The sequence below is a fragment of the Perognathus longimembris genome, chromosome 22 (genome assembly GCF_023159225.1).
Source record: "Perognathus longimembris pacificus isolate PPM17 chromosome 22, ASM2315922v1, whole genome shotgun sequence".
Taxonomy (NCBI): Eukaryota; Metazoa; Chordata; class Mammalia; order Rodentia; family Heteromyidae; genus Perognathus; species Perognathus longimembris.
The window spans coordinates 29,472,627-29,544,715 of NC_063182.1; the positions used below are offsets into that span (position 1 = coordinate 29,472,627).

The following is a 72,089-nucleotide window of genomic DNA, read 5'->3' on the forward strand; positions in this document are numbered from 1 at the left end:
TCATGCTCACTTAGTTCCTTTAAAAATGTTCTTTGGAAACCATTACTATTCCTGTAGACATATACTCTAGTTACAGCTCTTTTCATAAAAATAAGACCTAGGCATGCGTACATCTACTTCTTTGCTAAATTGAACTAGCACGGTATACATGGATGGACCTGATCACTCAAATGACTTGCAACCCCCGGCATTGCACGCACCCCGCACCCCGCGGAGGCCAGGTCTCAGCAGATCAGCCACACTTCAACCCAGACCTAGCCCTGTTCATTCAACACTGGGAACCAAAGCTGAAGGTTTCCTATGAGCCTGAGGCAAAGGCGAAGGGGAATCCCCAGAGCTCACGCTTGTCTGGGTGTCACTTACCCAGCGAGATCCTAGGAAAGCTCCTCATTCACACCGAGGGGGGAGAAGCCTTTTCTCCTTTGCTCCTCGCCAGTCCGTGGGGGAAACAGATTCACTAGTCCCCTGTGCAGGTTCCTACAGAAACAACCAGCCATCCACCACAGCCACAGAACGCAACCCCAAACCTCCCCACAAGAACATCCCCCCGCCCCGCACTGGAGCGCGTGGCAATCGTGAATACACTGCTGCGGGATCTGTCTCAGGCCTTACGAGCTCCTAAGATCACATCAAGCTCACTACATGACACTAAGGTTTTCTTAAGTAACAATGAAGGATTTTAGAAGAAAACGGCATCATGTAATACTGAGGAATTTATAGATACCTATACTCACACTATGTTGATGTTCAACATCTTCTCTACATGTGAATCTCTCCACAGGCTGCCATGGTTATAGTTAGTTCAGAAATAGGGACAACTTTGATTTTTCTATATAAAGGAAAGTTTGTTTTCAGTGCCGGTTGTGAACAATCACATTCTGTGTAAGCCAGCATGTTTTCTAATGTAGAACTGAAGGTGGACCATGCTCTTTTCAAGAAAAGGCAAGTTGATACACTGGGCAGTTCTTGCTTAGCTATAGCAGGTGGGTCTAACAGGATTTCCCTAAGAGATATTTCTGTTTCCTTAATTGTATGTTTCTCCTCCACCTAAGTTTAGTGATGAACGTCACTCTCTAAGGACTATATCTTAATAAAAGTATACCTTTGTTCTCTTTTCTGCCTTTGCAGTACTGCCTGTGTTCTTATCAATGATTACAGTTTGGGTCAATTTGAAGATAGGTTTGCCTCTATCCTTGGGTTGGGCAGAAGGCTACTTGTATATTTAATCAGTAAGGCTAACCAGTGACTTTCTTGGTCAGCAGTTTCACATCATTGTAGGAGGTTGCCTAACAACCGTGCTGGGATTCAAGTCCAGGGGTCTGTAGCTGCTTTGCTCATTATGCTAATCACCCGGAAGAATGCTCAGCTGGACTCATGCCAGTCAGTCATCCCAGCACTTGGGGGCCAAGGCAGGAAGACCTTGAGTTGGAGGCCAGTTCGAGCTACATCTCAAGTTCCAAGCCAGCCTTGTCTATACAGTGAAATAACATCTTAAGCATTTTCTTAGATTCTGAATTAGATCTTCCAAGGAGTTATCTACAATTAGCATTCTTTCCTACATACACCATATTTTGGTTAATGGCTTCCCATACATGTGCACATGATCTGGCGTGTGTACTGTACTTATAAATAAAATCAAACTTCCACAAAGTAGAGAAAACGCGCGTCCTTGTTTTCCCTGGGCCTGATTTACTTCACCTCACATAATTTTTTCCAGGTTCATCTATTTCTTTACAAATGATATAATGGGATTCTTCCTGTTAAATGAGTGGGTCCAGGAGGGGATAAAGAGGAGAATGTAACCGTAATATTCAATGCACATCTGTGACACTATGAAAACTGAGGAGATGGTTGAGGTTGTTTTCCCTTGATATATGCATGTTCATGCATAGAGGAGATATCTCTGGAGTCTAAGCCATCCCAAGCCAACACTCAGCCTACGAAGAAGGGGTGTTAATCTTTTACAAACCCTAAATATCCCATAGTTGTGTTCTCTGCTCCTAGTAATAGGAAATCAAAACAGAATATAGATGAAATAAACAGAGCTGGGACAGTTGTATTCTGCTTGAGTATTACCTTCATGATTCCCAGCTCCAAATAGTCTCCTGCTGCAGGCCATGCGTCCTCACTAACTGAACAGGAGTTACCTGCAAGAAGTCGAAAGAACAGACAAAACTGAGGGAAGTCAGCCAAGGCTCCCAGAACCATTATCTTGGAGTAAGAAAATAATTCTTTCTCTTTGTGGAAAATATTTCTTTGATCTTCTCTCTTAAAATCAGGGGTGATAGGGTCAATTGATCTGACATTCCCTTGAGGAACAAACCTTCTAATTTTCTTTGCAGAACCACTATTGTTACCTAAGAATATCTCATTAAGTTGTACGGTCCCTAGGGAGCAAGAAGACAGTAGGTGACAATAAACAAGGAAGGGAAATGATTTTTGCAATTCATGCTCTTATTAATGAAAATAAGAAAATCTATTAAACACATATTCCAGGTAGGTATTTCCTTAAATTCCAGAGTGGAACAATTCTTTCCCAGAGGCCTTTCATAGCAAATTCTCTGCTGTGAGAAGCAGCCCAAAGTGCACTGGCAGGATTAACCTGCTGCTGTCCTCAAATTCAGAATTTATCTAGTAAAATGACCAAAAAGTAATTTTCTATTTGATTAAAATTATACAAAATACATTTCTTTTTCTCCATTCACTGAAGCAGTTTATGAATACAGTGCATCTTATTCAACATCATCACTTTCAACATTTTCACCCTCCCCTCCAAACGTTCCCTTTCCCTTACTTAATCTCAGGTCATGTATTCTTTTACCTTTTAACAAGGTAGTTAATATGTACAATGCACATTAACCCATGATATCCCTTCAGTATCTTCACGCCCCCTCTACCCACCCTGATATTGCTCAATCCTGTGGTATTTACAATGAATTCTGGCCTGCATTTTCCCCTGTTCCCCTTCATTCTATGCCTCACCCCTGTCCCTCTCTGCAAGCACGCATTTCCTGGCACTTACTTCGTTGGGCTTCAGCTTAGTCTTTTTAAAGAATTACACTACTTGTGTTCTGCATACAGTCTATTACAATGCAGTACTTCCATTTGTAACCACTTGTTGTTTACTTGTAGATTTATACTCACATTCTAGCTCCCACAAATGAGGGGAATTGTGCAGCTTAGGGTTCTCTGGGTCTGACTTACTTCACTTAATATAAAATTTTCCAGGTCTTTCCATTTCCTTACCAATGCTACAATATCATTCTTTCAGTTGGATGAGTAGAATTCCATTGTGTATACATACTACATTTTCTTGATCTATTTATCCATTGATGGGCATCTGGGCTGATTCTGTATTTTGGTTATGGTAAACATTTCTAATCTCTGTGTTTTAATACCAGATTTCCAATATTCAAGAATAAATTATAGCTATATTTAGCTATATTTAGTAAATTTCATGATAGAGTTGAATTCTTACCATACATTACAGAGTTGAATTTTTTTGGGGGGAGAGCAGTCCTGGGGCTTGGACTTAAGGCCTGAGCACTGTCCCTGGCTTCGTTTTTTACTCAAGGCGACCTCTCTGCCATTTGAACCACGGCGCCACTTCTGACCATTTTCTGTATATGTGGTGCTTGGGGAATTGAACCCAGGGTTTCATTTAAGGGAGGCAAGCACTCTTGCCACTAGGCCATATTCCCAGCCCCCAAAGTTGAATATCTTGAAATGCCTCTTCATCCAAAACATCAATGCAACATTAAATTATCATTCCGTTAAATTCTAACTAGTGCTTTTCAAATGAAGGGATTATTTTCTTGTCTTTCTTATATATTGTTTTCCCCATTAACTATTAAGTATTTTTGCAATGTTTCACCAATGTGTTCCTAGATTCTTAAATTGTTCCAACAGGTAAACATTCATCTGATATGTGTGTTTAAATTTTCATTGTATTCCCCCCTAAAATCTTGTAGTAAATCCCCTATTAAAAACTATTCAAGGCTGGGAATATGGCCTAGTGGTAAAGTGCTCCCCTCTTATACATGAAGCCCTGGATTCAATTCCTCAGCACCACATATATAGAAAAGGCCAGAAGTGGCGCTGTGGCTCAAGTGGCAGAGTGCTAGCCTTGAGCAAAAAGAAGCCAGGGACAGTGCTCAGGCCCTGAGTTCAAGCCCCAGGACTGGCAGAAACAAAAAACAAAGTTAAATACTATTCAAAAGTTTCACAATGATATGCATGAAAAGTTTGTGCCTGTTGGCCATCTCATTTTCTTTCAATGCAGAACCATGTTGTATATCTTCACTTATATCCAGAGAAACATTTGATTTCATATTCAAATTTGATAAAACTTTAGGTAAGTTTTCCTGGTGTTGTAAATATAAATATCTATAGTTTTGTGGTCAGCATGCTTATTCTCATAACTGCAATCATAGCTTCGAAGTTTCTATGAATTGTATTCTTTTCATTTTAATTATATTCTAAAGATGATGTACAGAGGGATTACAGTTACATATGCAAGGTCATGAGTACATTTCTTGTCCAACATTGTTACGACCTCCCTCTATTTCTCCCACTTTCCTTCTCCTCTACTCCCCCTCCAGAATTGTAAAGTTCATTTCCAACCTAGAGGTCTGTGAGTATGATGTTGCATTGGTTCACTTTTTCTCATTTGTTTCACCATTTTGTTGTTCCCCTTCCTTCCCCAAATCAGATAAACATATGGACAACATACAGGATACCAAAATCAAAAACAGTGACAACAGGAAATAACACAAAAGGGGAAAAAATGAAAGTAACATATACATTTTTAATACTACATTTTGTGAATAAAATGAGAATTGTTTCCTGTCAAATACTTATGGTATGATAAAGGTAATTCGTACTCAGATTACTAAGAATAAAGGTTAACCAGACCTTCTTGCACTGAAATAGGAACACCTGTGCCTATATTAAGTGTGTCAATAAAATGTACACTTACCATAAATATCCACCATGCAAAATAAATAATTAAAAACAAAGATTCTATTCACTTCATTTCCTCATACCTGCTATTTCTTGAAAAACATAAATTAGGCACTTTATATAGGTGTGCATATATGTATACACAATATACATTTTATCTTTTAAAGTGCTAAATTCAAATAAGAAAATATTACAAGTTTATTTGAATTCATAGAGACAAAGCTCAGTTTCTTATGAATTTTCATTTGCATACTAATTCAGTATGTACTCTGCTCAGTCTATAGCACTCTATGTTTATTTGTCTGTTTGTGTACAGTTTTTTTGTACCAATAAGGGAACTTGTACTCAGAGCCATTCTTTCTCTCTCTGCTCTTTTGTTCATGTCTGGAGCTCTACCACTTGAGTCATGCCTCTACTTCCAACTTTTTTGCTGGCTGATTGGAGATAAGAGACTGCAGGCACCATCTTCCTTGCTCCTGGCAGCAGTGACAGTGGGTCACTGCGATTTGAACCATGAAGTTGTTAACCAGAACCGGGTCCTTCTCGAGATTTGATTCCCTCAACGTTGCCCCCAAAGTGAAAGCACTTGAGCCACAGCTCCACTTTTGGCTTTCCGTTGATTAGGTGGAGATGGAAGTCTTCCCAGGCAGGCTTCAAACCCCGATCCTCAGCTCTCAGCCTCCTGAGTAGCTAGGATTACAGGTGGGAGTCACTGGCACCGGGCTCCACACCTCCCAGTACCACCTAAAGCCTATGAACTAAGTGACTAATGTGTGCGTCCTCTGACTCCCGGTAGTCCCAGTTAAGAACTTACACCCCACGTTTGCTGGCCCACGAATCAGAGGAATTGTGCATCACCACAGTGAAAGAGTAGAAGCTGCCAAATGTACATTCTGTGGCATTATATATGCTGGTGAACTAAATGTTTGAGGTTTTCTTTGGAAGGGGGGCCAACAATGAAAAGGAACCCAGGAATTTGGGTAGACAAGGCAAAACCTTTGCCTCTTGAGTGCTGGAAGTAAAATACCCAAGTCACAAGAAGACCACCACGGAGACCACCGAGAGCCAGACGTTCCGAAATGCTAATGCAAGGCTGTATTCAGGCAGGCCACGGCTCGGGCCTCGTCCTACACTCTGACACAGCAGAGGTAAGGAGGAAGGCCCCGAGTTGAAATTTCACAGGGTTTATAAAGGCAAAAATCACAGAGTTACAGTAATCAGGTGTTCGAACAAAAGGATGTGGCAAATCTGAGTGTTTCGGGGCTAGAGACATTCTGGGGTGCTTAGAGTTAACAGGGGGCTTCCTATACAGTTACAGCAATCAGGTGTACAGACAAGAAAATACGGTAAATCTGATTATCTCAGGGCCAGACACATTCCTGGGTGGTCTGGGGCTTATTGGCCAGTTGGGTCCTGATAATCCATTCTGCTAGCTGGGACAATTGTATCACAGGGCCTGCTTATCTCAGGCTACCGTAGTCATCTCCTAGAATGTACAGAAATCTAAGTCAGCTATAGTACAAAGTGGAGCCTGATTTCAAAATAGCTTTATCAAGTAGTTTATGGTTAGCAATTTTAGCACAAACGGTTTAGATTCAGCATAACCAAGTCAGCTACTAGAATTTGGGGGCGGAGTGGGGGGGCTCTGGGTTACTCCTAGGTTGAACAAACAACCAAATTGTTGCTATCTCAAGTTGGGGTCTTTTCTTTGGCTCTGTAGAATTACAGGTATATACCACCATGCCTGCCTATGAGAAAACTGTTTATGTGTCGACATGGGCGTATTTTTGAGTTATCTTAAGCGAAGAAGGCACCCCTGAGCAATTAGTAGTATGCGACTTCATGTGATCGTTTTGTTGATTAGGGTGTTTTGTTTTGTTTTGTTTTTTGTTTTGTTTTGTCAGTCCTAAGGCTTGGACTCAGGGCCTGAGCACTGTCCCTGGCCTCTTTTTGCTCAGGGCTAGCACTGTGCCACTTGAGCCACAGCGCCACTTCTGGCCTTTTCTATATATGTGGTGCTGTGGAATCGAACCCAGGGCTTCATGTATATGAGGCAAGCACTCTTGCCACTAGGCCATAGTCCCTAGGGGTTGTTTTTAGTTAGTTTGTTTTATTTTAAGAATGACTCTTGATGTTCTGATGCATACGAAAAGCTTTTAATTCCTTTACAATAAAAAATACATCTAAAGGAAATAAGACAAAATGTCGTGATCTGACAAAGCTATATGATGGTTTCCCCAGTATTCAGTATTTCATTGTCTTCCGTCATTCAACTATACTCAAATATATCTTATATCTTTCAAATATCAAAGTCAGAAATGCTTACAGATGTCCTGAAAATAAAGACAACCAAGCAAGTTACATATAAAAGCAGGGCATGCAAATACAAATCAAATGCAAATGACAAATACAACTCATAGCTTATATTCATAAATTTTGAAACACATACTATCATTCACATGCGCATATTTTTGGTAAGTTCAGTTCTGTTGATCAAAGATACAATGTAGACAACTCTCCGCAATTATTTTAGATGTTTGGAAATAAACCCCACTCTCCCTGTACCAACTTTCCTGGACTGGGGACTGGACGGACGCCACATGGGCCTGGACACAGGAAGAACACCACCCGAGCCTGGGAGCTAGACAGACGCCACCCGAACTTGGGGGCTGAACAGATGCCAACCGGGCCTGGGGATAGACGCATGCCACCCGGCATTGGGACAGGACAGAAGCAGCCCAGCCTGGGGCCTAGACAGACACAGACAGGCCTGGTGCTGGACGGATGGATGGACGCAGGCGGGCCTGAGGGCTGGAGAGCCCTAGCGTGGCCTGAGGAGAGCAGCAGAGTAAAGCAACACCGCCAACAGGAAGGAGCAGCAGATGGCGGAACCAAGCCATCCTGAGCACAGGAACTGAGAACCACACTGGCCGGCGGAGGAGCAGCGTGTAGAGCATCACCACACCAGCGGAGAAGCAACACGTAGAGCATCACCACACCAGCAGAGAAGCGGCACGTAGAGTATCACCACACCAGCGGAGAAGCGGCACGCAGAGCATCACCACACCAGCAGAGAAGCAGCGGGTGCAGCATCACCACACCGGTGGAGGAGCAACACGGAGAACATCATAACACCAGCGGAGGAGAAGCTGGCAGAGCATCACCACACCAGCGGAGAAGCAACACGTAGAGCATCACCACACCAGCGGAGAAGCAACACGTAGAGCATCACCACACCAGCGGAGAAGCAACACGTAGAGCATCACCACACCAGCCGAGAAACAACACGTAGAGCATCACCACACCAGCGGAGAAGCTACACGTAGAGCATCACCACAGTGGAGAAGCAACACGTAGACCATCACCAGACCAGCAGAGAAGCAACACGTAGAGCATCACCACACCAGCGGAGAAGCAACACGTAGAGCATCACCACACCAGCGGAGAAACAACACGTAGAGCATCACCACACCAGCGGAGAAGCTACACGTAGAGCATCACCACAGTGGAAAAGCAACACGTAGACCATCACCAGACCAGCAGAGAAGCAACACGTAGGGCATCATAACACCAGCGGAGGAGAAGCACGTAGAGCATCACCACACCAGCGGAGAATCGGCACGTAGAGCATCACCACACCAGCGGAGGAGCAGCAGTAGAGCATCACCACAACAGCGGAGAAGCGGCACGTAGAGTATCACCACACCAGCGGAGGAGCAGCGGTAGAGCATCACCACACCAGCGGAGAAGCGGCACGTAGAGTATCACCACAACAGCGGAGGAGCAGCGGTAGATCATCACCACACCAGCAGAGAAGCAGTGGGTGCAGCATCACCACACCGGTGGAGGAGCTGGGGTACAACATCACCACACCGGTGGAGGAAGAGCGGGTAAAGCATCACCACAACAGCAGAGGAGCAGCACGAAGAGCATCACCACGCCAGCGGAGAAGCCGCACGTAGAGCATCACCACACCAGCAGAGAAGCAGCGGGTGCAGCATCACCACACCAGGGGAGGAGCAGCACGTAGAGTATCACCACACCAGCAGAGAAGCAGCACGTAGAGCATCACCATACCAGCAGAGTAGAAGCAAGTAGAGCATCACCAAGCCAGCAGAGAAGCGGTGGGTACAGGATCACCACACCAGCGGGGAAGCAGCACATAGAAAACTAAAACACATGCAGAGAAGCCGCACGTAGAGCATCACCACACCAGTGGAGAAGCTGCACGTAGAGCATCACCACACCAGCGGAGGAGCTGCATGGAGAACATCATAACACCAGCGGAGGAGAAGCACGTAGAGCATCACCACATCAGCAGAGAAGCGGCACGTAGAGCATCACCACACCAGCGGAGAAGCGACAAGTAGAGCATCACCAAACCAGCGGAGAAGCAGCACATAGAGCATCAACACACCAGCGGAGAAGCGTACGTAGAGAATCACCACAACAGCGGAGGAGCAGCACATAGAGCATCAACACACCAGCGTAGGAGAAGCATGTAGAGCATCACCACAACAGCAGAGGAGCAGCGGGTACAGCATCACCACACCTGCGGAGGGGCAGGAAGTACAGCATCACCACAACAGCAGAGGAGCAGCGGGTACAGAATCACCACACCTGGGAGGAACAGCGCAAACAGCAGGGTGGAGAGCATCACTAAGCCACTGGTGAAGAGCACCTGGCCCGCGGAGAGGAGCAGATCCCCCTCCTTGCAATAAAGCTTCCCTTTTCTTTGCCACACCTGGATGTCTGCCTGGTTTCTGGCCTTGTCTAGACTCGTCTAACAGTCAGGACATCAGGGTGAAGTTTGCACGGTACCATATAGTGTGGAATCCAATGGGAGAAGTTCATCTTGAATGGTGAAAGGCTTGTTTGAAATTGACAACTGACAGGGGAGGCTCCTTCTGATAGCAACAGGGCCTGGTTGTGATTTTGCTCTCAAGAATTCTCCATCTCACTACTTTGGTCAGGAATTTTTTCTTTATCTTCTCTGCCTCATGCATACACTAAAGCAGGGCACCAATGGCTCACACCTGGAATCCTAGCTACTCAGGAGGCTGAGATCTGAGGATCGAGGTTCAAAGCCAGACTGGGCAGGAAAGTTTAGGACACTCTTAATTCAATTCACCACCAAAAAGTTAGTTTGACATTAGGATTTAAAACTAGAAAAGAAAATCCCTAACATTATCACTAATCTCAGATTTAAAGATAAAGACACAAAAAATCCCAAATGCCAAACAAGCATCATCATCAAATACCCAAATATTCTGCCATGAAGTAAAAGAATTATTTTCAAAACTCAAATTTTATTTACAATGGTTTTAATTGCTTAAGCATTAAGTATTTTAAAAGAAATGTATATGCATCTTGTTGGGGTGTGTGTGTGTGTGTGTGTGTGTGTGTGTGTGTGTGTGTTGGTCCTTGTGAAGTTTGGAAAAAGAAAGGGAAGGAAGGAAGGAAAAGAGGGAACAGAGGAAGGGAGAAAGGGAGGGAGGAAGGGGGCAGAGGGAGGGAAAGAGGGAGGGAGGGAGGGAAAGAGGGAGGGAGGGAGGGAGGGAGGAAGGGAGGGAGGGAGGGAACACTGGGAAGGAAGGAGGGAAGGCAGGCAGGCAAAATCAACCATCAAACTGCCTGCCCAAGCTGTTGAACCAATCAATGGCTTTAAGCAAGTTACTTTTCTGGGCTTCAGCACCCTCCTCTTCAATAGAGGAAAAATGGGCTGGGGATATGGCCTAGTGGCAAGAGAGCTTGCCTCGTATACATGAGGCCCTGGGTTCAATTCCCCAGCACCACATATACAGAAAACGGCCAGAAGTGGCGCTGTGGCTCAAGTGGCAGAGTGCTAGCCTTGAGCAAAAGGAAGCCAGGGACAGTGCTCAGGCCCTGAGTTCAAGGCCCAGGACTGGCCAAAAAAAAAAAAAAACACAATCAATAGAGGAAAAATAATGGTCTACTTAAGGTATGTGTGAAGATCAATGGCCCACATACAAAGCTAGAAGCTCCTCAGATACAGAAAAGCTTTAAGTAGATCTGTGACATGAGTCACAACCTAGGAACAATTTTCTTCCCCGTTTAAGTTACTAAATTCAGCACTGCAGGGTGCATGTGTGTAAGTAGCTCAAGACACACAGACAGAGAGAACGTGAAAGTCTACCTGGCGACCATGTTTCTCAATATCCCTGATCCTATTAAGACGATCCTCAAATTTCAACTGAAGCAAATGTTTGAGGAGCGCAAAGTCCACCTGGAAGGATGTAATCATCTAAAAATGAAAAGCAAAAACAGGGCCAGGCTGGGAAAGGGGAACCCGGCGATCGGCAGACAGGCTGCCAGGAGCGCAGAATCCATATAGCGGGAGACCCCACGGACACAAGGCAGGGTGCAGACCAAGACACACACCGGCAGCGACCAGAAGTTCGGGTCCACACCGGGTTCGGACAAGGGAACCCAGCGCGGCAGAAAGAGGGAACGGGGGAAGCCACCACGACACTTCGCCAACCCCTGAAGGGCCAACGGCTGCGCGGGACACACACACAAAGCAGCAAAAGTGAGTCCCCCATAATCCCTTCCCCCAACGGGAGACCCAATCCTGAAAAGAAGCGAGATCTCCCTCCCCCTCCCCACTCCCGAGGGAACAAAGAACCCCCAAATCAGGCGGGAAGCTCCCATCAGGCGCTGGGAAGCCAGTCTAGCAGGGGAAGGGCGGAACGGCCCCAAGGCCCCACAGGTTCCTGAACTGGCAGAACTGGCCCCGCTCCCTTCCCAACAGGGGCCGGGGGACGGCCGGCAGGGCAAGCCCCACCCGAGGCGCCTGGACCTCGCAGAGTCTTACAACTAAAATCACAGGCGCTGGTGGGCAATACCAGCCCAGCAGGGTCACCTGAGCCTGATCACGTCCCCCCTCGCACCGGAGGCAAGGTCTGAGGGTGCCAAGCCACACCTGGACAGTCGATCCCACTGGGCCCCACACATACCGCCCCCCCCCCAACGGACCCGCGGGAGGGCGCAAGCACAACCCAACAACCCAGGACTCGCTCTGGGAGGCATATCCCGCTAAAGTGCCTGTTGTAGTGGACAACAGTGCACAGGAGGGCGGGGACCCTGGCGACAGTGCCCACTCTGGTAGGCGTACCTTGCACTGGTGGGCGGGGCCACAGCGGCAGCACCTGCTGCCGCAGATACGCCTATACAGGAGGGAGAAAAGAGCTACAAATCAAACCTGAGAAACCACCCAGGTTTCCCGATGCGCAAATCACAAAGAAACATAATTCAGTTCATCAAAGGACAAGCCAACTCGCCAGCTCCAAAAAGCAGCACGACTGAAGAGGAGATGGAGACTAAAAAAGCAAACGAGGCCATGTTAACAGGAATGATCGAAAGCGTCAGAAACGAAATCAGAAAACAATTCCAGGAGTTTAGAGCGGAAATCTGGAAGGACACCCAGGAAGCCAAGAAAGAAATGGAAGCAAAAATGGATACAGTGCAAGCCTCGTTTAAAGAAATGGAAGCAAAAATGGATACAATGCAAGCCGCCTTTAAAGAAAATCTCCACACCCTGAGAATTGAAATGCATGAAACAATAGATTTAAAATACAACTCTTTAAAGGAAGAAATTTCCACGATCAGAGCTGATATGACAACCATGAATAGCTCTCTGACATCCATAAACTCCGCAATTGAAACCATAACACAAAGAGTGGACCATATAGAATCCAGAATCTCTCGCCTGGACGATGAAGCAGCTGACAACAACCAGACAATGACCACACTCCAAGAAAAGGTGAAGCTTCAGGGAAGATTAATCCAGGAACTAATGGACAAAGACAAGAGATATAATCTGCGCATAATTGGAATAGAAGAAGGAGCTGAATATCAGAATAGAGGGCTCAATCATGTTCTCAATAAAGTTATTGCAGAAAACTTCCCCAATCTCACAGGGGACCCCATCCAGGTAACCGAAGCCTATAGGACACCTGGCAGGCCAGACCCCAGGAAAACCACCCCAAGGCACATAATATTCAAGACTACAGACCTCAAGATTAAAGAGCAAATTCTGAATTCAGCCAAAGCGAAGAAGGAAACTTTTTTCAATGGGAAGAGGATTCGAATAACATCCGACTTATCCACACAAACTTACCAAGCTCAAAGTGAGTGGAAGAACACCATCCAAGTACTCCAGAATAACAATTTGCAACCTCGGATCAAATATCCAGCGAAATTGGAGTTCACATTCGAAGGGAGAACCAGATCTTTCCACACCAAAGAGGAGCTAAAGGAGTATGTGAATAAAAAACCAGCCCTACAGCGAATATTAAGAGGGGAACCCCACCCAACAGAGATCGTAAAAGACACACAGACAGAATCAGAAAGAAACTTCAATAGCCAAAGTCCAGCAGAAAGACCAGCTCACTAAACAAAGAAGAAAAGAAAAAAAGAGGAAAAAACAGCCCAACAAGAAAATGGAAGGAGAAAAAACACCCTTATCCTTGATCTCTTTAAATATAAATGGCTTAAACTCCCTGATTAAGAGGAGCAGACTGGCAGAATGGATTCGCAAACAAAAAGTTGACATCTGCTGTCTACAAGAGACCCACCTTACAGCAAGGGACAAAAACAGGCTTCGAATGAAAGGATGGAGCAAGATCTACCAAGCAAATGCACCCACCAAAACGGCAGGTGTAGCCATTCTGATCTCAGACAAGCTGGACTTCTCTTTAAAGTCCACTCAAAAAGACAAAGAAGGACACTACATATTAATACAAGGAAAAATCCAGAATCAAGACATCACGGTGATAAATGTATACTCACCGAACAAAAGAGGCCCGACATACGTCAAGCAAATTCTCACAGAATTACAGAGCAAGATAGATGCAAACACAATCATAGTGGGTGACTTTAATACTCCTCTCTCTCCACGAGACAGATCCAACACTCAGAGGATTAGTAAGGGAGCTGAGGACCTAAATAACACCATTTCCCAAATGGATCTAACAGACCTATATAGAACCTTTCACCCTACAGAAACCCAATACACCTTCTTTTCAGCAGCCCATGGTTCATATTCCAAAATAGACCACGTCATAGCCCACACAAAGAACCTCAGCAAATACAAAAGTATTGACGTCATCCCATGTATTATATCTGATCACAGTGGATTAAAGGGAACCCTCAACAACAAAGGAAACCACAGACACTATACACACTCTTGGAGGCTAAACCCCATGCTGCTATCCAACACTTGGGCCACAGACCAAATGAAAGATGAAATCAACGAATTCATAAGCCACAATGACAAAGAAAACACATCACAAAGAAACCTATGGGACACAGCTAAGGCAGTACTGAGGGGCAAGATCATTGCACTCAGCACCCACATTAAAAGAATGGAAGCAGCGCAGGTGAATACCCTCACGATGAAACTAAAACAACTGGAGAAACAAGAAATGACAGAATCTAAAACGACTAGGAGGGGAGAGATCACAAAGATTAAAGAAGAGATAAATCTGATTGAAAATAGAAAGACCATTCAACAAATAAATAAGAATAAAAGCTGGTTCTTTGAGAAAATAAACAAAATTGACAGACCCCTTGCAAGACTCACAAAAAAAAGAAGAGAAGAGACTCATATACGTAAAATCAGGGACTCCACTGGAAAAATTACAACAAGTACACACGATATTCAAACAATCATAAGGAGCTATTTCCAAAACCTCTACTCAGCAAAAAACAATAATTTTACAGAAATGGATCAATTCTTAGAGAAGTACAAACTGCCCAAACTGAACCAAGAAGAAATAAATCAACTAAATAAACCAATAACTTACGGTGAGATACAGGAGGTAATCAAGAACCTCCCTACTAAGAAAAGCCCAGGCCCAGATGGATTCACCAACGAATTCTACAAAACCTTTAGTGAGGAGCTAATACCAATACTCCTCAAACTCTTCCGCGAAATAGAAACAGAGGGAGAAATCCCAAACTCATTCTACGAAGCTAATATCATACTCATTCCCAAACCAGGCAAAGACCCAACCAAAAAAGAGAACTACAGACCAATATCACTAATGAACACAGATGCAAAGCTCCTCAATAAAATATTAGCTAACAGGATCCAGAAACTGACCAAGAAAATCATACATCATGACCAAGTAGGCTTCATCCCTCAGTCACAAGGATGGTTCAACATCCGTAAATCAATCAACATAATTCACCACATAAACAGATCTAAAATTAAGAATTACATTGTTATCTCAGTCGATGCCCAAAAAGCCTTTGACAAAATACAACATCCATACCTATTAAAAGCTTTGGAGAGAACAGGAATAGATGGAACATTCCTCAAAACAATAAAAGCCATATACAACAGACCAACTGGAATATCATATTAAATGGAGAGAAACTTAAATCATTCCCCCTAAACTCAGGAACAAAACAAGGATGCCCACTCTCCCCACTTCTGTTCAACATAGTGCTGGAATCCCTAGCCATAGCAATAAGGCAAGAGGAGGACATCAAAGGGATCCACATCGGCAAGGAAGAAATCAAGTTATCCCTATTCGCAGACGACATGATCTTATATCTGAAGGACCCAAAAAACTCAGTCCCCAAACTCCTACACCTAATAAACCAATTTGGCAAAGTAGCAGGATACAAAATCAATCCACAAAAGTCAGCAGCTTTTCTGTACACCAGCAATAGACAAACAGAAAAGGAAATCATGGAAACAATTCCATTTACAGTAGCCAAAAAAAGAATAAAGTACCTAGGGATCAACTTAACCAAGGATGTGATGGACCTATTCAATGAAAACTACAAAAATCTAATAAGGGAAATCAAAGAAGACACAAGGAGATGGAAAGACCTCCCATGCTCATGGGTAGGCAGAATCAATATAGTGAAAATGGCCATATTGCCCAAATTGTTATACAAATTCAATGCAATACCTATCAAAATCCCAGCCACATTCCTCACTGAAATAGAGAAACCAATCCATAAATTCATATGGAACAGCAAAAAACCTAGAATAGCCAAAGCAATTCTAGGCAAAAAAAATAGTGCAGGAGGTATCACCATACCAGACTTCAAGCTCTACTACAAGGCCATCATAACAAAAACAGCATGGTATTGGTATAAAAACAGATCGGAAGACCAGTGGATTAGAATTGAAGACCCAGAAATAAAACCGCACTCTTACAGCCAACTGATATTCGACAAAGGAGCTAAAGACATACAATGGAATAAACATAGCCTCTTCAACTACTGGTGCTGGGAGAACTGGGCAGCCATATGCAGAAAACTCAAAGTAGACCCAAGCCTATCACCATGCACCAAGATCAACTCAAAATGGATCAAGGACCTCAATATCAGACCTGAATCCTTGAAACTACTGAAGGACAGAGTAGGAAAGACACTCGAACTTATAGGCACAGGAAGGAACTTCCTGAATAGAGTCCCAGGGGCACAACAAATAGGGGAAAGACTCAACAAATGGGACTACTACAAATTAAAAAGTTTCTGCACAGCTAAGGTCATAGCCACCAAAATAGAAAGACAGCCAACGATATGGGAAAGGATATTTACCAGCACAGCAACAGACAAAGGCCTGATATCTGTCATCTACAGAGAACTCAAAAAACTAAGGCCCTCCAAGCCCAATAAACCTATTAGGAAATGGGCAAAAGAGCTAAAGAGAGACTTCACAAGAGAAGATATAAAAATGGCAAAGAAACACATGAGGAAATGCTCAACATCCCTGCTAGTAAAGGAAATGCAAATAAAAACAACCCTGAGATACCACCTCACCCCAGTTAGAATGGCCTATACTCTGAACTCAGGAAATAACAAATGCTGGAGGGGCTGTGGGGAAAGAGGAACCCTTCTCCATTGTTGGTGGGAGTGCAAATTAGTACAACCACTTTGGAGAACAGTATGGAGGTTTCTCAAAAAGCTCAATATAGACCTACCCTATGACCCAGCCATACCACTCCTAGGCATCTATCCTAAACAGCAAAACCCAAGATATCAAAAAGAAATTGTACTTCCATGTTTATCGCGGCACAATTCACAATAGCCAAAATATGGAAACAACCCAGATGGCCCTCCACAGACGAATGGATCCAAAAAATATGGTACTTATACACAATGGAATACTACATATCGATTAGGAATGGTGAAATATTGTTATTCGCAGGGAAATGATCAGAACTCGAACAAATAATGTTGAGTGAGACAAGCCTAGAACACAGAAAACAAAGGGGCATGATCTCCCTGATATATGACTGTTAACAAAGGGAGACGGAGAGACAGTAGAGACCAAGTCTGTGAACACTGTATATGTGCTTGATACATTGCATATTGCATATGGGTCTACCTGACCTAGACAAGGGATGGAAAAACAGGTTGTAAGATATCACAAGAAATGTACACACGGCCCTACTATGTAACTTCACCCTCTTTGCACAACACCTTGTAAAAAAATTTATGTTCAATTAATAATAAAAAATATATATGTTAAAAAATAAAATAAAATAAAATAAAATAAAAATGAAAAGCATACGTTATTGTAAATGCATAGTCCAGCGACTTCACTGCTCTTGAGCGTATGGCCTTGTATCTGACTAGAATCTGGTTGGGCTTTCCAAAATTCCTCTCAGATGCCATGTACTTAGGAAATTTCAATTATTCTATCTTTTGGTGTCGATCTGGGCTTTCAGAAAGAGAGTTAATATATAGGGCTGGGGATATAGCCTAGTGGCAAGAGTGCCTGCCTCGGATACACGAGGCCCTAGGTTCGATTCCCCAGCACCACATATACAGAAAAAACGGCCAGAAGCGGCGCTGTGGCTCACGTGGCAGAGTGCTGGCCTTGAGCGGGAAGAAGCCAGGGACAGTGCTCAGGCCCTGAGTCCAAGGCCCAGGACTGGCAAAAAAAAAAAAAAATATATATATATATATATATATATATATATATATATATATATATGTATATATATATATATATATATTAAAAAATAAAATAAAATAAAATAAAAATGAAAAGCATACGTTATTGTAAATGCATAGTCCAGCGACCTCCCTGCTCTTGAGCGTATGGCCTTGAATCTCAATAGAATCTGGTTGGGCTTTCCAAAATTCCTCTCAGATGCCATGTACTTAGGAAATTTCAATTATTCTATCTTTTGGTGTTGATCTGGGCTTTCAGAAAGAGAGTTAATTTGCAAAATAAGGCATACGATGGCTTGGATAGGTTTCATTCCCTCCATAGCTGATGGTGACGTTTAGTCCCTGTGGGGTGAGAGGCATGGACAAGATGCAGGTATTGCGTTTGTGATGTTCAGGAGTCAACATTAGATCATTGGGAGAGGTAGAAGGAGGGAAGGCAGAAAGAGAAAGACAGAGACAGAGACAGACAGACAGACAGACCGACAGAGAGAGTACTAGTTAGTGCCTGCAAACCGTGTCTTAAAGAAGGTTCTCCAAAGCTGACACCCACCCCCTCTCTCAGCCTAAGTTTTATTGTAGGAAAATACATCCGCACTTGAGCCACAGCTCCACTTTTGGCTTTCTGTTGATTAGGAGGAGATGGAAGTCTTCCCAGGCTGGCTTCAAACCCCGATCCTCAGCTCTCAGCCTCCTGAGTAGCTAGGATTACAGGTGGGAGCCACTGACACCGGGCTCCACACCTCCCAATACCACCTAAAGCCTATGGACCAAACCTCCATCATTTGGGTATACCAAGTTCCAAAGCCCTAAAGCTCTAAAACTTTGTTGGAACCTGTCTTTATAAAAGAAGATAGTAAATTGGCAAGTATGTTGGGAAAAAACCTGAATGGAGTGAAAGGCAAGCAGTGGAAGCAGGGGCAGGGGTCTTGGCAGCATCTTTCTAAGTGACTAATGTGTGCGTCCTCTGACTCCCAGAAGTGCCAGTTAAGAACTTACACCCCACGTTTGCTGGCCCACGAATCAGAGGAATTGTGCATCACCACAGTGAAACATTAGAAGCTGCCAAATGTACATTTTGTGACATTATATATGCTGGTGAACTAAATGTTTGAGGTTTTCTTTGGAAGGGGGGCCGACAATGAAAAGGAACCCAGGGATTTGGGTGGACAAGGCAAAACCTTTGCCTCTTGAGTGCTGGAAGTGAAATACCCAAGTCACAAGAAGACCACCATGGAGACCACCGAGAGCCAGACGTTCCGAATGCAAAAGCAAGGCTGTATTCAGGCAGGCCACGGCTCGGGCCTCGTCCTACACTCCGACACAGCAGAGGTAAGGAGGAAGGCCCCGAGTTGAAATTTCACAGGGTTTATAAAGGCAAAAATCAGAGTTACAGTAATCAGGTGTTCGAACAAAAGGATGTGGCTAATCTGAGTGTGTCGGGGCTAGAGACATTCTGGGGTGGTTAGAGTTAACCGGGGGCTTCCTGTACAGTTACAGCAATCAGGTGTCCAGACCAGAGGATACAGTAAATCTGATTGTCTCAGGCTAGACACATTCCTGGGTGGTCTGGGTCTTTATGATAAAAAATAAATCTAGGGAGATTGGAGGAAGACAGCAGAGGAGCTGCAGTGCACTAGCTCAGCTCCCTCCAGCATCGCAGTTTTTTCATCCCATAGAAACTTTATTACTAGAAACACAACCAGAGTGAGTTGTAACAGTGAAGGGATTCTGGCCAGGAAGGAAAAATCGACTTTGCTCATCTGAAAACACAGACTCGAGCTCTGGGCGGTATCTCACTTCCATGCCAGTGCCAGGGCCGGCACAGCGCCCGGCACAGAAACCCGCACTCCACGCAGGTTAAGCACACAGCGGAGACCAGGCAATGGCTGACACGGACGACCTGAAATCGCAGAGAAAGCGTGAGTACCACACGAATGATATTCCCACTCGCGCCCACAGAGCAGCTTCTGCAAGGCAGCTCCTCCCCCACTGGCAGAGCAAAGCGCCATCTTTGCCACTGGCATAGGGTCAGACCAGATTGGAACTAAAGCGGGCCTGGGAACAGCGAGGTCATAGTAGCCATCTTTGAAAAGGGCAAGAGGGACGGAACAGTGAGAGGCAGCTCCGCCCAGAAGAACACCCCCTGCCCAGGCGGGAGGGGGGTCCTGGGCCATGGCTGATCCAGAGGCACCCCGCCCTGCTCAGTCCACAGCCGATTCAAAGGCAGGCTGTAAAAGCCAAGGCCCTGCAGCAGACAGAGAGTAAACTGATATCTGCCAAACCCAGACAATCAGCAATATAGACTGCAGACCATCACAAGGAAACCAGAGAGTGGGGAAAGACCACCCAAATAAGGACGACTCCATTTCTTTTTCTTTTTCTTTTCCTCAATTTTTAAACTTTAAAAAAATTTTTTTTTTTCAATTCGGAAACGTCATCTTTTTTTTTTCATGTTTCCTATTATTACCTGTTGGTTTTATCAAGTTTTTTTTTTCTTTTTTGTTTCTTTGGGTTGTTCCTTTTTTGATTTTTTTCCTTTTTATTTTCTTTAATAATTTTTCTCTGTTGTGTGCATCTCTCTCCCACTATTTTTACTTTATTTCTCTCTTTGCGCTGTCTTTCTATAAAAATTACTTTCCTATGAAGAACACCTCCACTATTTTCTGCTAACTCTCCATTATCTATCATTTCAACCCTGTTCTCTCTACTGATTCTACTCTTCTCCACATTTCCATATCACTGAAACTAAACCAAAATCACCACCTCCCCTCCCCAATACATTTTACTCTATTCTCTTTACTACCTCCAACTTACCCTCCTGACTTACTGCCTGGACCTCCAGTCTCCAATGACTCCTGGTTATTGGATAGAGGGTATCCCAGCTTAATGCGAGTGAATAAAAGGGGTTCATAGAGAAAGCCAGTCCTAAAAGAACTTAATATAAAAACAAGAATTGCTTATAGGGTTGTAACAGTAAATAATTAACTACTGAATACAGGGCCCAAGATCAGTTGTTATATTGAAATTGTATTCTTTAGGAACACCAAATCTAATTTTATAGACAGGTATACAGGGTATCTGTACATAATTGTGAACTTGTAAGATTTACACAACAGAGCTTGGTAAGGGCTGCTTTGGGTCTTAAACAGTGCTCAAAGGGGCTGGTAGACTGACATCCCCAATTCAAATGGGTAGAAGAAACCCAAGAAAGATGGCAAACAATGAAGTCTTATCCCCCACTCAAAACAAGCAGGAAGCAGAGCAGTCAATCAAAGACATAGAAGAGAACCCCCAAAAAGCTCTACAAAGTCTACTGATAAACATGATAAAAATCAATAGAAATCTAGTCCAATCAACAAAACAGATCGCTACAGGAGATTCAAGACACGATCAGGAAGCCCAATTTAAGGATAACAGGTATTGAGGAAAACTTGGAGAAAGAGGTTAATGGGATAGGCAACCTATTTAACAGAATATTAGCTGAGAACTTCCCAAATATCCAGAAGGAACGGCCTATACAGATATGAGAAGCATTTAGAACCCCAAACCGACCAGACCAGAATAGGACATCCCACCGACACATCGTGATCAAAACAGGTTCAGTAGAGTGAAAGGCAAAAAATACTCAAAGCTGTTAGGGCAAAGAAAACAATCACATATAAAGGAAAAGCAATCAGAATTACCCCAGACTTCTCAACAGAGACCATGAAAGCAAGGAGAGCCTGGAATGAAGTATACCAAACACTAAATAAAAATAACTACCAACCAACAATTCTGTACCCAGACAAACTCTCATTCATAGCCGAAGGTCAAATAAAAGTCTTCCACAATAAGGAAAAACTGAAACAATATATCTCCACCAAACCAGCTTTACAGAAAGTCTTCAAAGATGTACTATACAAGGATAATAATCAAGATCCCAATACAGACAGACAAAGGAACCCTAATTAGTAAACATCACATCAAGAAATGGGAAGACACAGCTTTAAACAAGACAGTGATAATGAAAGGAACAAACGATCATCTTTCAATCCTAACTCTCAACATTAATGGACTTAATTCTCCAATCAAATGACATAGGCTCATAAGTTGGATCAAAAATCAAGATCCATCTTTCTGCTGCCTCCAAGAGACACATCTATCCAGCAAAAGTGAACATCTTCTAAAAGTGAAAGGCTGGAAACAAATCTATCAAGCAAGTGGCCCCCATAAGCAGGCTGGAGTTGCAATCCTAGTATCAGACAAAATTGACTTCAAATTCAAAAAGGTAAGAAGGGACAAAGAAGGTTACTACATACTAGTAAAGGGATCTCTCCTACAGGAAGATACAACCATTCTAAATATCTACACACCAAAAGCAGGAGCACCCAACTTCATCAAACAAACACTACAGACTCTAAAAACACTCATAGACCCAAACTCATTGATAGTTGGCGACTTTCTAACACTCCACTATCACCTCTGGATAGATCAACACGCCAAAAACTGAACAAAGAAACCACAGAACTAAACAATTGCATAGACCAACTAGACTTAATCGACATCTACAGAATATTCCACCCAGCAAGGACAGAATACACATTCTTTTCGGCAGCACATGGAACATTCTCCAAAATAGATCACATCTTAGGGCACAAAGAAAATCTGTACAAATTCAGAAGTATCAAAACCATTCCCTGCCTTCTCTCAGACCACAATGGAATAAAATTAGAGCTCAACTCAATCAGCCACCACAGAAATTGCTACAATTCATGGAGACTAAACAACACACTGCTGACCCATCAGAGGGTCATTGAAGAAATTAAAATAGAAATTCAAATGTTTATGGAATTTAACCAAGTTGAGAACACAAAGTACAAGCTCTTTTGGGACACAGCAAAGGCAGTACTCAGAGGAAAATTTATATCTCTGAGTGCATACATCAACAAACTGGAGAAACAGCAACTCAATAATTTAAGGAAGCACCTTAATTTCCTTGAGAGAGAACAAAAGCCAAACCCCAAATCAATAGTCCGAAGCAAATAATTAAAATCAAATCAGAATTAAATCAATTAGAGGCGAAAAAAAACATCGAAAGAATCAACAAAACAAAGAGTTGGTTCTTTGAAAAAGTTCAACAAGATAGACAGACCCCTGGCAAACCTGACCAAAAAACAAAGGCAGCACACTCAAATAAACAAGATAAGAGATAAAACAGGTAACATCACCAGAGAAATAACCGAAATTCAGAAAATAATAAGGGACTGTTTTGCAAGCCTTTATGCCAACAAATTCAAGAACTTGGAAGAAGAAATGGATGATTTCCTAGAAAAAATTCATATCCCCAAACTGAACCATGAAGATTTAAACCTTCTAAACAGACCCATATCCAGTATTGAAATAGAAACGGCATTAAATGATCTCCCATCCAAGAAAAGCCCAGGTCCAGACAGATTCACTGCAGAATTCTACAAGACCTTCAAAACAGAACTCACACCAATATTTCTCAAACTCTTCAATGAAATTGAAAGAGAACGTTGACTTCCAGACTCATTCTATGTAGCCAGTATAACCCTCATCCCCAAATTAGGCCGGGACTCAACACAGAAAGAGGACTATAGACCGATCTCATTGATGAACATGGACGCAAAAATTCTCAACAAAATTCTGGCCAATCGACTTCAACAGGTCATTAAAAAAATCATACACCACTATCAAACTGGATTCATCCCAGGGATGCAAAGTTGGTTATGAACACATAAGATGATGCTAAGTGACATGAACTCCATGTTATGGAAATGATGGTTATATCACAGTTGTAACTACTTTCAACATCCCATGTGTATCTGTACTTTCTACTATTGATGATGTTTTTGTATCACCCTCTTGTGAGTGTAGCTACACTATCTCTGTAATCTTATCTGAGTGTATTGGAAACCGTGTATAGTGGTATTAGAACTACGAAATTGAAGGGGAATACCAAAATTGAGCGACACAGGGTAAAAAAAAGAGAAACAACTACAAAAGCAATACTTACAAAACTGTGAAAGTGAACTGAACACCTCAGGGGCGGAAAAGGGTAAGGGAAGGGGGAAGGGGTGTATGAGGGACAAGGTAACAAACAGTACAAGAAATGTATCCAATGCCTAACGAATGAAATTGTAACCTCTCTGTACATCAGTTTGATAATAAAAAAAACCCAAAATGTATATGTGTATATGCATATACATGATTACACTTATTATATTTATATATCATCTATGCATATATTACTATATAACTAGTCATACACACATTCACTTTCTTCTGCCTTTCTTTATTAGAGATTATAAAATTGGTTTATTGCAAAAGAAAATTCAAGGATAACCGGTTAAATTCATACCCCCATGCTACCCAGTACAAGCGAGAGGCGTTAGCCACTTTGATGTCAGGAACCGAGACACCCAAGAAGCCTGCGCCGCAGGCCGTTACCGGAAGGCAGAGGGGCCGCGCGGGCCTCCACGCGGGCCTCCACGCGGGCCTCCACGCGGGCCTCCACGCGGGTACAGGAAGCAGGGACAGGGCAGCGCCGGGTTGGGAGCCCGGGCTACGACACTGAGGTATCATCAGGCAAGTGTGACAAGGGCGAGGAGGATGCCGATGCGGGCTGTGCAGGTGATCAGAGACGTTCAAATTTACGAGCAACTGCCTGGAGTGACAGCAAGATGCAAGGCCCGCCTTTAATGAAGAGCTAGAAGTTCATCAAGTTTTCCCCTTGTTCCGGGAGGGCTCCGAAGCCCGCTCCCACCCTCCCGCCTCAGGTAAACCTGAAGCTGAAGCTGATGGAGCAGGTGCACCTGTAGTCCGTGGCTTACTGGTGGATGGAAGTCCTTCTAAGCAGCCTCAATCTCCCAGACCGCCCATACACCCGGCTCTGTATTGCAGGTACAATTTCACTATCGTTCTAAAACCCAATGCCTCTGCACAATGGCCATTTCTTTCCCCAAGATTTAACTCAGCATTGAATCTGACCGCTATTTCTTAATAAAATCCTTAGAGTCAATTCCTATGAAAGATCAACCTACCAATCATCATACATAATACAGGGTTGCATCTTCTGAGTACTCTTTAAGTTCTTAATATGTCTTCCACCCCTCCAAATCAAAGGGCCGAAATACTTAGGATTTTTGTAATTTTTTTTTTAAAAAAGGAAAGAAAAATCTATCTTCCTAAACTGAGGCTTCTGTCAGCTTTAGCCAGGAAAAAGAGATTTTTGTCTGTTCAAACCCTTGAAAATAAGGGCTTCTACTAGCAGCAAGGACCCTTAAATCCCAGATGCAGGTGCCATTATAATGAACAACCAACTATTATCTCATAGCTTCTATTGAAGAGTTAATTCATGCTCACTTAGTTCCTTTAAAAATATTCTTTGGAAACCATTACTATTCCTGTACACATATACTCTAGTTACAGCTCTTTTCATAAAAATAAGACCTAGGCATGTGTAGATCTACTTCTTTGCTAAATTGACCTAGAACGGTATACATGGATGGACCTGACCACTCAGCTGACTTGCAACCCCTGGCATTCCACGCACCCCGCACCCCGCGGAGACCAGGTCTCAGCAGATCAGCCACACTTCAACCCAGGCCTAGCCCTGTTCATTCAACACTGGGAACCAGAGCTGAAGGTTTCCTATGAGCCTGAGGCAAAGGCGAAGGGGAACCCCCAGAGCTCACATTTGTCTGGGTGTCACTTACCCAGCGAGATCCTAGGAAAGCTCCTCATTCACCCCGAGGGGGGAGAAGCCTTTTCTCCTTTGCTCCTCGCCAGTCCGTGGGGGAAGCAGATTCACTAGTCCCCTGTGCAGGTTCCGACAGAAACAACCAGCCATCCACCACAGCCACAGAACGCAACCCCAAACCCCCCACAAGAACATCCCCTGGCCCCGCACTGGAGCGCGTGGCAATCGTGAATACACTGCTGTGGGAACTGTCTCAGGCCTTACGAGCTCCTAAGATCACATCAAGCTCACTACATGACACTAAGGTTTTCTTAAGTAACAATGAAGGATTTTAGAAGAAAAGGGCATCATGTGGTACTGAGGAATTTATAGATACCTATACTCACACTATGTTGATGTTCAACATCTTCTCTACATGTGAATCTCTCCACAGGCTGCCACGGTTATGGTTAGTTCAGAAATAGGGACAACTTTGATTTTTCTGTATAAAGGAAAGTTTGTTTTCAGAGCCGGTTGTGAACAATCACATTCTGTGTAAGCCAGCATGTTTTCTAACGTAGAACTGAAGGTGGACCATGCTCTTTTCAAGAAAAGGCAAGTTGATACACTTGGCAGTTCTTGCTTAGCTGTAGCAGGTGGGTCTAACAGGATTTCCCTAAGAGATATTTCTGTTTCCTTAATTGTATGTTTCTCCTCTACCTAAGTTTAGTGATGAACGTCACTCTCTAAGGACTGTATCTTAATAAAAGTATACCTTTGTTCTCTTTTCTGCAATGCAGAACTGCCTGTGTTCTTATCAATGATTACAGTTTGGGTCAATTTGAAGATAGGTTTCCCTCTATCCTTGGGTTGGGCAGAAGGCTACTTGAATAGTTAATCAGTAAGGCTAACCAGTGACTTTCTTGGTCAGCAGTTTCACATCATTGTAGGAGGTTGCCTAACAACCGTGCTGGGATTCAAGTCCAGGGGTCTGTAGCTGCTTTGCTCATTATGCTAATCACCCGGAAGAATGCTCAGCTGGACTCATGCCAGTCAGTCATCTCAGCACTTGGGGGCCAAGGCAGGAAGACCTTGAGTTGGAGGCCAGTTCCAGCTACATCTCAAGTTCCAAGCCAGCCTTGTCTATACAGTGAAATAACATCTTAAGCATTTTCTTAGATTCTGAATTAGATCTTCCAAGGAGTTATCTACGATTAGCATTCTTTCCTACATACACCATATTTTGGTTAATGGCTTCCCATACATGTGCACATGATCTGGCGTGTGTACTGTACTTATAAATAAAATCAAACTTCCACAAAGTAGAGAAAACGCGTGTCCTTGGTTTCCCTGGGCCTGATTTACTTCACCTCACATAATTTTTTCCAAGTTCATCTATTTCTTTGCAAATGATATAATGGGATTCTTCCTATTAAATGAGTGGGTCAAGGAGGGGATAAGGAGGATAATGTAACCGTAATATTCAATGCACATCTGTGACACTATGAAAACTGAGGAGATGGTTGAGGTTGTTTTCCCTTGATATATGCATGTTCATACATAGAGGAGATATCTCTGGAGTCTAAGCCATACCAAGCCAACACTCAGCCTACGAAGAAGGAGTGTTAATCTTTTACAAACCCTAAATATCCCATAGTTGTGTTCTCTGCTCCTGGTAAAAGGAAATCAAAACAGAATATAGATGAAATAAACAGAGCTGGGACAGTCAGTTTTATTCTGCTTGAGTATTACCTTCATGATTCCCAGCTCCAAATAGTCTCCTGCTGCCAGCCGTGTGTCCTCACTAACTGAACAGGAGTTACCTGCAAGAAGTCGAAAGAACAGACAAAACTGAGGGAAGTCAGCCAAGGCTCCCAGAACCTTTATCTTGGAGTAAGAAAATAATTCTTTCTCTTTGTGGAAAATATTTCTTTGATCTTCTCTCTTAAAATCAGGGGTGATAGGGCCAATTGATCTGACATTCCCTTGAGGAACAAACCTTCTAATTTTCTTTGAAGAACCACTATTGTTACCTAAGAATATCTCATTAAGTTGTATGGTCCCTAGGGAGCAAGAAGACAGTAGGTGACAATAAACAAGGAAGGGAAATGATTTTTGCAATTCATGCTCTTATTAATGAAAATAAAAAAATCTATTAAACACATATTCCAGGTAGGTATTTCCTTAAATTCCAGAGTGGGACAATTCTTTCCCAGAGGCCTTTCATAGCAAATTCTCTGCTGTGAGAAGCAGCCCAAAGTGCACTGGCAGGATTAACCTGCTGCTGTCCTCAAATTCAGAATTTATCTAGTAAAATGACCAAAAAGTAATTTTCTATTTGATTAAAATTATACAAAATACATTTCTTTTTCTCCATTCACTGAAGCAGTTTATGAATACAGTGCATCTTATTCAACATCATCACTTTCAACATTTTCACCCTCCCCTCCAAACGTTCCCTTTCCCTTACTTAATCTCAGGTCATGTATTCTTTTACCTTTTTACAAGGTAGTTAATATGTACAATGCACATTAACCCATGACATCCCTTCAGTATTTTCACGCCCCCTCGACTCACCCTGATATTGCTCAATCCTGTGGTATTTACAATGGATACTGGCCTGCATTTTCCCCTGTTCCCCTTCATTCTATGCCTCACCCCCTTGTCCCTCTCTGCAAGCACGCATTTCCTGGCACTTACTTCGTTGGGCTTGGGCTTAGTCTTTTTAAAGAATTACACTACTTGTGTTCTGCATACAGTCTATTACAATGCAGTAGTTCCATTTGTAACCACTTGCTGTTTACTTGTAGATTTATACTCACATTCTAGCTCCCACAAATGAGGGGAATTGTGCAGTTTGGGGTTCTCTGGGTCTGACTTACTTCACTTAATATAAAATTTTCCAGGTCTTTCCATTTCCTTACCAATGCTACAATATCATTCTTTCAGTTGGATGAGTAGAATTCCATTGTGTATACATACTACATTTTCTTGATCTATTTGTCCATTGATGGGCATCTGGGCTGAATCTGTATTTTGGTTATGGTAAACATTTCTTTTTTTTTTTTTTTTCCTTTTTTTTTTCTCAAATTTTTATTATCAAACTGATGTACAGAGAGGTTACAGTATATGGTAAACATTTCTAATCTCTGTGTTTTAATACTAGATTTCCAATATTCAAGAATAAATTATAGTCTTTGGGTAGCTATATTTAGTAAATTGCATGATAGAGTTGAATTCTTACCATACATTACAGAGTTGAATATTTTTGGGGGGAGGGCAGTCCTGGGGCTTGGACTCAAGGCCTGAGCACTGTCCCTGGCTTCGTTTTTTACTCAAGGCGACCTCTCTGCCATTTGAGCCACGGCGCCACTTCTGACCATTTTCTGTATATGTGGTGCTTGGGGAATTGAACCCAGGGATTCATTTAAGGGAGGCAAGCACTCTTGCCACTAGGCTATATTCCCAGCCCCCAAAGTTGAATATCTTGAAATACCTCTTCATCCAAAACATCAATGCAACGTTAAATTATCATTCCGTTAAATTCTAAATAGTGCTTTCAAATGAAGGGATTATTTTCTTGTCTTTCTTATATAATGATTTCCCCATTAACTATTAAGTATTTTTGCAATGTTTCACCAAAGTGTTCCTAGATTCTTAAGTTGTTCCAACAGGTAAACATTCATCTGATATGTGTGTTTAAATTTTCATTGTATTCCCCCCTAAAATCTTGTAGTAAATCCCCTATTAAAAACTATTCAAGGCTGGGAATATGGCCTAATGGTAAAGTGCTCGCCTCTTATACATGAAGCCCTGGATTCAATTCCTCAGCACCACATATATAGAAAAGGCCAGAAGTGGTGCTGTGGCTCAAGTGGCAGAGTGCTAGCCTTGAGCAAAAAGAAGCCAGGGACAGTGCTCAGGCCCTGAGTTCAAGCCCCAGGACTGGCAGAAACAAAAAACAAAGTTAAATACTATTCAAAAGTTTCACAATGATATGCATGAAAAGTTTGTGCCTGTTGGCCATCTCATTTTCTTTCAATGCAGAACCATGTTGTATATCTTCACTTATATCCAGAGAAACATTTGATTTCATATTCAAATTTGATAAAACTTTAGGTAAGTTTTCCTGGTGTTGAAAATATAAATATCGGGCTGGGGATATAGCCTAGTGGCAAGAGTGCCTGCCTCATATACATGAGGCCCTAGGTTCGATTCCCCAGCACCACATATACAGAAAACGGCCAGAAGCGGCGCTGTGGCTCAAGTGGCAGAGTGCTAGCCTTGAGCGGGAAGAAGCCAGGGACAGTGCTCAGGCCCTGAGTCCAAGGCCCAGGACTGGCCAAAAAAAAAAAAGAAGTAAAAAAAAAAAGAAAATATAAATATCTATAGTTTTGTGGTCAGCATGCTTATTCTCATAACTGCAATCATAGCTTCGAAGTGTCTATGAATTGTATTCTTTTCATTTTAATTATATTCTAAAGATGATGTACAGAGGGATTACAGTTACATATGCAAGGTCATGAGTACATTTCTTGTCCAACATTGTTACCACCTCCCTCAATTTCTCCCGCTTTCCTTCTCCTCTACTCCCCCTCCAGAATTGTAAAGTTCATTTCCAACCTAGAGGTATGTGAGTATGATGTTGCATTGGTTCCCTTTTTCTCATTTGTTTCACCATTTTGTTGTTCCCCTTCCTTCCCCAAATCAGATAAACATATGGACAACATACAGGATACCAAAATCAAAAACAGTGACAACAGGGGATAACACAAAAGGGGAAAAAATGAAAGTAACATATACATTTTCTAATACTACTTTTTGTGAATAAAATGAGAATTGTTTCCTTTCAAATACTTATGGTATGATAAAGGCAATTCATACTCAGATTACTAAGAATAAAGGTTAATCAGACCTTCTTGCACTGAAATAGGAACACCTGTGCCTATATTAAGTGTGTCAATAAAATGTACACTTACCATAAATATCCACCATGCAAAATAAATAATTAAAAACACAGATTCTATTCACTTCATTTCCTCATACCTGATATTTCTTAGAAAACATAAATTAGGCACTTTATATAGGTGTGCATATATGTATACACAATATACATTTTATCTTTTAAAGTGCTAAATTCAAATAAGAACATATTACGAGTTTATTTGAATTCATAGAGACAAAGCTCAGTTTCTTATGAATTTTCATTTGCATACTAATTCAGTATGTACTCTGCTCAATCTATAGCACTCTATGTTGATTTGCTTGTTTGTTTGTGTACAATTTTTTTGTACCAATAAGGGAACTTGTACTCAGAGCCATTCTTTCTCTCTCTGCTCTTTTGTTCATGTCTGGAGCTCTACCACTTGAGTCATGCCTCTACTTCCAACTTTTTTGCTGGCTGATTGGAGATAAGAGACTGCAGGCACCATCTTCCTTGCTCCTGGCAGCAGTGACGGTGGGTCACTGCGATTTGAACCATGAAGTTGTTAACCACAACCGTTCCTTCTCGAGATTTGATTCCCTCAACGTTGCCCCCAAAGTGAAAGCGGCGGCTGGCCCTCCAGGAACACCTCTACAGCCTCAGGACCTGGAGTTCACCAAGTTACCAAATGGTTTGGGGATCGCTTCTCTGGAAAACCATGCTCCTGTCTCAAGAATTGGTTTCTTCATTAAAGCCAGCAGTAGAAATGAGGACTTCAGCAACCTGGGAACCTCACCTTTGCTTCGTCTTGCATCTAATTTGACTACAAAAGGAGCTTCCTCTTTCAAGATAACCCGTGGCATTGAAGCAGTCCGTGGTAAATCACGTGTGGCTGCGACCAGAGAAAACATGGCATTCAGTGGGGAGTGCTTGCGGGATGATATGCAGATTCGAATGGATTTCCTGCTCAATGTCACCACTGCACCTGAGTTCTGTCGTTGGGAAGTAGCTGCTCTTCAGCCTCAGCTAAAGATCAAAAAAGCTGTGGCTTTTCAGAATCCACAGGCTCCTGTCATGGAGAATTTGCATGCTGCTGCTTACAGGAATGCCTTAGCTAATTCCTTGTATTGTCCTATGGGATTGGAAAAGTGACATCAGAGGAGTTGCCTTTCTTTGTTCAGAACCATTTTACAAGTGCAAGAATGGCTTTGATTGGAATTGCTGTGAGCCATCCTATCCTAAAGCAAGTTGCTGAACAATTTCTGAACATGAGAGGTGGGCTTGGCTTGTCTATTCCCAAAGCCAAATACCTTGGAGGTGAAACTGGAGAGCAGAATGGACACAGCCTTGTCCACGCTGCGATTGTAGCAGGAAGTGCGGCCGAAGGCAGTAAGGAAGCAAATGCTTTTGGTGTGCTCCAGCATGTCCTGGGTGCAGGGCCGCATGTCAAGAGGGGCAGCAACAGCACCAGTCTCCTCCACCAGGCCATTGCCAAAGGAAGTCAGCAGCCCTTTGATGTTTCTGCTTCTAATGCCAGTTACTGCGATTCTGGACTCCTTGGAATTTACACTATCACCCAGGCTGCAGCTGCTGGGGATGTCATCAAAACTGCCTACAACCAAGTGAACGCAGTTTCTCAAGGCAAGCGTTCCAGCACAGATGTCCAGACTGCCAAGAGGAAGCTGAAAGTTGTATACCTCATGTCAGTAGAGTCTTCTGAGGGTGCCCTGGATGAAGTTGGGTCTCAGGCTCTCATCGCTGGTTCTTACATGCCACCACCTGCTGTGCTTCAGCAAATTGACTCTGTCACTGATTCGGGTGTCATAAATGCTGCGAAGAAGTTTATTTCTGGCAAGAAGTCAATGGCAGCAAGTGGAAATTTGTGCACTACCCCTTTTCTTGACGAGTTGTGACCCGGAAGCAGTCACTGCAGGGTAGACACTCATTAAGAGAAACTCTTCAGCATCAAAAGTTCCTGACACGAATCTTCTCCTCAGTGAAGTAGAATACCTGAAAGCATATCAGGTCATTAGCTCAATGGCCTAGAGTCAATAAAACTTTCTGCTGAAAAGAAAAAAAAAGAGACTCCAGGACTTTTCTGTCCAGACTGGCTTTGAACTACAATCTTCAGATCTGAGCCTCCTTAGCTCTCAGTTTTATTGTTGTCTTCTATTTTCCTCTATGATCTATGAAAGGTAGGAGTGAACATGCTGTATTATGTGGATTTACTTGTAACTTGACTTTGAATTCATCTTTTATGAGTCCCATTGATAGGATTCAGTACATGAGCACAGACAATGTGATGATGAGCTGTTGTTCTTTGCACAGGAAATGGCTTTGTAAATGGCCAGCCAATGTGGCTTCCAAGGTTTCTTCCAGGCTGCAAGATTCCAGCATGAGCAGCGCACAGATGTAACAGAGCAGCCTCAGCCCTGCCGGGTCTGCGACTCCCTTCACAGAGCTGTGGGTGACTGTGGCTCATTGTTGCTGGCAGCAATAATGATAACTAGGGACAGTTGGTCTAAGAGCAGAATTCCTCTGAGATGCGCAGGTGGTTATCACCCATGGTGATGCCTGAAAATGTTTACATCTGGACAATTCTACTTTAAAATGAACTTGATATCACCTTTCTAATGTCACTGTAATTCCTCCCCTGTTCAGCCTACAGCCATTCTGCTGCCTGTGTTTTCTAGGAATTATACATTTTGTCTGCAAAAACATGTAAAATTATTTTCTTTCCTTGATTAGATGCTAATGTGTGTATATGACATTTTAACACCTATAAAGGATATTAAATGCTACTACATACCTGAGTATAATAATTACGTGATGCATAACAATACAATATTCATTCAAAAATTCCTTATTAACAATAATTTTACCCTATATTTTTATTCTAAAAATAATACTCAAATGAATATGCTTAAACATTATTATTGAACACTATCATTGTTCTTGCCTAAGAATAAATTTAAGGAATAATTGGTTAAACTATTTGATAATTATATATAAGATAAAATAATGTATTATAAAATAATATAAAATATAGAGTATCATGCACTACAACAACTTTACTAAAGTTTCTTCACATGGTCCACTGCTTAACCATCTCAAGGTTAGCGTTGTTTGGTTTTGGGGGGCGGGGGTTGCTATTTCCTGCCTCTTTAAAGAAGGTAAAGATCAGGGTCATGCTTGTTATCATGGAATGTTTCATCTGGATGGAAGTGACATGTCGATGCTACAAAGAAAGCTTTTTGAATCAGCATATCTACCTAGACTTGGGTTAGAATCCCCTTGAGCTTTGTTTCACATCTGTGTCTATTTTGTGAAGAATGCTGGCTTCTTCAATATTTTATCATTTGTTCAGTTTTTTAATTTATTTTTTAAACAATGGACCGCACCTATTTGTATGCTTTTTGAAGAACATATATTCAAGGAAAAAGAGATCCCATCACATGAGCACATTTTCAAGTAATCTTTTACATTTTTGGCTGTATTTTGGGGGAAAAAAGTTCAATCTTTGTTACTCCGAGTTTTCTGTGTTGAAATTTTATTTATTTTTTTATTTTTATTATTATTATTATTATTTTTTCTTTGGCCAGTCCTGGGCCTTGGACTCAGGGCCTGAGCACTGTCCCTGGCTTTTTTGCTCAAGGCTAGCACTCTGCCACTTGAGCCACAGCGCCCCTTCTGGCTGCTTTCTATATATGTGGTGCTGGGGAATTGAACCCAGGACTTTATGTATACAAGGCAAGCACTCTTGCCACTAGGCCATATCCTTAGCCCTTAAAATAACAATTTATTTATTTATTGGTTTGTTGTGTTGGTTCTGAGGCTCGAACTCTGGGCCTCAGCACTGTCCCTGAGCTTCTTTTGCTCAAGGCTACCACTCTGCCACTTGAGCCACAGAGCTACTTCTGTGTTGAAATTTTAATCCTAAAAGCCATACATGAAGAGGGGAGTGGAGGGGAGTCTTTTGGGAAGTAATTGGTTTAAGAACACTGAGTCCTTCTGAACAGACTAGTGGATTGATCCGTGTTCAGGATGAAGCTTTGCTGTAAAAGCAAACCCATCTGACAAGTCTGTGCTGTTTCATCCTCTGACGCCCTCACTCTGCACTGAGGTAAGGTGCAGCTAGGAGGCCTACAACAGCTTCCGGCGCCATGCTGCTCTGGTTCCAGAATATAGCAATATGTTTCCCTTTTAAGTTACCAGCTCAAATATTAAGTAATGGCAAAAGACTCTAATATTCCGTATGGTGCTGTTAAATAGTAAAGATTCATACTTATTACCTTGAAAATGTCCGGTATTTGTCACTTAAAAAATTCATCTGTGAGATGACGCTAAGAGAAATGAAATCCAAGCCATGGAAATGAGCGGTTTATCATTGCTGTTGTTATTTTCAATGTACCCTGTGAAATTATGCCTTTTCCTTTTGTTTTTCTTCCCCATGCTTTTACCCCTGATGTCACTGTAACTGACTTTGTTACTATGGGTATTTTATATACATTCATTGGAACTAAGGAAGGGAAGGGGAACATCAAAATGGAAAGACAAAAGGTAAAAGCTAAACCAATACAACAGCAATACTTAAAAGAGTATATGCTGCAAACGGACTGTACAACGTGGGCTGGAGGATTGGGGATTAGGAAAACTGGGAGAAAAATGAAGGAGGAGGTAACAAGTTTGATAAAAAAAAAAATGTACACACTGCCTTGGGTATGAACCTGTAACACCTCTGTAATAATTTTGAAAATAAATAAACTTTTAAAAAGAAAACAACATTCACATGTGTACAAATACTTTAAAGTATTTAAAAGCTTCAAAAATGATTCATCTTACCAGTAGCACACATCGTTGGAAATTCATGTTAAGTTTTCAAACAATTTGTTCACATGGGAGCCAGAGACCCCACCCCCCACACACCCACCCCCACCCCCACCCCCCACCCCCCACCCCTGGCCCCGCGACCTCGCCTTCTGCTGGCACAGTTCCATGCGAATGGAGCCTCCCGGGGCCGGAGCTGGGGCGGTTCTGCTGCCTGCCTACCAGTCTGGGCAACACCTTCACCGCCGCCGTGGTCATGTACCATTTCTACCGCTGCTTCCCTTCTAGCAAAGTGGTTTTCATGGCACCCACGAAACCCCTGGTGACACAACAGATGGAGGCTTGCTCCCAGGTGATGGGTATTCCGCAACCCCACAGGGCCAAACTGACAGGTTCTACTCAAGCTATCACCAGGAAGGAAATAGGGTCCCGCAAGAGAGTTCTGCTTCTTACACCTCAGGTCATGCTAAATGAACTTCCTAGAGGAGCTTGTCCCGCTGCTGATGTCAAGTGCCTAGTCGTTGATGAAGCTCATAAGGCTCTTGGAAACGATGCTTATTGCCAAGTAGTGAACCAATTTCGTGATGGTGGTGACAACACATTAGTCTCTACCTGTGTTGGTGAAGAAGGTTTGAATATTGGGGAAGTTGATCTTATAATATGTTTTGATGCCCAAGAAAGCCCGATTCCCTTAATACAAGGAATGGGGAGAACTGGCCGTAAACATCAAGGCAGGATTGTGGTGATCCTTGCTGAAGGGCATGAAGACCGGGGGATTCAACTCAATACAGAAAAAGTGCTTTTAACGCATACTGTTATAGCTGTGCTGCATGTCACAAAAATCGTGTATGAAAAATCGTGCAAGGTGTATGAATGTTCCAGCCCCTTACACACCTGCAATCAAGTGCAACTATAAATCATACTGAAAAAAGTTTACCATCTGACCAGTGGATAATACTTTCAAGAAATTTACTTTGCTTACCCTTTGCAGGATTCTAAGCTAAGTATTCGCACTGACAATTGTGTGCGTGTTTTGTTTGTTTTTATGAATCTGGCTTATTTTGGCTAACATGGTGATCTCTAGTTCCATTCACTTTCCAGCAACCAATCTTTACAGCTGAATAATACCTCTCTCTCTCTCTCTCACTCTGTGTGTGTGTGTGTGTGTGTGTGTGTGTGTGTGTGTGTGTGATATAATTTATCCCTGGGAAACCTAGAATGTCCTCATAAATTAGATCTTGTGAACAGTGCTTCTATAAGTATAGGAATGCAGGTCTCTTTCTCTTTTATAGATAATATTTTCCATTCCTTCATGTATATGCCCAAGAGTGGTGTAGAAGAATCAGTTTTGTGGTCATGATCTCTCAGTTTTCTGTGAGACATCCCTATTAATAACTAAGTACATAGAAAAAGGAAAGAAGAAGCAATATAGAAAGCGGATCCACAGAGAGAAAGAACAGAAAAAACTAGAATGCTGGTAAAATAATCTTAGGTTAAATGATTACAGCCAAAGATGAAATTACCGTTAAAAGAGACTGGCCTCAAGACAAATGCTCCTGATTCTTTCCTGCTTCACAAACCTCTTCCTTTCTCCATGACTTTCACAAACAGCAAATAGAATCGCTGTCTGTGTTGCTGTTTCAGGAGAGAAGACATCTTGGGATTTTTAGAAGCAGGAGGAAGACCTCAGATTTAGACTTCAAAAAGGCTATTCTAGCTCCAGGGTGGAGAGAGCGAGAGACAGTGTTTGACTTTCTTGAGGAAATCCCGTTCCAGACATGGCAGTATTGACACTTGCATTTCTGCCACCTTGGAGTAATGGTGCAAAATAATTAACTCCAATCCTGCTTCTAATCCTTACCTCATTCTTCACGTTCTTGAGGGTAAGTCATGCCAACTTTGCTAAGTCAAATTGGTCCTGGCTTTGGTTATAGCATTTCTTCCAGTGACTCGAGTGGTTAGTTGTGAAAGATCTGCCTTCAAAATGAAAACTCTTTTACGCATCCATCAAGAAGCTATGCCTCTTAGTCTCACCATTGCATGATAAGCATCTAGCAACACAGTCACACACATGCACAGACAGGACATGCACACACATGCACACACACACACGGCACACTATGGGTCAATGCAAATTCCTCTCCTAAAATCTAATATTCCATTTATGTTCCTAATGATTGGCCAGCCAAACAGGCAAATTCTGAACCAAGGAAAGATCTAGCATGTGTTCATTTAAAAGACCTGGGTGGTCTTTATGTTCCAGCATTTCTAATAAATGTAGTATGTTTCCAAAACCAAAATGAAATAAAAATAATGTCTATGACTTTGAACAAAATATTCCTCAATTTCACTCTCTTCATGTCCTCCTAGGCCATTATTTGAATCTGAGCCACTCTTTTCTCTTGCTTGGACTTTCAATTGAATTAACGGGCCATTAAACTTTCAGACTTCTTTCGGAAGTGATCCGTCAACAGAGATGGCATTTGATGTGCTAAGTTGCTTTTGGAAATATAAGATACATATTGTTGCCATTTTTTCCCTCTTCAAAGAACATCAGACTTGGAAGTGCCCCATGGCTTACAGACATCTCTATTTCATGGCCGATCTTAGCAAATCTCACAGTTCTACACACCATCTTTATGCCAATTGTTCCTCCATTGGTGAATCAAGCTGGTTCTTTTACTAGAACTTCGAGCTCCTAATCAACTGCTTATTTAGCAGCTTAAATGGGTGCTAAATAGTCCCACTGGCATTCTATGTCTCTAGCTTTATCATCTTCTTATCTTTCTCAAGAGTTAATGGGGACTGCATTCTTTCAGTTACAAAGTAGGCCCAAAACCCCAGAGCTTTTCTGGTGCCATCAGCCCCTCAGTTTGTCCTACCAGTCTTGCTTTCAACACATATTTAGACATTAACTGTGCACCTCAGGACCTCCAACTGCTGTTTTCCCATACATTTTTCTGTAGGTATTGTGTAATAATTTCCTACCGGGTTTCCTGTTTCTGCTCTTATCCCTATGATAATCTAACAGCAGTCATCGAAATCTCACGGACAGCTAAGTTAGACAATATGAGTTTTGGTCCTCTTGCCCTGCTTAGGACCTGTCTCATTCTAAGTGAAAGCTCAACTCTATCAGGCCTTGGTGGCTCACATCTATAATCCTAGCTACCCTGGAGGCTGAGATCTGAGAATTACAGTTCAAAGCCAGCCCAGGCAGGAAAGCTCCTGACACTCTCATCTCCAATAAACCACCAAAAAGCCAGGAATGGAGTTGTGATTCAAGTGCTACAATGTTAGCCTTGAAGGAAAACGTTAAGGGACAACATCCAGGACTGGAGTTCAAGCTCTAGTACTTGCGTGGGAGGGGAAAGAAACGGGAAGAGAGATGAAGGGCAAGAGATGAGTGATACAATGCAAGTCTATTATATACATGCATAAAAACATCACAATGGAACTGTCATAACCCTCCAGGCAGGGAAATTCTGGAACCTGCTGTGTCACTGCCTACCACATAAAAGGGGGCATGGCATTAAGCCATTTGAGGAGAAAGGGAGGAGCCCAGGCATGGGCACAGAGACTGAACATGGACTCAGAAAAGAAGAGCCGGAGGCCGGCCTAGGGACAGGACAGACGTGACCCGGGCCTGGGGGCTGGACAGATGCCACCCGGGCCTGGGGGCTGGACAGATGCCACCCGGGCCTGGGGGTTGGCCAGATGCCACCCGGGCCTGGGGGCTGGACAGACACCACCCGGGCCTGGGGGCTAGACAGACGCCACCCGGGCCTGGGGGCTGGACAGATGCCACCCGGGCCTGGGGGCTAGATGGACGCCACCCGGGCCTGGGGGCTAGACGGACGCCACCCGGGCCTGGGGGCTGGACAGATGCCACCCGGGCCTGGGGGATGGAGAGATGCCACCCGGGCCTGGGGGATAGACAGACACCACCCGGGCCTGGGGGCTAGATGGACGCCACCCGGGCCTGGGGGCTGGACGGACGCCACCCGGGCCTGGGGGCTGGACAGATGCCACCCGGGCCTGGGGGCTGGACAGATGCCACCCGGGCCTGGGGGCTAGACGGACGCCACCCGGGCCTGGGGGCTAGACGGACATCACCCGGACCTGGGGACAGGACATATGCCACCTGGGCCTGGGGGATGGACAGATGCCACCCGGGCCTGGGGGATAGACAGACACCACCCGGGCCTGGGGGCTGGACAGATGCCACCCGGGCCTGGGGGCTAGACGGACGCCACCCGGGCCTAGGGACTAGATGGACGACACCCGGACCTGGGGGCTGGACAGAGGCCACCGGAATGGGGGCTAGACAGAGGCCACCCGGGCCTGGGGGCTAGACAGACGACACCCGGAATGGGGGCTAGACGGAGGCCACACGGTCCTGGGAGCTAGACAGACTCCACCCGGACCTGGGGGCTGGACAGAAGCCACCCGGGCATGGGGGTAGACGGACCCCACCCGGACCTGGGGGCTGGACAGACCACCTGGGCCTGGGGGCTGGACAGACAAAGACAGGCCTTGGGCTGGACAGACAGATGGACGCAGGCGGGCCTGAGGGCTGGAGAGCCCTAGCCTGGCCTGAGGAGAGCTGCAAAGTAAAGCCACAGCGCCGAGGGGAAACAGCAGCAGATGGCGGAACCGAGCCGACCTGAGCCCAGGAGCTGAGAGCCACACATGGCGGCGGAGGAGCGGCGGGACAACAGCTCACACCTGTATCGGAGCAGCTGGACAACACCTCACACCTGTATCGGAGCAGCTGGACAACACCTCACACCTGTATCGGAGCAGCGGGACAACACCTCACACCTGTATCGGAGCAGCGGGACAAAAGCTCACACCTGTATCGGAGCAGCGGGACAACACCTCACACCTGTATCGGAGCAGCGGGACAACAGTACAAACAGGTGTCGGAGTGGCGGTACAACAGCACACACAGGTGTCGGAGTGGCGGTACAACAGCACACACAGGTGTTGGAGTGGCGGTACAACAGCACACACAGGTGTTGGAGTGGCGGGACAACAGCACACACAGGTGTTGGAGTGGCGGGACAACAGCACACACAGGTGTTGGAGAGGCGGGACAACAGCACACACAGGTGTCGGAGTGGCGGGACAACAGCACACACAGGTGTTGGAGTGGCGGGACAACAGCACACACAGGTGTTGGAGAGGCGTGACAACAGCACAACCCTGGTGAGGAGCAGCACTAACAGCAGTGAGGACACCAGCACTAAGACGCCGCCGGCGGAGCACCTGGCCGGCGGAGAGGAGCGGATCCCCCTCCTTGCAATAAAGCTTCCCTTTTCTTTGCCACACCTGGATGTCTGCCTGGTTTCTGGCCTTGTCTAGACTCGTCTAACAGTCAGGACATCAGGGTGAAGTTTGCATGGTACCATATAGTGTGGAATCCAATGGGAGAAGTTCATCTTGAATGGGGAAAGGCTTGTTTGAAATTGACAACTGACAGGGGAGGCTCCTTCTAATAGCAACAGGTCCTGGTTGTGATTTTGCTCTTAAGAATTCTCCATCTCACTACTTTGGTCAGGAATTTTTTCTTTATCTTCTCTCCCTCATGCATACACTAAAGCAGGGCACCAATGGCTCACACCTGGAATCCTAGGTGCTCAGGAGGCTGAGCTCTGAGGATCAAGGTTCAAAGCCAGACTGGGCAGGAAAGTTTAGGACACTCTTAATTCAATTCACCACCAAAAAGTTAGTTTGACATTAGGATTTAAAACTAGAAAAGAAAATCCCTAACATTATCACTAATCTCAGAGTTAAAGACAAAAAAATCCCAAATGCCAAACAAGCATCATCATCAAATACCCAAATATTCTGCCATGAAGTAAAAGAATTATTTTCAAAACTTAAATTTTATTTACAATGGTTTTAATTGCTTGAGCATTAAGTATTTTAAAAGAAATGTATATGCCTCTTGTTGGTGTGTGTGTGTGTGTGTGTGTGTGTGTGTGTGTGTGTGTGTGTGTGTGTTGGTCCTTGTGAAGTTTGGAGAAAGAAAGGGAAAGAAGGATGGAAAAGAGGGAACAGAGGGAGGGAAAAAGGGAGGGAGGGAGGGAGCAGAAGGAGGTAAAGAGGGAGGGAGGGAAGGAGGGAGGAAGGGAGGGAGGGAGAAGAAGGAGGGAAAGATGGAGGAAGAGAGGGAGGGAGGGAGGGAGGAAGGGAGGGAACACAGGGAAGGAAGGAGGGAAGGCAGGCAGGCAAAATCAACCATCAAACTGCCTGCCCAAGCTGTTGAACCAATCAATGGCTTTAAGCAAGTTAACTTTCTGGGATTCAGCACCCTCCTCTTCAATAGAGGAAAAATAATGGTCTACTTAAGGTACATGTGAAGATCAATGGCCCACATACAAAGCTAGAAGCTCCTCAGATACAGAAAAGCGTTAAGTAGATCTGTGACATGAGTCACAACCTAGGAACAATATTCTTCCCCGTTTAAGTTACTAAATTCAGCACTGCAGGGTGCATGTGTGTAAGCAGCTCCAGCCACACAGGCAGAGAGAACGTGAAAGTCTACCTGGCGACAATGTTTCTCAATATCCCTGATCCTATTAAGACGATCCTCAAATTTCAACTGAAGCAAATCTTTGAGGAGCCCAAAGTCCACCTGGAAGGATGTAATCATCTAAAAATGAAAAGCATACGTTATTGTAAATGCATAGTCCAGCGACTTCACTGCTCTTGAGCGTATGGCCTTGTATCTGACTAGAATCTGGTTGGGCTTTCCAAAATTCCTCTCAGATGCCATGTACTTAGGAAATTTCATTTATTCTATCTTTTGGTGTCGATCTGGGCTTTCAGAAAGAGAGTTAATTTGCAAAATAAGGCATACGATGGCTTGGATAGGTTTCATTCCCTCCATAGCTGATGGTGACGTTTAGTCCCTGTGGGGTGAGAGGCATGGACAAGATGCAGGTATTGCGTTTGTGATGTTCAGGAGTCAACATTAGATCATTGGGAGAGGTACAAGGAGGGAAGGCAGAAAGAGAAAGACAGAGACAGAGACAGAAAGACAGACAGACAGACAGAGAGAGTACTAGGTAGTGCCTGCAAACCGTGTCTTAAAGAAGGTTCTCCAAAGCTGACACCCACCCCCTCTCTCGGCATAAGTTTTATTGTAGGAAAATACATCCGCACTTGAGCCACAGCTCCACTTTTGGCTTTCTGTTGATTAGGAGGAGATGGAAGTCTTCCCAGGCTGGCTTCAAACCCCGATCCTCAGCTCTCAGCCTCCTGAGTAGCTAGGATTACAGGTGGGAGCCACTGACACCGGGCTCCACACCTCCCAATACCACCTAAAGCCTATGAACCAAACCTCCATCATTTGGGTATACCAAGTTCCAAAGCCCTAAAGCTCTAAAACTTTGTTGAAACCTGTCTTTATAAAAGAAGATAGTAAATTGGCAAGTATGTTGGGAAAAGACCTCAAACGAGTGAAAGGCAAGCAGTGGAAGCAGGGGCAGGGGTCTTGGCAGCATCTTTCTAAGTGACTAATGTGTGCGTCCTCTGACTCCCAGAAGTGCCAGTTAAGAACTTACGCCCCACGTTTGCTGGCCCACAAATCAGAGGAATTGTGCATCACCACAGTGAAACATTAGAAGCTGCCAAATGTACATTTTGTGACATTAGATATGCTGGTGAACTAAATGTTTGAAGTTTTCTTTGGAAGGGGGGCCGACAATGAAAAGGAACCCAGGAATTTGGGTCGACAAGGCAAAACCTTTGCCCCTTGAGTGCTGGAAGTGAAATACCCAAGTCACAAGAAGACCACCACGGAGACCACCGAGAGCCAGACGTTCCGAATGCAAAAGCAAGGCTGTATTCAGGCGGGCCATGGCTCGGGCCTCGTCCTACACTCTGACACAGCAGAGGTAAGGAGGAAGGCCCCGAGTTGAAATTTCACAGGGTTTATAAAGGCAAAAATCACAGAGGTACAGTAATCAGGTGTTCGAACAAAAGGATGTGGCTAATCTGAGTGTTTCGGGGCTAGAGACATTCTGGGGTGGTTAGAGTTAACAGGGGGCTTCCTGTACAGTTACAGCAATCAGGTGTCCAGACCAGAGGATACAGTAAATCTGATTGTCTCAGGGCTAGACACATTCCTGGGTGGTCTGGTTCTTTATGATAAAAAATAAATCTAGGGAGATGGGAGGAAGACAGCAGAGGAGCTGCAGTGCACTAGCTCAGCTCCCTCCAGCATCGCAGTTTTTTCATCCCATAGAAACTTTAATACTAGAAACACAACCAGAGTGAGTTTTAACAGTGCAGGGATTCTGGCCAGGAAGGAAAAATCGACTTTGCTCATCTGAAAACACAGATTCGAGCTCTGGGCGGTATCTCACTGCCACGCCAGTGCCAGCGCCGGCACAGCGCCCGGCACAGAAACCGGCACTCCACGCAGGTTAAGCACACAGCAGAGACCAGGCAATGGCTGACACGGACGACCTGAAATCACAGAGAAAGCGTGAGTACCCCACAAATGATATTCCCACTCGCGCCCACAGTGCAGCTTCTGCAAGGCAGCCCCTCCCCCACTGCCAGAGCAAAGCGCCATCTTTGCCACTGGCATAGGGTCAGACCAGATTGGAACTAAAGCGGGCCTGGGAAAAGAGAGGTCAGAGTAGCCATCTTTGAAAAGGGCAAGAGGGACAGAACAGTGAGAGGCAGCTCCGCCCAGAAGAACGCCCCCTGCCCAGGCGGGAGGGGGGTCCTGGGCCATGGCTGATCCAGAGGCGCCCCGCCCTGCTCAGTCCACAGCCGATTCAAAGGCAGGCTGTAAAAGCCAAGGCCCTGCAGCAGACAGAGGAGCAAACTGAAATCTGCCAAACCCAGACAATCAGCAATATAGACTGCAGACCATCACAAGGAAACCAGAGACTGGGGAAAGACCACCCAAACAAGGAAGACTCCATTTCTTTTTCTTTTTTCTTTTCATCATTTTTTAAACTTTAAAAAAAAAATTTTTTTTTCAATTCGGAAACGTCATCTTTTTTTTTTTTCATGTTTCCTATTATTACCTGTTTGTTTTATCAAGTTTTTTTTCTTTTCTGTTTGTTTGGGTTGTTCCTTTTCTGATTTTTTTCCTTTTTATTTTTTTTAATAATTTTTCTCTGTTGTGTGCATCTGTCTCCCACTATTTTTACTTTATTTCTCTCTTTGCATTCTCTTTCTTTAAAAATTACTTTCCTATGAAGAACACTTCCACTCTTTTCTGCTAACTCTCCATTATCTATCATTTCAACCTTGTTCTCTCTACTGATTCTACTCTTCTCCACATTTCCATGTCACTGAAACTAAACCAAAATCACCACCTCCCCTCCCCAATACATTTTACTCTATTCTCTTTACTACCTCCAACTTACCCTCCTGACTTACTGCCTGGACCTCCAGTCTACATTGACTCCTGGTTATTGGATAGAGGGTATCCCAGCTTAATCTGAGTGAATCAAAGTGAATCATAGAGAAAGCCAGTCCTAAAAGAATCTAATATAAAAACAAGAATTGCTTATAGGGTTGTAACAGTAAATAATTAACTACTGAATACAGGGCCCAGGATCAGTTGTTATATTGAAATTGTATTCTTTAGGAACACCAAATCTAATTTCATTGACTGGTATACAGGATATCTGTACATAATTGTGAACTTGTAAGATTTACACAACAGTGCTTGGTTTGAGCTGCTTTGGGTCTTAAACGGTGCTCACAGGTGCTGGTAGACTGGCATCCCCAATTCAAATGGGTAGAAGAAACACAAGAAAGATGGCAAACAATGAAGTCTTATCCCCCACTCAAAACAAGCTGGAAGCAGAGCAGTCAATCAAAGACATAGAAGAGAACCCTTAAAAAGCTATACAAAGTCTACTGATAAACATGATAAATGAAAAGTTTGAATCTCTTCAGTCAATTATTCTAGAGCATGAGGAGGCAAAGCAAAAATTAATGGAGAATTTCATGGCATCCACAAATAGAAAGGTAAATGAACTTCAAGAGTCAAATGAAAAGATAACCAGCTTAAAGATTTGAGAGACTACTCTCAAAACCAAATTAATGAAGTTAATGAAGTAAACAAGTCCTTACAAGACCTAAGAAATCACATGGAAATTATCAGGAAATACCAGTCAGAAGCAAAAGAGATTCGAAATCAACTAGTTAGCCTACAGTCCCGACAAAGTGAAGCAGAGGATCGAATTTCAGGAGCTGAAGATTCCTTAGATTCTATGGAGAAAGATTGAAAATCAATACAAATCCAGTTCAATCAACAAAACAGATCGCTACAGGAGATTCAAGACACGATCAGGAAGCCCAATTTAAGGATAACAGGTATTGAGGAAAACTTGGAGAAAGAGGTTAATGGGATAGGCAACCTATTTAACAGAATATTAGCTGAGAACTTCCCAAATATCCAGAAGGAAAGGCCAATACAGATACAAGAAGCATTTAGAACCCCAAACCGACCAGACCAGAATAGGACATCCCACCGACACATTGTGATCAAAACAGGTTCAGTAGAGTGAAAGGCAAAAAATACTCAAAGCTGTTAGGGCAAAGAAAACAATTACATATAAAGGAAAAGCAATCAGAATTACCCCAGACTTCTTAGCAGAGACCATGAAAGCAACGAGAGCCTGGAATGAAGTATACCAAACACTAAATAAAAATAACTACCAACCAACAATTCTGTACCCAGACAAACTCTCATTCATAGCCGAAGGTCAAATAAAAGTCTTCCACAATAAGGAAAAACTGAAACAATATATCTCCACCAAACCAGCTTTACAGAAAGTCTTCAAAGATGTACTATACAGGGATAATAATCAAGATCCCAACACAGACAGACAAATGAACCCTAATTAGTAAACATCACATCAAGAAATGGGAAGACACAGCTTTAAACAAGATAGTGATAGTGAAAGGAACATACGATCATCTCTCAATCCTGTCAACAATAATGGACTTAATTCTCCAATCAAATGACATAGGCTCATAAGTTGGATCAAAAATCAAGATCCATCTTTCTGCTGCCTCCAAGAGACACATCTATCCAGCAAAAGTAATCATCTTCTAAAAGTGAAAGGCTGGAAACAAATCTGTCAAGCAAATGGCCCCCATAAGCAGACTGGAGTTGCAATCCTAGTATCAGACAAAATTGACTTCAAATTCAAAAAGGTAAGAAGGGACAAAGAAGGTTACTACATACTAGTAAAGGGATCTCTCCTACAGGAAGATACAACCATTCTAAATATCTACACACCAAAAGCAGGAGCACCCAACTTCATCAAAAAAACACTATGGACTCTAAAAACACTCATAGACCCAAACACATTGATAGTTGGGGACTTTCTAACACTCCACTATCACCTCTGGATAGTTCAACATGCCAAAAACTGAACAAAGAAACCACAGAACTAAACAATTGCATAGACCAACTAGACTTAATCGACATCTACAGAATATTCCACCCAGCAAGGACAGAATACACATTCTTTTCGGCAGCACATGGAACGTTCTCCAAAATAGATCACATCTTAGTGCACAAAGAAAATCTGTACAAATTCAGAAGTATCAAAACCATTCCCTGCATTCTCTCAGTCAAAGGGTAAAATACGAGAAAAAGCAACAAAAGCAATACTTGCAAAACTGTTTGGTGTAAGTGAACTGAACACCTCGGGGGGGGACAGGGGGAGGGGGAGGGGGGTATGAGGGACAAGGTAACAAACAGTACAAGAAATGTATCCAATGCCTAACATGTGAAACTATAACCTCTCTGTACATCAGTTTTATAATAAAAACTTTAAAAAAATAAATAAATAAAATAAAATTAGAGCTCAACTCAATCAGCCACCACAGAAATTGCTATAATTCATGGAGACTAAACAACACACTGCTGACCCATCAGAGGGTTATTTTAGAAATTAAAATAGAAATTCAAATGTTTATGGAATTTAACCAAGTTGAGAACAGAAAGTACCAGCTCTTTTGGGACACAGCAAAGGCAGTACTCAGAGGAAAATTTATATCTCTGAGTGCATACATCAACAAACTGGAGAAACATCAACTCAATAATTTAAGGAAACACCTTAATTTCCTTGAGAGAGAACAACAAGCCAAACCCCAAATCAGTAGACCGAAGCAAATAATTAAAATCAAATCAGAATTAAATCAATTAGAGACAAAAAAAAAAAAACCATCGAAAGAATCAACAAAACAAAGAGTTGGTTCTTTGAAAAATTCAACAAGATAGACAGACCCCTGGCAAACCTGACCAAAAAACAAAGGCAGCACACTCAAATAAACAAGATAAGAGATGAAACAGGTAACATCACTACAGAAATAACTGAAATTCAGAAAATAATAAGGGACTGTTTTGCAAACCTTTATGCCAACAAATTCAAGAACTTGGAAGAAGAAATGGATGATTTCCTAGAAAAAATTCATATCCCCAAACTGAACCATGAAGATTTAAACCTTCTAAACAGACCCATATCCAGTATTGAAATATAAACGGCAATAAATGATCTCCCATCCAAGAAAAGCCCAGGTCCAGACAGATTCACTGCAGAATTCTACAAGACCTTCAAAACAGAACTCAAACCAATATTTCTCAAACTCTACAATGAAATTGAAAGAGAACGTTCACTACCACACTCATTCTATGAAGCCACTATAACCCTCATCCCCAAACCAGGCAGGGACTCAACACGGAAAGAGGACTATAGACCGATCTCCCTGATGAACATAGATGCAAAAATTCTCAACAAAATTCCGGCCAATCGACTTCAACAGGTCATCAAAAAAATCATACACCACAATCAAACTGGATTCATCCCAGGGATGCAAAGTTGGTTTAATATATGCAAGTCAATGAAGGTATTCCACCACATCAACCGGAGCAAGGCAAAGAACCACATGGATTTATCTCTGGATGCGGAAAAAGCGTTCGATAAAATCCAGCACCCATTTATGCTAAAAGCCCTGGAAAAACTGGGATTCCAGGGAACATTCCTGAATATAATCAAGGCAGTTTATGACAAACCAACAGCAATCATAACTCCAAATGGTGAAAAACTAAAGCCAGTCCCGTTAAAATCAGGAACAAGGCAGGGATGTCCACTCCCTCCCCTGCTCTTCAACATAGTACTAGAATTCCTAGCCAGAGCAATCAGGCAAGAAGAAAATATAAAGGGGATCCAAGAAGGTAAAGATGAAGTTAAACTTTCTCTCTTCGCAGATGACATGACCCTATACCTAAAGAATCCCATAGACTCTACCCCCAAGCTACTAGAGCTGATACAAAACTTTGGCAAGTCGCAGGATATAAAATAAACCTTCAAAAATCAACGGCCTTTCTCTATGCCATCGACCTGAAGACTGAGGCTGATATCAGGAAAGCAACTCCCTTAGCAATAGCCCCCCAAAACATAAAATACCTAGGAATAACCTTAACCAAAGAAGTGAAAGACCTCTTTGAGGAGAACTTTAAAACCTTGAAAAACGAAATTAAGTTAGAACAAAGGAAATGGAAAAACCTCCCATGCTCCTGGATTGGGAGGATGAATATAATCAAAATGGCAATATTGCCAAAGGCTATCTACAAATTCAATGCAATACCCATTAATATCCCAACACCATTTTTTGATGAAATAGAGGGAGCAATCCAGAAATTCATATGGACCAATAAAAGACCTAGAACTGCAAAAACAATCCTAAGCAGAAAGAACAGTGCTGGAGGAATTACAATACCCAACTTCAAGTTGTATTATAACGCTATAGTAATAAAAAGAGCTTGGTATTGGCACCGAAACAGGCCTGAAGACCAATGGAACAGAATTGAAGACCCGGGAATGAACCCACAGAACTACGCCTACTTAATCTTTGATAAAGGGGCTAAAAGAATAGTTTGGAAGAAAGACAGCCTCTTTAACAAATTGTGCTGGAAAAACCGGCTCAACACAAGCAACAAACTAAAACTAGATCCTTATATATCACCCTGCACCAAAATCAATTCCAAATGGATTAAAGACCTCGAAATCTAAACAGACACCCTGAAAACACTAAAGGACGGAGTAGGAGAAACAGTTGAGCTCCTTTGCGCAGGACGGAACTTCCTTAACAAAGACCCAGAAAGGCTACAAATCAAAGAAAAGATGGACAAATGGAACTGCATCAAACTTCAGAGCTTCTGCACAGCAAAGGACATAGCTTGCAAGATAAACAGAAAGCCCACAGACTGGTAGAAGATCTTTACCGGCCATTCAACGGACAAAGGCCTCATATCTAAAATACAGGCAGAACTAAAAAAATTACCTTCCTCCAAAACAAAACCGCAAAGAACCAATAGCCCCCTCATCACGTGGGCTAAAGACTTACAAAGAGACTTCTCTGATGAGGAAATGAGAATGGCCAAGAGAAATATGAAAAGTGCTCTACATCACTGGCCATAAAACAAATGCAGATCAAAACAACATTGAGATTCCATCTCTCCCCAGTAAGAATGTCATATATCAAGAAAACTAACAAGAACAATTGTTGGTGGGGATGTGGCCAAAAGGGAACCCTACTTCATTGTTCGTGGAAATGTAAACTGGTTCAACCACTCTGGCAAGCAGTATGGAGATTCCTCAGAAGGCTAAATGTAGAACTCCCCTATGACCCAGAAACCCCACTTTTGGGTATCTATCCAAAAAACCATAAACAAAATCACAGTAAAGACACCAGCACAACAATGTTCGTCGCAGCGCAATTTGTCATAGCGAGAATCTGGAACCAACCCAGATGCCCCTCCGTAGACGAACGGATCAGGAAAATGTGGTACATATACAAAATGGAATTTTATGCCTCTATCAGAAAGAATGACATTGTCCCATTTGTAAGGAAATGGAAGGATGTGGAAAAAAATATACTAAGTGAAGTGAGCCAGACCCAAAGAAACATGAACTCTATGGTCTCCCTTATTGGGAATAATTAGCACAGGTTTAGGCAAGTCAGAGCAGAAGATCACTAGAGCCCAATAGCTATACCATTATGATCACATAAGATGATGCTATGGAAAATGAACTCCATTTTATGGAAAGGATTGTTATATTACAGTTGTAACTACGTTCAACATCCCATGTGTATCTGTAGTTTCTACTATTGATGAGTGTTCTTGTATCACCTTCTTCTGATTGTATATACACTATCCCTGTAATCTTATCTACGTATATTGAAAACCGTGTATACTGGAATTAGAATTAGGAAATTAAAGGGAATACCAAAATTGAGAGACAAAGGGTAAAATAAGAGAAACAACAACAAAAGCAATACTTGCAAAACTGTTTGGTGTAAGTGAACTGAACACTTCAGGGGGGGAAAGGGGGAGGGGGGAGTGGGTATGAGGGACAAGGTAACAAACAGTACAAGAAATGTATCCAATGCCTAACGTATGAAACTGTAACCTCTCTGTACATCACTTCTATAATAAAAAAGAAAAAAAATGTAAATTAAAGAAAAAATTTTTAAAAAAAGAAATGCAAATCAAAACAACATTGAGATTCCATCTCACCCCAGTAAGAATGTCATATACCAAGAAAACTAACAATAACAGTTGTTGGAGGGGATGTGGCCAAAAGGGAACCCTAGTTCATTGTTCGTGGGAATGTAAACTGGTTCAACCACTCTGGCAAGCAGTATGGAGATTCCTCAGAAGGCTAAATGTAGAACTCCCCTATGACCCAGCAACCCCACTTTTGGGTATCTATCCAAAAAACCACAAACAAAATCACAGCAAAGACACCAGCACAACAATGTTCATCGCAGCGCAATTTGTAGTAGCGAGATTCTGGAACCAACCCAGATGCCACTCAGTAGGCGAATAGATCAGGAAAATGTGGTACATATACACAATGGAATTTTATGCCTCTATCAGAAAGAATGACATTGCCCCATTTGTAAGGAAATGGAAGGACTTGGAAAAAATTATACTAAGTGAAGTGAGCCAGACCCAAAGAAACATGGACTCTATGGTCTCCCTTATTGGGAATAATTAGTACAGGTTTAGGCAAGTCACAGCAGAGCATCGCAAGGCCCAATAGCTATACCCTTATGATCACATAAGATGATGCTAAGTGAAATGAACTCCATGTTATGGAAATGATTGTTATATCACAGTTGTAGCTACTTTCAACGTCCCATGTTTATCTGTAGCTTCTACTTGATGATGTTCTTGTATCACCTTCCTGTGATTGTATCTACACTACCTCTGTAATCTTATCTGAGTATATTGGAAACCGTGTATAGTGGTATTAGAACTAGAAAATTGAAGGGGAATACCAAAATTGAGAGACACAGGGTAAAAAAAGACAAACAACTACAAAAGCAATACTTGCAAAACTGTTTGGTGTAAGTGAACTGAACACCTGGGGGGGGGGGGGGAAGGGTAAAGGGGAGGGGAAGGGGGGTATGAGGGACAAGGTAACAAACAGTACAAGAAATGTATCCAATGCCTAACGTATGAAACTGTAACCTCTCTGTACAAGTTTGATAATAAAAACAAAAAAAGAAAAAAAACCAAGATGTATATGTGTATATGCATATACTTGAACGATTACACTTATTATATTTTTATATCATCTATGCATATATTACTTTATAACTAGTCATACACGCATTCACTTTCTTCTGCCTTTTTTTCTGCCTTTTTTTTTAAAGATTATAAAATTGGATTATTGCAAAAGAAAATTCAAGGATAACCGGTTAAATTCTTACCCCCATGCTACCCAGTACAAGCGAGAGGCGTTAGCCACTTTGATGTCAGGAACTGAGACGCCCAAGAAGCCTGCGCCTCAGGCCGTTACCGGAAGGCAGAGGGGCCGCGCGGGCCTCCACGCGGGCCTCCACGCGGGCCTCCACGCGGGTACAGGAAGCAGGGACAGGGCAGCGCCGGGATGGGAGCCCGGGCCACGACACTGAGGTATCATCAGGCAAGTGTGGCAAGGGCGAGGAGGATGCCGATGCGGGCTGTGCAGGTGATCAGAGACGTTCAAATTTACGAGCAACTGCCTGGAGTGACAGCAAGATGCAAGGCCCGCCTTTAATGAAGAGCTAGAAGTTCATCAAGTTTTCCCCTTGTTCCGGGAGGGCTCCGAAGCCCACTCCCACCCTCCCGCCTCAGCTAAAGCTGAAGCTGAAGCTGATGGAGCAGGTGCACCTGTAGTCCGTGGCTTACTGGTGGATGGAAGTCCTTCTAAGCAGCCTCAATCTCCCAGACCGCCCATACACCGGGCTCTGTATTGCAGGTACAATTTCACTATCGTTCTAAAACCCAATGCCTCTGCACAATGGCCATTTCTTTCCCCCAGACTTCACTCAGCATTGAATCTGACCGCTATTCCTTAATAAAATCCTTAGAGTCAATTACTATGAAAGATCAACCTACCAATCATCATACATAATACAGGGTTGCATCTTCTGAATACTCTTTAAGTTCTTAAAACGTCTTCCACCCCTCCAAATCAAAGGGCAGAAATACTTTGGATTTTTGTAATTTTTTTTTTAAAAAAAGGAAAGAAAAATCTATCTTCCTAAACTGAGGCTTCTGTCAGCTTTAGCCAAGAAAAGAGATTTTTGTCTGTTCAAACCCTTGAAAACAAGGGCTTCTACTAGAAGCAAAGACCCTTAGATCCCAGATGCAGGTGCCATTATAATGAACAACCAACTATTATCTCATAGCTTCTATTGAAGAGTTAATTCATGCTCACTTAGTTCCTTTAAAAATATTCTTTGGAAACCATTACTATTCCTGTAGACATATACTCAAGTTACAGCTCTTTTCATAAAAATAAGACCTAGGCATGTGTAGATCTACTTCTTGGCTAAATTGAACTAGCACGGTATACATGGATGGACCTGACCACTCAGCTGACTTGCAACCCCCGGCATTCCACGCACCCTGCACCCCGCGGAGGCCAGGTCTCAGCAGATCAGCCACACTTCAACCCAGGCCTAGCCCTGTTCATTCAACACTGGGAACCAAAGCTGAAGGTTTCCTGTGAGCCTGAGGCAAAGGCAAAGGGGAACCCCCAGAGCTCACGCTTGTCTGGGTGTCACTTACCCAGCGAGATCCTAGGAAAGCTCCTCATTCACCCCGAGCGGGGAGACGCCTTTTCTCCTTTGCTCCTCGCCAGTCCGTGGGGGAAACAGATTCACTGGTCCTCTGTGCAGGTTCCGACAGAAACAACCAGCCATCCACCACAGCCACAGAACGCAACCCCAAACCCCCCACAAGAACATCCCCCCGCCCCGCACTGGAGCGCGTGGCAATCGTGAATACACTGCTGTGGGAACTGTCTCAGGCCTTACGAGCTCCTAAGATCACATCAAGCTCACTACATGACACTAAGATTTTCTTAAGTAACAATGAAGGATTATAGAAGAAAAGGGCATCATGTGGTACTGAGGAATTTATAGATACCTATACTCACACTATGTTGATGTTCAACATCTTCTCTACATGTGAATCTCTCCACAGTCTGCCATGGTTATAGTTAGTTCAGAAAAAGGGACAAATTTGATTTTTCTGTATAAAGGAAAGTTTGTTTTCAGTGCCGGTTGTGAACAATCACATTCTGTGTAAGCCAGCATGTTTTCTAACGTAGAACTGAAGGTGGACCATGCTCTTTTCAAGAAAAGGCAAGTTGATACACTTGGCAGTTCTTGCTTAGCTGTAGCAGGTGGGTCTAACAGGATTTCCCTAAGAGATATTTCTGTTTCCTTAATTGTATGTTTCTCCTCCACCTAAGTTTAGTGATGAACGTCACTCTCTAAGGACTGTATCTTAATAAAAGTATACCTTTGTTCTCTTTTCTGCAATGCAGAACTGCCTGTGTTCTTATCAATGATTACAGTTTGGGTCAATTTGAAGATAGGTTTCCCTCTATCCTTGGGTTGGGAAGAAGGCTACTTGTATAGTTAATCAGTAAGGCTAACCAGTGACTTTCTTGGTCAGCAGTTTCACATCATTGCAGGAGGTTGCCTAACAACCGTGCTGGGATTCAAGTCCACTGGGTCTGTAGCTGCTTTGCTCATTATGCTAATCACCCGGAAGAATGCTCAGCTGGACTCATGCCAGCCCTCCCAGCACTTGGGGGCCAAGGCAGGAAGACCTTGAGTTGGAGGCCAGTTCCAGCTACATTTCAAGTTCCAAGCCAGCCTTGTCTATACAGTGAAATAACATCTTAAGCATTTTCTTAGATTCTGAATTAGATCTTCCAAGGAGTTATCTACGATTAGCATTCTTTCCTACATACACCATATTTTGGTTAATGGCTTCCCATACATGTGCACATGATCTGGCGTGTGTACTGTACTTATAAATAAAATCAAACTTCCACAAAGTAGAGAAAACGCGCGTCCTTGGTTTCCCTGGGCCTGATTTACTTCACCTCACATAATTTTTTCCACGTCCATCTATTTCTTTGCAAATGATATAATGGGATTCTTCCTATTAAATGAGTGGGTCAAGGAGGGGATAAGGAGAAGAATGTAACCGTAATATTCAATGCACATCTGTGACACTATGAAAACTGAGGAGATGGTTGAGGTTGTTTTCCCTTGATATATGCATGTTCATGCATAGAGGAGATATCTCTGGAGTCTAAGCCATCCCAAGCCAACACTCAGCCTACGAAGAAGGGGTGTTAATCTTTTACAAACCCTAAATATCCCATAGTTGTGTTCTCTGCTCCTAGTAAAAGGAAATCAAAACAGAATATAGATGAAATAAACAGAGCTGGGACAGTTGTATTCTGCTTGAGTATTACCTTCATGATTCCCAGCTCCAAATAGTCTCCTGCTGCCAGCCGTGTGTCCTCACTAACTGAACAGGAGTTACCTGCAAGAAGTCGAAAGAACAGACAAAACTAAGGGAAGTCAGCCAAGGCTCCCAGAACCTTTATCTTGGAGTAAGAAAATAATTCTTTCTCTTTGTGGAAAATATTTCTTTGATCTTCTCTCTTAAAATCAGGGGTGATAGGACCAATTGATCTGACAATCCCTTGAGGAACAAACCTTCTAATTTTCTTTGAAGAACCACTATTGTTATTTAAGAATATCTCTTTAAGTTGTACGGTCCCTAGGGAGCAAGAAGACAGTAGGTGACAATAAACAAGGAAGGGAAATGATTTTTGCAATTCATGCTCTTATTAATGAAAATAAAAAAAATCTATTAAACACATATTCCAGGTAGGTATTTCCTGAAATTCTAGAGTGGGACAATTCTTTCCCAGAGGCCTTTCATAGCAAATTCTCTGCTGTGAGAAGCAGCCCAAAGTGCACTGGCAGGATTAACCTGCTGCTGTCCTCAAATTCAGAATTTATCTAGTAAAATGACCAAAAAGTAATTTTCTATTTGATTAAAATTATACAAAATACATTTCTTTTTCTCCATTCACTGAAGCAGTTTATGAATACAGTGCATCTTATTCAACATCATCACTTTCAACATTTTCACCCTCCCCTCCAAACCTTCCCTTTCCCTTACTTAATCTCAGGTCATGTATTCTTTTACCTTTTAACAAGGTAGTTAATATGTACAATGCACATTAACCCATGACATCCCTTCAGTATCTTCACACCCCCTCCACTCACCCTGATATTGCTCAATCCTGTGGTATTTACAATGGATACTAGCCTGCATTTTCCCCTGTTCCCCTTCATTCTATGCCTCACCCCCTTGTCCCTCTCTGCAAGCACGCATTTCTTGGCTCTTACTTCGTTGGGCTTGGGCTTAGTCTTTTTAAAGAATTACACTACTTGTGTTCTGCATACAGTCTATTACAATGCAGTACTTCCATTTGTAACCACTTGCTGTTTACTTGTAGATTTATACTCACATTCTAGCTCCCACAAATGAGGGGAAATGTGCAGCTTAGGGTTCTCTGGGTCTGACTTACTTCACTTAATATAAAATTTTCCAGGTCTTTCTATTTCCTTACCAATGCTACAATATCATTCTTTCAGTTGGATGAAGAGAATTCCATTGTGTATACATACTACATTTTCTTGATCTATTTGTCCATTGATGGGCATCTGGGCTGAATCTGTATTTTGGTTATGGTAAACATTTCTAATCTCTGTGTTTTAATACTAGATTTCCAATATTCAAGAATAAATTATAGTCTTTGGGTAGCTATATTTAGTAAATTGCATGATAGAGTTGAATTCTTACCATACATTACAGAGTTGAATTTTTTTGGGGGGAGGGCAGTCCTGGGGCTTGGACTTAAGGCCTGAGCACTGTCCCTGGCTTCGTTTTTTACTCAAGGCTACCTCTCTGCCATTTGAACCACGGCGCCACTTCTGACCATTTTCTGTATATGTGGTGCTTGGGGAATTGAACCCAGGGTTTCATTTAAGGGAGGCAAGCACTCTTGCAACTAGGCCATATTCCCAGCCCCCAAAGTTGAATATCTTGAAATGCCTCTTCATCCAAAACATCAATGCAACATTAAATTATCATTCCGTTAAATTCTAACTAGTGCTTTTCAAATGAAAGGATTATTTTCTTGTCTTTCTTATATAATGTTTTCCCCATTAACGATTAAGTATTTTTGCAATGTTTCACCAATGTGTTCCTAGATTCTTAAGTTGTTCCAACAGGTAAACATTCATCTGATATGTGTGTTTAAATTTTCATTGTATTCCCCTCTAAAATCTTGTAGTAAATCCCCTATTAAAAACTATTCAAGGCTGGGAATATGGCCTAGTGGTAAAGTGCTCGCCTCTTAAACATGAAGCCCTGGATTCAATTCTTCAGCACCACATATATAGAAAAGGCCAGAAGTGGCGCTGTGGCTCATGTGGCAGAGTGCTAGCCTCGAGCAAAAAGAAGCCAGGGAGAGTGCTCAGGCCCTGAGTTCAAGCCCCAGGACTGGCAGAAACAAAAAACAAAGTTAAATACTATTCAAAAGTTTCACAATGATATGCATGAAAAGTTTGTGCCTGTTGGCCATCTCATTTTCTTTCAATGCAGAACCATGTTGTATATCTTCACTTATATCCAGAGAAACATTTGATTTCATATTCAAATTTGATAAAACTTTAGGTAAGTTTTCCTGGTGTTGAAAATATAAATATCTATAGTTTTGTGGTCAGCATGCTTATTCTCATAACTGCAATCATAGCTTCGAAGTGTCTATGAATTGTATTCTTTTCATTTTAATTATATTCTAAAGATGATGTACAGAGGGATTACAGTTACATATGCAAGGTCATGAGTACATTTCTTGTCCAACATTGTTACGACCTCCCTCTATTTCTCCCACTTTCCTTCTCCTCTACTCCCCCTCCAGAATTGTAAAGTTCATTTCCAACCTAGAGTTCTGTGAGTATGATGTTGCATTGGTTCACTTTTTCTCATTTGTTTCACCATTTTGTTGTTCCCCTTCCTTCCCCAAATCAGATAACCATATGGACAACATACAGCATACCAAAATCAAAAACAGTGACAACAGGGGATAACACAAAAGGGGAAAAAATGAAAGTAACATATACATTTTCTAATACTACTTTTTGTGAATAAAATGAGAATTGTTTCCTTTCAAATACTTATGGTATGATAAAGGCAATTCATACTCAGATTACTAAGAATAAAGTTTAATCAGACCTTCTTGCACTGAAATAGGAACACCTGTGCCTATATTAAGTGTGTCAATAAAATGTACACTTACCATAAATATCCACCATGCAAAATAAATAATTAAAAACAAAGACTCTATTCACTTCATTTCCTCATACCTGATATTTCTTAGAAAACATAAATTAGGCACTTTATATAGCTGTGCATATATGTATACACAATATACATTTTATCTTTCAAAGTGCTAAATTCAAATAAGAAAATATTACAAGTTTATTTGAATTCATAGAGACAAAGCTCAGTTTCTTATGAATTTTCATTTGCATACTAATTCAATATGTACTCTGCTCAATCTATAGCACTCTATGTTGATTTGCTTGTTTGTTTGTGTACAGTTTTTTTGTACCAATAAGGGAACTTGTACTCAGAGCCATTCTTTCTCTCTCTTTTGTTCATGTCTGGAGCTCTACCACTTGAGTCATGCCTCTACTTCCAACTTTTTTGCTGGCTGATTGGAGATAAGAGACTGCAGGCACCATCTTCCTTGCTCCTGGCAGCAGTGACGGTGGGTCACTGCGATTTGAACCATGAAGTTGTTAACCACAACCGTTCCTTCTCGAGATTTGATTCCCTCATGGTTGTCCCCAAAGTGAAAGCGGCGGCTGGCCCTCCAGGAACACCTCTACAGCCTCAGGACCTGGAGTTCACCAAGTTACCAAATGGTTTGGGGATCGCTTCTCTGGAAAATCATGCTCCTGTCTCAAGAATTGGTTTGTACATTAAAGCCAGCAGTAGAAATGAGGACTTCAGCAACCTGGGAACCTCTCCTTTGCTTCGTCTTGCATCTAATTTGACTACAAAAGGAGCTTCCTCTTTCAAGATAACCCGTGGCATTGGAGCAGTCCGTGGTAAATCACGTGTGGCTGCGACCAGAGAAAACATGGCATTCAGTGTGGAGTGCTTGCGGGATGATATGCAGATTCGAATGGATTTCCTGCTCAATGTCACCACTGCACCTGAGTTCTGTCGTTGGGAAGTAGCTGCTCTTCAGCCTCAGCTAAAGATCGACAAAGCTGTGGCTTTTCAGAATCCACAGGCTCCTGTCATGGAGAATTTGCATGCTGTTGCTTACAGGAATGCCTTAGCTAATTCCCTGTATTGTCCTATGGGATTGGAAAAGTGACATCAGAGGAGTTGCATTTCTTTGTTCAGAACCATTTTACAAGTGCAAGAATGGCTTTGATTGGAATTGTTGTGAGCCATCCTATCCTAAAGCAAGTTGCTGAACAATTTCTGAACATGAGAGGTGGGCTTGGCTTGTCTATTCCCAAAGCCAAATACCTTGGAGGTGAAACTCCAGAGCAGAATGGACACAGCCGTGTCCACGCTGCCATTGTAGCAGGAAGTGCGGCCGAAGGCAGTAAGGAAGCAAATGCTTTTGGTGTGCTCCAGCATGTCCTGGGTGCAGGGCCGCATGTCAAGAGGGGCAGCAACAGCACCAGTCTCCTCCACCAGGCCATTGCCAAAGGAAGTCAGCAGCCCTTTGATGTTTCTGCTTCTAATGCCAGTTACTGCGATTCTGGACTCCTTGGAATTTACACTATCACCCAGGCTGCAGCTGCTGGGGATGTCATCAAAACTGCCTACAACCAAGTGAACGCAGTTTCTCAAGGCAAGCGTTCCAGCACAGATGTCCAGACTGCCAAGAGGAAGCTGAAAGTTGCATACCTCATGTCAGTAGAGTCTTCTGAGGGTGTCCTGGATGAAGTTGGGTCTCAGGCTCTCATCACTGGTTCTTAGATGCCACCACCTGCTGTGCTTCAGCAAATTGACTCTGTCACTGGTTCGGATGTCATAAATGCTGCGAAGAAGTTTATTTCTGGCAAGAAGTCAATGGCAGCAAGTGGAAATTTGTGCACTACCCCTATTATTGATGAGTTGTGACCCGGAAGCAGTCACTGCAGGGTAGACACTCATTAAGAGAAACCCTTCAGCATCAAAAATTCCTAACACGAATCTTCTCCTCAGTGAAGTAGAATACCTGAAAGCATATCAGGTCATTAGCTCAATGGCCTAGAGTCAATAAAACTTTCTGCTGAAAAGAAAAAAAAAGAGACTCCAGGACTTTTCTGTCCAGACTGGCTTTGAACTACAATCTTCAGATCTGAGCCTCCTTAGCTCTCAGTTTTATTGTTGTCTTCTATTTTCCTCTATGATCTATGAAAGGTAGGAGTGAACATGCTGTATTATGTGGATTTACTTGTAACTTGACTTTGAATTCATCTTTTATGAGTCCCACTGATAGGATTCAGTACATGAGCACAGACAATGTGATCATGAGCTGTTGTTCTTTGCACAGGAAATGGCTTTGTAAATGGCCAGCCAATGTGGCTTCCAAGGTTTCTTCCAGGCTGCAAGATTCCAGCATGAGCAGCGCACAGATGTAACAGAGCAGCCTCAGCCCTGCCGGGTCTGCGACTCCCTTCACAGAGCTGTGGGTGACTGTGGCTCATTGTTGCTGGCAGCAATAATGATAACTAGGGACAGTTGGTCTAAGAGCAGAATTCCTCTGAGATGCGCAGGTGGTTATCACCCATGGTGATGCCTGAAAATGTTTACATCTGGACAATTCTACTTTAAAATGAACTTAATATCACCTTTCTAATGTCACTGTAATTCCTCCCCTGTTCAGCCTACAGCCATTCTGCTGCCTGTGTTTTCTAAGAATTATACATTTTGTCTGCAAAAACATGTAAAATTATTTTCTTTCCTTGATTAGATGCTAATGTGTGTATATGACATTTTAACACCTATAAAGGATATTAAATGCTACTACATACCTGAGTATAATAATTACGTGATGCAAAACAATACAATATTCGTTCAAAAATTCCTTATTAACAATAATTTTACCCTATATTTTTATTCTAAAAATAATACTGAAATGAATATGCTTAAACATTATTATAGAACACTATCATTGTTCTTGCCTAAGAATAAATTTAAGGAATAATTGGTCAAACTATTTGATAATTATATATAAGATAAAATAATGTATTATAAAATTATATAAAATATAGAGTATCATGCACTACAACAACTTTACTAAAGTTTCTTCACATGGTCCACTGCTTAACCATCTCAAGGTTAGCGTTGTTTGGTTTTGGGGGGTGGGGGTTACTATTTCCTGCCTCTTTAAAGAAGGTGAAGATCAGGGTCATGCTTGTTATCATGGAATGTTTCATTAGGATGGAAGTGACATGTCGATGCTACAAAGAAAGCTTTTTGAATCAGCATATCTACCTAGACTTGGGTTAGAATCCCCTTGAGCTTTGTTTCACATCTGTGTCTATTTTGTGAAGAATGCTGGCTTCTTCAATAGTTTATCATTTGTTCAGTTATTAAATTTATTTTTTAAACAATGTACCACACGTATTTGTATGCTTTTTGAAGAACATATATTCAAGGAAAAAGAGATCCCATCAATAAGCACATTTTCAAGTAATCTTTTACATTTTTGGCTGTATTTTGGGGGAAAAAAGTTCAATCTTTGTTACTCCGAGTTTTCTGTGTTGAAATTTTATTTATTTTTTTATTTTTATTATTATTATTTTTTTTTTTTTTTGGCCAGTCCTGGGCGTTGGACTCAGGGCCTGAGCACTGTCCCTGGCTTTTTTGCTCAAGGCTACCACTCTGCCACTTGAGCCACAGAGCTACTTCTGTGTTGAAATTTTAATCCTAAAAGCCATCCATGAAGAGGGGAGTGGAGGGGAGTCTTTTGAGAAGTAATTGGTTTAAGAACACTGAGTCCTTCTGAACAGACTAGTGGATTGATCCGTGTTCAGGATGAAGCTTTGCTGTAAAAGCAAACCCATCTGACAAGTTTGTGCTATTTCATCCTCTGACGCCCTCATTCTGCACTGAGGTAAGGTGCAGCTAGGAGGCCTACAACAGCTTCCGGCGCCATGCTGCTCTGGTTCCAGAATATAGCAATATGTTTCCCTTTTAAGTTACCAGCTCAAATATTAAGTAATGGCAAAAGACTCTAATATTCAGTATGGTGCTGGTAAATAGTAAAGATTCATACTTATTACCTTGAAAATGTCCGGTATTTGCCACTTAAAAAAATTCATCTGTGAGATGACGCTAAGAGAAATGAAATCCAAGCCATGGAAATGAGCGGTTTATCATTGCTGTTGTTATTTTCAATGTACCCTGTGAAATTATGTCTTTTTCTTTTGTTTTTCTTCCCCATGCTTTTACCCCTGATGTCACTGTAACTGACTTTGTTACTATGGGTATTTTATATACATTCATTGGAACTAAGGAAGGGAAGGGGAACATCAAAATGGAAAGACAAAAGGTAAAAGCTAAACCAATACAACAGCAATACTTAAATTGAGTATATGCTGCAAACGGACTGTACAACGTGGGCTGGAGGATTGGGGATTAGGAAAACTGGGAGAAAAATGAAGGAGGAGGTAACAAGTTTGATTAAAAAAAATGTACACACTGCCTTGGGTATGAACCTGTAACACCTCTGTAATAATTTTGAAAATAAATAAATTTTTAAAAAGAAAACAACATTCACATGTGTACAAATACTTTGAAGTATTTAAAAGCTTCAAAAATGATTCATCTTACCAGTAGCACACACCGTTCGAAATTCATGTTAAGATTTCAAACAATTTGTTCACATGGGAGCCAGAGCCCCCACCCCACCCCCCACACCCCAACACCCTCCCCTCCCCCCCCCCCCCGACCTCGCCTTCTGCTGGCACAGTTCCGTGCGAATGGAGCCTCCCGGGGCCGGAGCTGGGGCGGTTCTGCTACCTGCCTACCAGTCTGGGCAACACCTTCACCGCCGCCGTGGTCATGTACCATTTCTACCGCTGCTTCCCTTCTAGCAAAGTGGTTTTCATGGCACCCACGAAACCCCTGGTGACACAACAGATGGAGGCTTGCTCCCAGGTGATGGGTATTCCGCAACCCCACAGGGCCAAACTGACAGGTTCTACTCAAGCTATCACCAGGAAGGAAATAGGGTCCCGCAAGAGAGTTCTGCTTCTTACACCTCAGGTCATGCTAAATGAACTTCCTAGAGGAGCTTGTCCCGCTGCTGATGTCAAGTGCCTAGTCGTTGATGAAGCTCATAAGGCTCTTGGAAACGATGCTTATTGCCAGGCAGTGAAACGATTTCGTGATGGTGGTGACAACACATTAGTCTCTACCTGTGTTGGTGAAGAAGGTTTGAATATTGGGGAAGTTGATCTTATAATATGTTTTGATGCCCAAGAAAGCCCGATTCCCTTAATACAAGGAATGGGGAGAACTGGCCGTAAACATCAAGGCAGTGGTGATCCTTGCTGAAGGGCATGAAGACCGGGGGATTCAACTCAATAGAGAAAAAGTGCTTTTAACGCATACTGTTATAGCTGTGCTGCATGTCACAAAAATCGTGTATGAAAAATCGTGCAAGGTGTATGAATGTTCCAGCCCCTTACACACCTGCAATCAAGTGCAACTATAAATCATACTGAAAAAAGTTTACCATCTGACCAGTGGATAATACTTTCAAGGAATTTACTTTGCTTACCCTTTGCAGGATTCTACGCTAAGTATTCGCACTGACTATTGTGTGCATGTTTTGTTTGTTTTTATGAATCTGGCTTATTTTGGCTAACATGGTGATCTCTAGTTCCATTCACTTTCCAGCAACCAGTCTTTACAGCTGAATAATACCTCTCTCTCTCTCTCTCTCTCTCTCTCTCTGTGTGTGTGTGTGTGTGTGTGTGTGTGATATAATTTATCCCTGTGAAACCTAGAATGTCCTCATAACTTAGATCTTGTGAACAGTGCTTCTATAAGTATAGGTATGCAGGTCTCTTTCTCTTTTATAGATAATATTTTCCATTCCTTCATGTATATGCCCAAGAGTGGTGTAGCAGGATCAGTTTTGTGGTCATGATCTCTCAGTTTTCTGTGAGACATCCCTATTAATAACTAAGTACATAGAAAAAGGAAAGAAGAAGCAATATAGAAAGCGGATCCACAGAGAGAAAGAACAGAAAAAACTAGAATGCTGGTAAAATAATCTTAGGTAAAATGATTACAGCCAAAGATGAAATTACCGTTAAAAGAGACTGGTCTCAAGACAAATGCTCCTGATTCTTTCCTGCTTCACAAACCTCTTCCTTTCTCCATGACTTTCACAAACAGCAAATAGAATCGCTGTCTGTGTTGCTGTTTCAGGAGAGAAGACATCTTGGGATTTTTAGAAGCAGGAGGAAGACCTCAGATTTAGACTTCAAAAAGGCTATTCTAGCTCCAGGGTGGAGAGAGCGAGAGACAGTGTTTGACTTTCTTGAGGAAATCCCGTTCCAGACATGGCAGTATTGACACTTGCATTTCTGCCACCTTGGAGTAATGGTGCAAAATAATTAACTCCAATCCTGCTTCTAATCCTCACCTCATTCTTCACGTTCTTGAGGGTAAGTCATGCCAACTTTGCTAAGTCAAATTGGTCCTGGCTTTGGTTATAGCATTTCTTCCAGTGACTCGAGTGGTTAGTTGTGAAAGATCTGCCTTCAAAATGAAAACTCTTTTACGCATCCATCAAGAAGCTATGCCTCTTAGTCTCACCATTGCATGATAAGCATCTAGCAACACAGTCACACACATGCACAGACAGGACATGCACACACATGCACACACACACACGGCACACTATGGGTCAATGCAAATTCCTCTCCTAAAATCTAATATTCCATTTATGTTCCTAATGATTGGCCAGCCAAACAGGCAAATTCTGAACCAAGGAAAGATCTAGCATGTGTTCATTTAAAAGACCTGGGTGGTCTTTATGTTCCAGCATTTCTAATAAATGTAGTATGTTTCCAAAACCAAAATGAAATAAAAATAATGTCTATGACTTTGAACAAACTATTCCTCAATTTCACTCTCTTCATGTCCTCCTAGGCCATTATTTGAATCTGAGCCACTCTTTTCTCTTGCTTGGACTTTCAATTGAATTAACGGGCCATTAAACTTTCAGACTTCTTTCGGAAGTGATCCGTCAACAGAGATGGCATTTGATGTGCTAAGTTGCTTTTGGAAATATAAGATACATATTGTTGCCATTTTTTCCCTCTTCAAAGAACATCAGACTTGGAAGTGCCCCATGGCTTACAGACATCTCTATTTCATGGCCGATCTTAGCAAATCTCACAGTTCTACACACCATCTTTATGCCAATTGTTCCTCCATTGGTGAATCAAGCTGGTTCTTTTACTAGAACTTCGAGCTCCTAATCAACTGCTTATTTAGCAGCTTAAATGGGTGCTAAATAGTCCCACTGGCATTCTATGTCTCTAGCTTTATCATCTTCTTATCTTTCTCAAGAGTTAATGGGGACTGCATTCTTTCAGTTACAAAGTAGGCCCAAAACCCCAGAGCTTTTCTGGTGCCATCAGCCCCTCAGTTTGTCCTACCAGTCTTGCTTTCAACACATATTTAGACATTAACTGTGCACCTCAGGACCTCCAACTGCTGTTTTCCCATACATTTTTCTGTAGGTATTGTGTAATAATTTCCTACCGGGTTTCCTGTTTCTGCTCTTATCCCTATGATAATCTAACAGCAGTCATCGAAATCTCACGGACAGCTAAGTTAGACAATATGAGTTTTGGTCCTCTTGCCCTGCTTAGGACCTGTCTCATTCTAAGTGAAAGCTCAACTCTATCAGGCCTTGGTGGCTCACATCTATAATCCTAGCTACCCTGGAGGCTGAGATCTGAGAATTACAGTTCAAAGCCAGCCCAGGCAGGAAAGCTCCTGACACTCTCATCTCCAATAAACCACCAAAAAGCCAGGAATGGAGTTGTGATTCAAGTGCTACAATGTTAGCCTTGAAGGAAAACGTTAAGGGACAACATCCAGGACTGGAGTTCAAGCTCTAGTACTTGCGTGGGAGGGGAAAGAAACGGGAAGAGAGATGAAGGGCAAGAGATGAGTGATACAATGCAAGTCTATTATATACATGCATAAAAACATCACAATGGAACTGTCATAACCCTCCAGGCAGGGAAATTCTGGAACCTGCTGTGTCACTGCCTACCACATAAAAGGGGGCATGGCATTAAGCCATTTAAGGAGAAAGGGAGGAGCCCAGGCATGGGCACAGAGACTGAACATGGACTCAGAAAAGAAGAGCCGGAGGCCGGCCTAGGGACAGGACAGACGTGACCCGGGCCTGGGGGCTGGACAGATGCCACCCGGGCCTGGGGGCTGGACAGATGCCACCCGGGCCTGGGGGTTGGCCAGATGCCACCCGGGCCTGGGGGCTGGACAGACACCACCCGGGCCTGGGGGCTAGACAGACGCCACCCGGGCCTGGGGGCTGGACAGATGCCACCCGGGCCTGGGGGCTAGATGGACGCCACCCGGGCCTGGGGGCTAGACGGACTCCACCCGGGCCTGGGGGCTGGACAGATGCCACCCGGGCCTGGGGGATGGAGAGATGCCACCCGGGCCTGGGGGATAGACAGACACCACCCAGGCCTGGGGGCTAGATGGACGCCACCCGGGCCTGGGGGCTGGACAGATGCCACCCGGGCCTGGGGGCTAGACGGACGCCACCCGGTCTCGGGGATAGACAGACACCACCCGGGCCGGGGGGTAGACGGACGCCACCTGGGCCTGGGGGCTGGACAGATGCCACCCGGGCCTGGGGGCTGGACAGATGCCACCCGGGCCTGGGGGCTAGACGGACGCCACCCGGGCCTGGGGGCTAGACGGACATCACCCGGACCTGGAGACAGGACATATGCCACCTGGGCCTGGGGGATGGACAGATGCCACCCGGGCCTGGGGGATAGACAGACACCACCCGGGCCTGGGGGCTGGACAGTTGCCACCCGGGCCTGGGGGCTAGACGGACGCCACCCGGGCCTAGGGACTAGATGGACGTCACCCGGACCTGGGGGCTGGACAGAGGCCACCGGAATGGGGGCTAGACAGAGGCCACCCGGGCCTGGGGGCTAGACAGACGACACCCGGAATGGGGGCTAGACGGAGGCCACACGGTCCTGGGAGCTAGACAGACTCCACCCGGACCTGGGGGCTGGACAGAAGCCACCCGGGCATGGGGGTAGACGGACCCCACCCGGACCTGGGGGCTGGACAGACCACCTGGGCCTGGGGGCTGGACAGACAAAGACAGGCCTTGGGCTGGACAGACAGATGGACGCAGGCGGGCCTGAGGGCTGGAGAGCCCTAGCCTGGCCTGAGGAGAGCTGCAAAGTAAAGCCACAGCGCCGAGGGGAAACAGCAGCAGATGGCGGAACCGAGCCGACCTGAGCCCAGGAGCTGAGAACCACACATGGCGGCGGAGGAGCGGCGGGACAACAGCTCACACCTGTATCGGAGCAGTGGGACAACACCTCACACCTGTATCGGAGCAGCTGGACAACACCTCACACCTGTATCGGAGCAGCTGGACAACACCTCACACCTGTATCGGAGCAGCTGGACAACACCTCACACCTGTATCGGAGCAGCGGGACAACAGCACACACAGGTGTCGGAGTGGCGGGACAACAGCACACACAGGTGTCGGAGTGGCGGGACAACAGCACACACAGGTGTCGGAGTGGCGGTACAACAGCACACACAGGTGTCGGAGTGGCGGGACAACAGCACACACAGGTGTTGGAGAGGTGGGACAACAGCACAACCCTGGTGAGGAGCAGCACTAACAGCAGTGAGGACAGCAGCACTAAGACGCCGCCGGCGGATCACCTGGCCGGCGGAGAGGAGCGGATCCCCCTCCTTGCAATAAAGCTTCCCTTTTCTTTGCCACACCTGGATGTCTGCCTGGTTTCTGGCCTTGTCTAGACTCGTCTAACAGTCAGGACATCAGGGTGAAGTTTGCACGGTACCATATAGTGTGGAATCCAATGGGAGAAGTTCATCTTGAATGGGGAAAGGCTTGTTTGAAATTGACAACTGACAGGGGAGGCTCCTTCTGATAGCAACAGGTCCTGGTTGTGATTTTGCTCTTAAGAATTCTCCATCTCACTACTTTGGTCAGGAATTTTTTCTTTATCTTCTCTCCCTCATGCATACACTAAAGCAGGGCACCAATGGCTCACACCTGGAATCCTAGGTGCTCAGGAGGCTGAGCTCTGAGGATCAAGGTTCAAAGCCAGACTGGGCAGGAAAGTTTAGGACACTCTTAATTCAATTCACCACCAAAAAGTTAGTTTGACATTAGGATTTAAAACTAGAAAAGAAAATCCCTAACATTATCACTAATCTCAGAGTTAAAGATAAAGACACAAAAAATCCCAAATGCCAAACAAGCATCATCATCAAATACCCAAATATTCTGCCATGAAGTAAAAGAATTATTTTCAAAACTTAAATTTTATTTACAATGGTTTTAATTGCTTGAGCATTAAGTATTTTAAAAGAAATGTATATGCCTCTTGTTGGTGTGTGTGTGTGTGTGTGTGTGTGTGTGTGTGTGTGTGTGTGTGTTCGTCCTTGTGAAGTTTGGAGAAAGAAAGGGAAAGAAGGAAGGAAAAGAGGGAACAGAGGGAGGGAAAAAGGGAGGGAGGGAGGGAGCAGAAGGAGGTAAAGAGGGAGGGAGGGAGGGAGGGAGGGAAGGAGGGAGGAAGGGAGGGAGGGAGAAGAACGAGAGAAAGATGGAGGGAGGGAGGAAGAGAGGGAGGGAGGGAGGGAGGAAGGGAGGGAACACAGGGAAGGAAGGAGGGAAGGCAGGCAGGCAAAATCAACCATCAAACTGCCTGCCCAAGCTGTTGAACCAATCAATGGCTTTAAGCAAGTTAACTTTCTGGGCTTCAGCACCCTCCTCTTCAATAGAGGAAAAATAATGGTCTACTTAAGGTACATGTGAAGATCAATGGCCCACATACAAAGCTAGAAGCTCCTCAGATACAGAAAAGCTTTAAGTAGATCTGTGACATGAGTCACAACCTAGGAACAATTTTCTTCCCCGTTTAAGTTACTAAATTCAGCACTGCAGGGTGCATGTGTGTAAGCAGCTCCAGCCACACAGGCAGAGAGAACGTGAAAGTCTACCTGGCGACAATGTTTCTCAATATCCCTGATCCTATTAAGACGATCCTCAAATTTCAACTGAAGCAAATCTTTGAGGAGCCCAAAGTCCACCTGGAAGGATGTAATCATCTAAAAATGAAAAGCATACGTTATTGTAAATGCATAGTCCAGCGACCTCCCTGCTCTTGAGCGTATGGCCTTGTATCTGACTAGAATCTGGTTGGGCTTTCCAAAATTCCTCTCAGATGCCATGTACTTAGGAAATTTCAATTATTCTATCTTTTGGTGTCGATCTGGGCTTTCAGAAAGAGAGTTAGTTTGCAAAATAAGGCATACGATGGCTTGGATAGGTTTCATTCCCTCCATAGCTGATGGTGACGTTTAGTCCCTGTGGGGTGAGAGGCATGGACAAGATGCAGGTATTGCGTTTGTGATGTTCAGGAGTCAACATTAGATCATTGGGAGAGGTACAAGGAGGGAAGGCAGAAAGAGAAAGACAGAGACAGAGACAGACAGACAGACAGAGAGAGTACTAGTTAGTGCCTGCAAACCGTGTCTTAAAGAAGGTTCTCCAAAGCTGACACCCACCCCCTCTCTCAGCCTAAGTTTTATTGTAGGAAAATACATCCGCACTTGAGCCACAGCTCCACTTTTGGCTTTCTGTTGATTAGGAGGAGATGGAAGTCTTCCCAGGCTGGCTTCAAACCCTGATCCTCAGCTCTCAGCCTCCTGAGTAACTAGGATTACAGGTGGGAGCCACTGGCACCGGGCTCCACACCTCCCAATACCACCTAAAGCCTATGGACCAAACCTCCATCATTTGGGTATACCAAGTTCCAAAGCCCTAAAGCTCTAAAACTTTGTTGAAACCTGTGTTTATAAAAGAAGATAGTAAATTGGCAAGTATGTTGGGAAAATACATCAAACGAGGGAAAGGCAAGCAGTGGAAGCAGGGGCAGGGGTCTTGGCAGCATCTTTCTAAGTGACTAATGTGTGCGTCCTCTGACTCCCAGAAGTGCCAGTTAAGAACTTACACCCCACGTTTGCTGGCCCACGAATCAGAGGAATTGTGCATCACCACAGTGAAAGATCAGAAGCTGCCAAAATATACATTTTGTGACATTATATATGCTGGTGAACTAAATGTTTGAGGTTTTCTTTGGAAGGGGGGCCGACAATGAAAAGGAACCCAGGGATTTGGGTAGACAAGGCAAAACCTTTGCCTCTTGAGTGCTGGAAGTGAAATACCCAAGTCTCAAGAAGACCACCATGGAGACCACCGAGAGCCAGACGTTCCGAATGCAAAAGCAAGGCTGTATTCAGGCGGACCACGGCTCGGGCCTCGTCCTACACTCCGACACAGCAGAGGTAAGGAGGAAGGCCCCGAGTTGAAATTTCACAGGGTTTATAAAGGCAAAAATCAGAGTTACAGTAATCAGGTGTTCGAACAAAAGGATGTGCAATTCTGAGTGTTTCGGGGCTAGAGACATTCTGGGGTGGTTAGAGTTAACAGGGGGCTTCCTATACAGTTACAGCAATCAGGTGTCCAGACCAGAGGATACAGTAAATCTGATTGTCTCAGGGCTAGACACATTCCTGGGTGGTCTGGGTCTTTATGATAAAAAATAAATCTAGGGAGATGGGAGGAAGACAGCAGAGGAGCTGCAGTGCACTAGCTCAGCTCCCTCCAGCATCGCAGTTTTTTCATCCCATAGAAACTTTAATACTAGAAACACAACCAGAGTGAGTTGTAACAGTGCAGGGATTCTGGCCAGGAAGGAAAAATCGCCTTTGCTCATCTGAAAACACAGATTCGAGCTCTGGGCGGTATCTCACTGCCACGCCAGTGCCAGCGCCGGCACAGCGCCCAGCACAGAAACCGGCACTCCACGCAGGTTAAGCACACAGCAGAGACCAGGCAATGGCTGCCACGGACGACCTGAAATCGCAGAGAAAGCGTGAGTACCCCACAAATGATATTCCCACTCGCGCCCACAGAGCAGCTTCTGCAAGGCAGCCCCTCCCCCACCGCCAGAGCAAAGCGCCATCTTTGCCACTTGCATAGGGTCAGACCAGATTGGAACTAAAGCGGGCCTGGGAAAAGCGAGGTCAAAGGAGCCATCTTTGAAAAGGGCAAGAGGGACGAAACAGTGAGAGGCAGCTCCGCCCAGGAGAACGCCCCCTGCCAAGGCGGGAGGCGGGTCTTGGGCCATAGCTGAGCCAGAGGTGCCCCGCCCTGACTGCCTGAACCTCTAAATTTAACCTGAAAACAGCCAGCAGCTCCCAGCGGCACCGAAACACCAGACGGAGGATCCTGGGACAGTTAAACGGTCCCGTCACAGAGGAAGCCCAATTCCCAGCCCGAAAAGAACCTGCTTTCCTTAGCCACCTCCGCCAAGGTGGCCGCCCGCCCAGGAGGCAGAAGCCTTGCACAGGCAAGCACCTCTCAGCCGGGTAAACCAGGCCGGAAGCGCCCGCCCTGCTCAGTCCACAGCCGATTCAAAGGCAGGCTGAAAAAGCCAAGGCCCTGCAGCAGAGAGAGGAGCAAACTGAAATCTGCCAAACCCAGACAATCAGCAATATAGACTGCAGACCATCACAAGGAAACCAGAGACTAGGAAAAGACCACCCAAACAAGGAAGATTACAGATTTTTTTTTCTTTTTCTTTTCGACATTATTAAACTTTTAAAAAAAAAAAAAAACACATTTTTTTTCAATTCGGGAACTTCATCGGTTTTTTTTTTTCATCTTTTTCTATTTTTACCTGTTTGTTTTATCAAGTTTTTTTTTTCTTTTCTCTTTGTGTGGGTTGTTCCTTTTCTGATTTTTTTTCCTTTTTATTTTTTTTAATAATTTTTCTCTGTTGTGTGCATCTGTCTCCCACTATTTTTACTTTATTTCTCTCTTTGCATTCTCTTTCTTTAAAAATTACTTTCCTATGAAGAACACCTCCACTCTTTTCTGCTAACTCTCCATTATCTATCATTTCAACCTTGTTCTCTCTACTCATTCTACTCTTCTC

The 72,089-nt window shown here is 43.4% G+C and overlaps 2 protein-coding genes across 2 annotated transcripts; both read left to right on the top strand.

Moving 5' to 3' along the window:
* Nucleotides 1-5,430: 5,430 nt before the first annotated feature.
* LOC125339877 (cytochrome b-c1 complex subunit 2, mitochondrial-like) lies at nt 5,431-32,425 on the top strand. Its single transcript, XM_048331201.1, is given in 3 exon segments — nt 5,431-5,546; nt 31,142-31,641; nt 31,644-32,425. Coding segments are annotated over 3 exon segments (1,353 nt in total). The 5' UTR covers nt 5,431-5,475.
* An 11,374-nt stretch (nt 32,426-43,799) lies between these two features.
* Nucleotides 43,800-60,086, top strand: LOC125339954 (cytochrome b-c1 complex subunit 2, mitochondrial-like). Its single transcript, XM_048331313.1, is given in 6 exon segments — nt 43,800-43,886; nt 52,131-52,263; nt 53,571-53,759; nt 54,005-54,079; nt 58,503-59,144; nt 59,147-60,086. Coding segments are annotated over 6 exon segments (1,908 nt in total). The 3' UTR covers nt 59,929-60,086.
* Nucleotides 60,087-72,089: the final 12,003 nt, after the last annotated feature.